This window comes from Pantherophis guttatus, chromosome 3 (genome assembly GCF_059756535.1).
Source record: "Pantherophis guttatus breed Tessera chromosome 3, ASM5975653v1, whole genome shotgun sequence".
Classification (NCBI taxonomy): Eukaryota; Metazoa; Chordata; class Lepidosauria; order Squamata; family Colubridae; genus Pantherophis; species Pantherophis guttatus.
The window spans coordinates 89,289,857-89,361,945 of NC_142065.1; positions in this window are offsets into that span (position 1 = coordinate 89,289,857).

The following is a 72,089-nucleotide window of genomic DNA, read 5'->3' on the forward strand; positions in this document are numbered from 1 at the left end:
TCAGCCTACCATTATCCATTCTGCAATAATTCTTAACTTTAAAAATCATATAGAAAAATACATTCTGGAATCCTGAAGAAATTGGGTTGTATATAAGTCTGTGTAATAAAAAAAATATGCAGAAGTACGGTATTTTGAAACAGAAGTTTTGAGACAGCCAGCTTTTTACAGTTCATGTTCAGCCTCTGCTGCTATACATTTTGAAAGCTTGATAAATAACATATAGATATTATTAGCAAGTATGATATAGAGATTAATCTACGTATCCCTATTCCAAATAGCCAATTTATCACTTTCATAAGGATCAAGTACTGTTGTTATATATGTTTCAACACCCACTTAGAAAACTATATATGTAGACACAAGCTGGTTTAAAATAGCTTACTTTTTTTTCCTTTTTCCTTTAATGATTTGCAAAACAGTATTTGCTCATCTCTCAGTCTAAAGTCCACTGCCATAACTGTTCCCATCTGATGAAACCTCAGAGGTGCGCCTACTCAATGGGACACTAGTCCTTAGGAACATCTCCCCACTTGAGATCCAAGGAACTCCTGTCATTTCAGCCTTCTGAAGGACCATAAAGACCTGGATTTTGCCTCAGATATTGGACTAGGATGTGAGGGATTTGCTGCAAGGATGATTGGTCTGATGCCAATGGATTCTTGTGAGCCATCTAGATCAGAGGTCTTCAAACTTGGCAGCTTTAAGACTTGTGGACTTCAACTCCCAGAATTCTCCAGCCAGCTAAGCTAAGCTAAGCTGGCTGGAGAATTCTGGGAGTTGAAGTCCACAAGTCTTAAAGCTGCCAAGTTTGAAGACCTCTGATCTAGAGTCATAATATGAGATGGGACCATATGACTCCCATAAAGAAACAAATAGGTGATTGCTATTTACCCTCACCTGCCTCCATAAAGATGGCATTTCCTTTTTTCCTTCCCCAGAAGTCCACTGAAGTTTGAACTTTTTAAATTTAGATTTCCCAATTTTGGGATGTGGGGGAGGTAATTAGTGATAGGGTTTTTAGTGGATTTTAAATTTAATTTCTCACATGGGATGGGTTGCTTAAGAAAACCAACTGCAATGATTCATTTCATTGCCAAAACAGATCACAAAGTCAGGTGTGACTCACTTAACACCTTGCTTAGTTACAGAAATTCTGGTCTTAATTGTGATCTTACATTGAGAACTCCCTGCATTCTCTTTTTTATGCTCTACAGGAATAGAGAACAGCTGCCACTTCAGAACGCTACTATAGAAAGTGGAATGGGACAACTCTCCACCGCCAACTCACCATGGCCAACTCACTGCCGCCATCTCACCACAAGACAACTCATCACAAGACAACTCGCTGCCAGTCAACTCAACACAAGATAACAATAATATTAGTAATAATATTAATAATAATGTTACTAATAATACTAAGAGAGGAATGGGTCTACAGTACAGTTATATCATATTAAGTTGGCCTGTGGCAAGTTGGCCATGGAGACTTGGCCATGGAGACTTGTCCTAGACCCTATAGAAAGTTGTTATGAACATGCTATGACTAGTCCATTTCTTCAGTTTCACAAGTGTGCCATCTAATGTGTGAGACAGTATCATTATCTTCAGATCCTTTTGGTGGCTGGAGAGATTTTGAAAACAAACAAGGTGAACCCGTTTGATCTGCCATTAAATTTTGCAGGCTGCTAGCCATAGCTAAGTGCTTTATAGAGCACTTAGGCAACTATTGACCTTTTAAAGTACATTTGCATTTAAAGAAAGTATTCATGTCTTCTCAAAGAACCCAGAGTTTTCTTTTTCAGCCACCTAGGAGCCTGATTTCACTTCTAAACAATTCATAGCATTTACATCCACAGCAAATTAGCCAATCACTAATTGAACTTCAGAAACCCAAGGGGTAATATTTGAAGATTATCTTCTGGACAAAGTCCATTTCTAAGTCCTGTGATAGGCCCACATGTCTCTGATTGTCTAATATATCTCTAAATCTCCTAGGCAGTTTGTAACAGGGTTTCATTAAAATGCGTTCATTTCTAATCTGTTTAAACCCCCTCATTTAGGCCTTTGTGGCAAACATACACAAGCTTTTAAACAGAATGGATTCCAGGTATCAGATGTGTCAGATGCCCACAAACACTGTAATCTTCATGAAAATGCCTTACAGTATATCCACCAGATTTTGACCTGTTATTTTTGAATTGGTACCTTTTTGTCAGGGGTGCAGATAAATTTGGGACCTTTTTGAAATACGTATTTTTCCTCATGGTGTCAGACCTGGAAGCCATCTTTATATCTTTGCGCCTTCAGGCTTCAGGCCTGCCACAAATTCTACTGTGGGAAATTGGGTGGGGGGATTGTATAGTGTGAAGAGGATATGTAGTCAAAATAAAATTCTTTCTAGAAAGTCAAGGCCGTTGTGCCCTGCAGCTGTGCTGAGAAGAATGAGGAGGTATCTTCTGTTCTGGACGGTACCTGATTGGTTTGTGTGGTGGATATATGGATGAAGGGCAACGGCTTGAACTTTCCTTTGGGTAAAGAAAACCTGGAAGCTTTCAGATTTGGGTTTTCCCAGATGTGCCAATATGACATCTCTAATAAAAATTTGCTTTGAGGAAACTCAAGCTTTGGAGTTTGATTTCGTTGGGGGTGTTACTTGGAACCCTGACACATGGTACATTATGAATATAGGCAAGTTTATATAAAAGCATGCTCAGTGGCAAATTAATAGCAAGACAATGCTGAGCTCTGAGAGTGAAAGATGATAATGACTAAATGAGCAGTGGGAGATTCATTAACTCAACTGCACTGAAATGAATACAATGCTCCGATATGGGCATAATTCAATTAGATTTTCATTAGAGTGTACCCAAATTTCATTTCATTTCACAGAAATTACTGTTCCATATCGCAAATATTTCTGTGTGAGAATCAATGCAGATATTCAATATTTAGCATTTGTGCCACAGTGAAAGAGATTAACTGCCTAGCTAAAGGGCTGAGTTTTTCTCTCCCCCCTCCCCTTCCTCTTCACAGAATTTATTTCTCACACTATCATTTGATTTAATTCATCACAGTATACAAATCTTATGTACAAAGCAAGACTGGCCTAACTTGATGACTGCTTCTTTCCGTTTGGATTTCATTTTGGCTTTGGAAATTTACTTCAGAAACCTTCTACTGAGTGCCTGATTTTCTTGATCCCAAGATATACGCTAAACAATAAATTCAATAACTAAACATTCTTTTTGGTCTCCTTATTAATTAGTCAGAGATGGGTTAATCTTAACTAAATGACTAAACCATCATGTGTGATGGTTAGTCTTTGAAGTTAAGAGTTTTTTTTTTTTTGTTTGTTTGTTTTGGGTGCTTTCCAGTCAGTATTGATTCCTGGCAATGGCCTTTTCTTAGGAAGAGTTTAGTAGTGATTTGCCATTGTCTTCTTCCCAGGACTGAAAGAGAGTGAATGGCCCAAAGTCATTTAGATTGCTTTGTATCTAAGGTAGAACTAGAACTCACAATCATCCAGTCTCTAGTCTGGCATTTTAACCATTCTTCAAACTGACTCTCTGAATAATTTGGGTTGCAAGACTTTGAGGGAACATTCATAATTTGGGTTGCAAGACTTAGAGGGAACATTCATTGAAGAAGTTATCCAACATTGAAGAGAAGTTTCCATCTGTTTGATAACCTCAAAACGCTGTTCCCCATATGAGCTAGAAATCTTTAAGAATCATAGCACCATAGCAGGATGCCAATCTGGAAAAAGACAATTTATAGTTTGGATACTGTCCATGCCATTGGCTTCTCTGCCTTACCCTTTCCATTCCAATCTGTAAGGTGCTTTTTCAGGAGCAACTGGACTTTCTTGTTTTTTCTTTGAAGACTTTTATTTCTCATCGAAGAAACTTCTTCAGCTCTGACTGAAGATCCTTCCATTTCCTACCATCCAGTCAGAGCTGAAGAAGCTTCTTGGATGAGAAGTGAAACATCTTGAAAGAAAAAAACAAGAAAATCCAGTTGCCTCCTGAAAAAACACCTCTGGGACAACCATATCCTGGATGACTGAGAATCTCCATAGACTCATTCCAATCTCTTAAATTACTTTAACTTTAAATATAAATTACTTTAGACCATTTTGGTAAAAACATAAGAAGACTTCATTTACCTGTTCGCCTTTGCACTTTTTGATAATCTCATACATAGTGTAAAACAAATGCTACTGCACACCCAGGAGACACATCTGCTTTGCTATTTATTTATTTATTTATTTATTTATTTATTTATTTATTTATTTATTTATTTATATATTACGTTTGTTTGCCATTCATCTCGCCACAAGGCAGCTCTGGGCAGCTTACAGTATATTATGCATAATATGTTTTAAGTCAATTATAAGCTCTCATCTGGCTACACTAAGGACTGTGACCTGTGGGCTACACTATGTAGCAAATGTGAGCGTAGAGTCTACAAGAAATGGTCTTATTCTCTGGGTTTCAATCCTTATATAGCCAAAGTAATATCATCTATTTTCCAGGACTCGGCATTACCAACTCCACCTGGGTTCAAGCCCATCTGTCCCCAGAAAAGCATGTTGTGCTAAGACATATTATTGACTGAAAACCTTTCTGCAAAGATTTTGCTTTCTTTATATACCATATCATGGAACTCATAAAGCCCTGGAGAGCACAATGGTTATCGTTTGACAATGTTCACTTTGGGTTTGTAGATTCTGAAAGCTGTTAATTTACTCAGCAAAAATAGGTTCTCTTGTCTAGATGCTTCCTTGCTTCCTGTTTTTTTTCCTTTCTTTTTATTTATTTATTTATTTATTTATTTATTTATTTATTTATTTATTTATTTATTTATTTATTTATTTATTTGTTCTTATTTCTATACCGCCCTTCTCCAAATAGGACTCAGGGTGGTGAACAGCCAAAGTAAAAGACAATACATACAAAATTTAAAAGCAGTTTAAAATAATTAAATATTTTGGCCGTAAATTAAAACAACCCAATTTAAAATCAATTTAAAATTTAACTCAAGCCAGCCCAGCTAGTTGAAATAAATGGGTTTTCAGGGCCCGACGAAAAATCCGGAGGTCTGTTATTGTACGTATCTCTGGGGGGAGGTTGTTCCAGAGGGTGGGCGCCGCCACCGAGAAGGCTCTCCCCCTGGGAGTCGTCAGCCGACATTGTCTGGTGGACGGCACCCTGATACTTATCAGAAGTATTTTTCTGATAAGTAAAGAAAGGGAGTATGATATTTTTTTACAGAGCAAGAACTTCACTTCTACGGAGTGAATGTACAAGCATACCTATTCAATTCCCACTGAAATGGAAAATGTTAATTGCTTCTTCTTTTATAGGTGCTATTCACCCATTAGCAAGTCATGGTCAAGTCAAATTGAAATTAAACAGAAAAATATAGCGAATAGACTGTAAACTCCCAAGGACAATGTTTCTCTGTGTTTCTCTGTGTTACATATTTATATGGTGCTGCAGTATAGTCAGATGATCAGAGAAAAAAAGGATGCTTACTCACAAAAGTAACTACAGTATTAATAAATAATAACCAATTATATGATACATTTTATGAAGAGTAAAGGCAGCCCAAATGACAAGTTAATGTATATTTTTTTGTTATCTCCATATTATTTACAGTGAATAAAATTTTATCTGATGCCATTTTCCATCTCTTATAAGCTCAAGGTGATTAATACTACCTGCTGCTCAAATAATTACTAAGTTATCCACATGGCCAAAGCAGATGCATCTATGGGTTAGAAAATATTTTGCCATATTTCCAAAGAATATTTAAGGCCCTGATTAAGCAATTCATGTGGTCTGTGGCATTGTGAAAATAATGAAATGACTTTCATTATTCATACCATACCATTCATTCATACCATGAAGATGGTATCACAAAGATATGCCGGGTTTCAATTCTGACAGCAAATATTTGGAAATCTTGAAGGAAAACCGTGACTTTCCCCAAGAAATGAGAGCAAATTGTAAAATATATGTAAAAGAATCACACAGTTTACTAATTTACAAGACATTTACAAGACAGCTGGTTTACTAAAATGAAATATATTTAACACTTCAAAATTTGGCATATTTCGGGCCAGAGCCGAGGTGGTGCAGTGGTTAGAGTGCAGTACTGCAACTACTTCATAGAAGAAACACATAAAAAACAAAACAAAAAAAAAAAACCCTCTCCCTCTCTCTTTGTCTCTCAATAGTTAAAATCAATTGACAATATGATTCTAGATTTCTTATTTTGCTTATCTTTTTCTTTGATTTGGCAATGTTATTTGCAGAAAAGGGAGTGATTTTCATTATCTCGTGACATTGCCAACACTGGGTGAGAAAGAGCAGCTTCTAACTAGGCAGGTGTCAAATGAATGAAGGATGTGTTATAAAACACCCAGAATTTTTTGTAATATTGTAATCTAATATTGTAATAAAGAAATAAATGAAAAGGAAACAAAGAAACATACCACTCTCAAGACTATGAATTTACTTTTTTAAGATGCTCTTTACTTTTGGGTAGCCATCTGGTCTCTTCTGTGGGGCTTTTAATTGTTTGCATATCTCTTTCTAGCTCAACCAGTGCTTCTCCCATTATCTTTGTTCTTCATATACCTTCACTTTTGTATTTAGTGTTCTGGATTCTAAGTCTTGAAGTTCAAGTTAAAACAGGGCCAGACCCTTTCATTTTTTTTTTTAAATTTGATTTATATGCCGCGCTTCTCCAGAGACTCAGGGTGGTTTACAATGCATTAAGCAATAAAAAATTTAAGTGCATAGTGCTTTATCTTCCATAGATATTCTAAATCTTTTTTGTCTACTACATATAACCAAGTTCCTTTGTTTGCCTGACAGAGTTGCTTCCATGCTACCCTCTGCTGATCAAACCTGTCAGAAGAATGGTTGGATGGTGTTTTTTTTTGTTTTGCTTTGTTTTTTATTTTTATTTTATTTTTTTCAATTCAACAGTGAGCTTTGCTTCTTTAACAAAACTATTCCTAGGTATTTTAATATTTTATTAATTCATCCTCTGCCAAACACTATCTTTCCGCTTTCTTTCTTTCTTTCTTTTCATCTATATGGACTTTAAGGCATACTTCTCACATGTGATACTCCTCAGATTTCTTGTGATACCAGCTCTATGAAGCTGTCTTGATATTTTAAGCTATCATGTCCCGCACGATCTAAACAGTACCAGTTCTTCTATGTTCTCTGAATAAAGACTGACACTCACTCTCTCTCTCTCTCTCTCTCTCTCTCTCTCTCTCTCTCTCTCTCTCTCTCTCTGCCAGTCTCTCGCTCTCTCTGGTGTGTGTGTGTGTGTCTATGATTTATAGAAGACTTTGGAAAAGATAATCAAATGCCATGATAAAATCAGCATTCCCTGTGATTCGGTATGGAAGTGAAAGTTGAACTTTGAAGAAACATTTACACCTTGACTTTGAATATGCTCTTCACAAATTTCTGCATGTCCTTGCTATGTCAACTACAAACTTATAAACCTAGGCTGGCTCAGTCAAAATTTAGTATTTTAAGCTAGGGCAGGGTGTTTTTAAGAAGAAATGGTTGCAACTTCTAACATAAGCTTATCATCCCACTTCATGACAAGCTCCTAAAACACCTTGGGGCCTTATAAATATGTTTCAAGTACTGTTGCAGATAAAAAGAAAAAGAACACTGAGCATTTCTTTAAACACTCTCTAAGTATTGAAACAACACACACACACACACACACACAAATGCACACAAACAGGCAAATAATTATTAATTCTATGTCATCCCTGCAAGGTACACCAATATTTTGTCTGTATTTTAGAGGAAGGGGTGCAGACTCCTATGTTTGAAACTAAGACGATTTGAATATCATAGATTTATGAGACTCTAACTCATTTCAAAGTTTGATAATGCCTACTGCTCCTATTATTAATTCTAGTGGGAATAGAAAATCAAGTCGGGATTGGAAAACTTTCATCTATCTCTAGTGAAAAGTATGTGTTCAGCGGAAACTATTTTAATTTAAATTGTTCTGTGATTTGTTTCTCTTAGAATGTATTGGGGAATGCTGAGATGTCACTAATGTTAGAATACCTAAACATTATTCATTGCAAAATACTGTTTGCCAACTGGGCAGCTCCATTTTTCCAGTGGTCATTTAATTAATGGATGTCTAATAGACCCATCTGCAAATCTTACAATGCAATATTTCCACCAACTGAAATAGAGCTTGCCACTGCAAAAATGAAACAGAAGGAGGAGGGAGGAAGACGGGGGTTCCAATTAATGATACAGAGACATACTTGATCTTAGGAGCCTTAAGGGTAATCAATAATGAGTTTCCTTTCTGAGAACATAATGTAGTTATAAGCACAAGATGATAGGCTTGAATTACTTGCATTCTGATGACCTTTTGCTATGTTTTCAGCTTCTTAATAAGTAAGAAATCTAGGCAAAGTTTGGTATACAATGAAATTATAAGACAACTCTAGATTTAAACCAAAAAACCTCAGCCGGCTAGGTTATAAAGCATTGCCCAGTCTGTGTAAAAATTAATAAGTACAATATTAATAAAACAACATGGGTGCTGGCTGAAATATATCTTCTGTCTTTTAGTTCCATGTACACAGAGCCAAAATATTTCATTGCTTGAGATATTATAAGGCTGACAGAAGCAATGGAACTGTTTCATTGGCTAATAAGAATTCTGAGCTGTGCTCCAGACTAGTTCCCGCCTCGGAATTTACGAGTTTCATCATTACATTAGCAGGAATTTCAAGTTCAGTGATTATAATCAGCACAATTCGTGAAAAAGAGGAATTTATGAGCCTCATCAATTTAGCAAGAGAGGCTGGGAGAAATGGAATGACCTGATTGGTTAAAAAGAAATGCAAGAGTAACAACTTCATTTCAGCCCCACGCTCGGGGATCTAACAACTGAATAAATATATGTTCCATATGGATGAAAAATACAAAGAAGGCAAGGATATGTTTCGATGGATTCTTTTTCCATGCATGAAAAATGGTATACTAAGGGAAATAGATGAAGAAAAATGTAATGTGGGCAGTATGAGGCATTCAGCTGTTCAGAAATGTTTCAACTTGTGAAAGAAACATAAGAAATTGTTTTTGCTTCATCACCCTCAGACCCAATATCTTTGTTAATGGTGCAGGTTTGCAAGGAAAGCGGAGTTCAAACACTTTGAACAATTGGACACCTGATCACTATAACAGTATTCAATAAAATATTGCTGGATTTGCTCTGAAGACTTTTCCCCTGAGGAAAACTGGAGAGGATGTATATCTCTCCTATACTATGGTGTACACTCAAAGAAGCAGTCATGAACACAGGTTACGCTAGTTTGCTATTGATGAATTTGTTTTTTTACACTAGCTGCTGTTTTTTTTTTAAAAGAGTGTCATCTTTTTGTTGTTTTTAAGTTTTATTGGTGTTTTTTTTTTAAAAAAAAATATTGTCAGCTGCCCAGTATCATGAATTTGAGATGGACAGCTATACAAATTGAAATAATTTATTAGTTAATTTGGGGTATCCCATCTTTCCTCCTAATTCATAATATCTAGTCAAGCTAAAAGTTTATCAATAACTTATTCACAGTTGGAAAAGTAAAATATGGATAAATCAAAAGGATATATACGCTGATCCAGCGTGATTTTTCTTAGATCTCAGAAAAAAAAGTGACCTAATATAGACTATTTTTCCACAGCACAGATGTCATTCTATGGGAGCCTAATCCTGTCCTTTAAAGTGTATTTGTTACTTATCTGGTTGGTTGCTTTAGTGAGATGGATGGCTATGTAAATCTGAATAATGGAATAAATAAAATAAAAGTGCAAAGAATACTCTTGACTCTCATTCTAGCCTCTATTGCTCCCTTATAAGCAGTATGTCATGTGCTCCAAAGAAGCAATAGAGGCTAGAGACAAAGTCAAGAGTATCCTTTGTGCCCAGTCTTGGTTTATCACTCCGTCTAAGAGATTGCCAGTTTAAGGCATAGTGGCCATATTTTCTTCAAAAACTTCAGTTCAAAAACTGAAAATCTGAAAAATGATTAAAAAAATTATATTTTTTGCTTTAAATGACAATTTAAGAGCAAAAACCAAGTGATAATTTACAAAAGAGCGTATTGTAATAAAAATATCTAAAAAGTATGACAAGTTATGAAGTTATAAGAAGCAAGTATTTCTGAAATCAAACTGTGGATTAAGTGGCAACATTTGTACAGAAAAAATGACCAAAACAAAAAGGAAAAAATGAGTTTTTGAAAAATAAATTAATCTAAAGGACAGCTTTCTGAAATAAAGGGTTTTGAATAGTGTATTTTTATAATAATATATTATAAATTATAAGGCTTAAGATTATTTCTTTCTGACTTTTTTCACATGGCCATGCCTTTTGATTCTCCTCATAGGAGAATAAAAATCATTTCCTTCTGTCTTTCTATTTGTCTATCCCTAATGACGTATTTTCTGTAAATAAATCTCCTTTCTATTATAGCTAAAAAAACTACTTTACTAAACTGTTCTTGTCCCCTAAACTGTCCCCAAAAATGCTCAATTACAGAATGCTTCAACCTCCAATAGATTTTTATTTAAAACATTATGGAATAGCTAATTCGATTGCATGACCATCCAAGTTTATCAACTATACCTTCTTTTAAGACAACGTAAATTAGTGGCTTCTAAATATGATAAATAAATAATAATTCCTAGTGCTTTTGGCTTCTTGTCAAACAAAGCTGAGCAAGGCTGAAATCCCAAGGGGAAGTGAATTGTCTAATGTCTACTGAATCTATTTGTTCTGAGCAATGAACACGAGAAAGCAGAAATATTCAATGCTAGAAATATTGCAGAAATTTCTTGAGAGCAATTTTTGATATTTATTTAACACATGCAATAATTTCTGCTGCTCTTCACACAAAACCCTACAGACTCTTATATGCAATATAGTCCTTATTCTACAGGGTGCCCTTATTATATTGTATTCACAGTTACAATCTGGAAGACAGATCATTTCAGAGAACAGGAAAAATCTAGGGTGTATTTTTTCCCTGTCAAATACAGATTTGATTTATCTGAAAAAGTGAATGGTTGCCAATTATAGATCTATTCAGGGATTATATTTATTATTTAGTAGCATATAACCAGGCTTGGCACAACACGGGTCTGTCTTTGACTTCTTATGCTCCTCACTTTACATTGCATATAGAATATGGATAACTACTAAGAGGGAACATTTCCTGTAATAGATGTATGCATACACTTACTTAAGAAAACTTACTTATACAATGAGGAAATATACTCTGGTCATGTAAGCCCTTTTGAGTCAACTAGATGCAACAGGACAGAGATTTATGCCTTGGGATTATGTATGCTTTAAAGATGAACTGAAAGAAGCGTTTAGGCCTCACACAAACATGAGTGCAACACCTCACTGCTATTCATTAAACCAATATATCTTTTATTCAGGCTCTTATATTTACCTGAAAAAAGGGGACACTATTTTATGAGTCATAAAGTGATTTTTAAAAAAATAGTTTCATCTTTTAGGGATAACAGAGATATGTTGCACTTTTCCTTATGCAGGGGCTGAAATACCTTTTCTGAATCACTTTTTAAACACATAAGACCCTGCTTCATTCTTTTAAAGCAGAATAGCTACCCTTATCAGCCCAGATGAGAAATGATGCTTCATAAATAAATCAAACAAACTTGTGAGCTACTTGTCAAGCCCCATGCATCTGAGCAAGGAAGCAAGGAGTATACATATTTCAGTAAGGTATATTTAATGCTTGAAGAGCCAGTTTGGTTAAGATGTCAGGCCAGAAACCAGAAAACCATGAGTTCTAGTCCTTCTAGGCACGGATCCAGCTGGATGACCTTGGATCAGTCATTCTCTCTCATCCCTAAGAAGCAGGAAATGATAAACCACTTCCAAAATTCTGGTCAAGAGAACTGCGGGAGATAGCCCAGACAATTTCCACCAGAATTCAACCCTGACTTAAGGCATTTTCCATCCTTCCCAAGAAAAGCCACCTTAATATTAGTCTGAGGGAAATACACAATCTTGGAAACTGTGAGATTTATTTTATTTTATTTATTTATTTTATTTTATTTATATACCGCCCTACTCCCGAAGGACTCAGGGTGGTGAACAGCCACAAGATAAAAATACATCATACAAAAGTTAAAAACCATTTAAAAGTACATTAAATAATTTTGGCTCAAAAAACGAATTTAAAAACACCTAATTTGTATAAAACTTAAAAGCAAATTAAAAGGGAGAGTCAAGCCAGACCAGCCTTCTGGAATAAAAATGTTTTGAGGGCGCGGCGGAAAGTGCGTAAATCTGGGATCCTCCGTATCTCCGGAGGGAGCTCATTCCAGATGGCAGGTGCCCCCACAGACAAGGCTCTCCCCCTGAGGGTCGCCAGTCAACATTGTTTGGCCGACGGCACCCTAAGAAGCCCCTCTCTATGGGAGCGTACTGGTCGATGAAAGGCTACTGGTGGCAGAAGGCAGTCTCATAAGTACCCTGGTCCTAAGCCATGGAGCGCTCTAAAGGTGGTGACCAAAACCTTGAAGTGCACCCGGAAGACCACCTGGAACCAGTGCAGCTCATGCAGAGGGGAGTCACACGGGACGCCACATCGCTCCCATAACCACCCGCGCGTCTGCATTCTGGACCAGCTGGAGCCTCCGGGCGCTCCTCAAGGGGAGCCCCATGTAGAGAGCATTACAATAGTCCAGGTGTGAGGTGACGAGGGCATGAGTGACCGTACATAATGAGTCCCGATCCAGAGAGGGACGCAACTGGCGAATCAGGCGGACCTGATAAAAAGTCCTCCCGGCCATAGCTGTCAAATGCTCTTCTAAAGACAGCCGTGAGTCCAGGAGGACACCCAACTTACGAGCCCCATCCGTGGCGGCCAACAACTTGCCCCCAATAGTCAGTGATGGCACCAACTGACTACATCGGGACGTTGGAAACCACAGCCACTCGGTCTTGGATGGGTTGAGTCTGAGTCTGTTTCTCCCCATCCAAATCCACACCGCCTCCAGACACTGGGACATCACTTCAAGGCATCATTGGGGTGATCCGGGGTGGAGATGTACAGCTGAGTGTCATCAGCGTACTGGTGGTACTTCACCCCGAAACCACAGATGATCTTGCCCAGCGGCTTCACATAAATGTTGAACAGAAGGGGCGAGAGGACCGATCCTTGTGGCACCCCACATACAAGGGGCCTCGGGGTCGATCTCTGCCCCCCTCTCAACACAGACTGCGACCGGTCAGAGAGAAAGGAGGAGAACCACCGCAACACGGTGCCTCCCACCCCCAACCCTTCCAACCGGTGCAGCATGATATCATGGTCGATGGTATCAAAAGCTGCTGAGAGGTCTAACAGGGCCAGGACAGAGGAGCAACCCCTCTGATGAATTTATAGTGAGTTCATCAAGGCAGAGTCTCGTTAACAATTTTGAAAAAAAATATTTCTAAGATTCTTACAATCTAGGCTAAGTTGCCATTTATGAGTTAAGCTGCACTTGTCCACTCTCTTCCCTTTTAGCCTAAATAGATACTTTCCCATTAAGATATCCTGATGATGGTAAGACCTGTTGTTGCTAAAGGGCTGCAGGGTGCCCATTTTTCCCTCCAGGGATGTGTACTAAGGACACTGGGAGGTTCCCAGTCCCAGGTCTTAGGGGTCTTGGTTTAGGAGATGGGGCTGTTATTGGGGTGGTGGAGGTGGGCCATAATATTATGATGGTGTTGGGCAGGAGGAGATATAGTGGGAGGCAGGGAGTGGACCATCTTTGGGGACTGCAGATCTGTTGTCTCTTAATGGTTCCATGCTCCTGCTCTTTGATCTCAGCCCCAATACTTTATCAGCAGACCTTTATGACCCTGGCCTCTGGCTGCTTCTACTGAACACCAGATCTGTCTGTAGTAAGGGCCCCCTCCAGGGGTGAAATCCAGCAGGTTCTGACAGGTTCTGGAGAACCGGTAGCGGAAATTTTGAGCAGTTCGGAGAACCGGTAGCAGAAATTTTGAGTAGTTCGGAGAACTGGCAAATACCACCTCTGGCTGGCCCCAGAGTAGGGTGGGAATGGAGATTTTGCAGTATATTTCCCCTGCCACACCCACCCAAACCACCCAACCAAGCCACGCCCACAGAACCAGTAGTAAAAAAAAATTGGATTTCATCACTGCCCATCCATGATCCAATGCTCATCCATGATTTGATTGTTGATGAGAGGATTGACTTGGCATGTTTATTCTCCCTTTCCATTCTTTTTTCCAGTCTCCTTATAATCACTTCTACATCTAATTGACCAGCTTGCAAATTGTGAAGAAGTGCTATCATCTAAGCTCATAAGAAGAACAATTATGCTTTGTAGTGTTTCCATTAACGGATAGTGTTGGGTTCATGTTCATTTAGTATGGTTTCGATTGTATGTTTACTTTACTGACTTAAGCGTTTGTGTGAGGATTTCTACCTTTAATGGCTGCCTAAAACTACTTTGAAGAAACCCACTTGTTGAGTCGTGGGAATGAAGAGGCAGGAGCAAGGTAGTGACAACAGCTCTTTAATGTAGAGTCAGACTTCAGCAAAAGCTACAGGCAAACAGCTCCCTTTATATACCTTGCCGGCCAGGGAGCTGACCAATCACAAGTGACCATTGTTGTTTAAATCTCCCGCAAAAACTGTATACATAACATCACTGATAAACAAAATGTGTGGTATCCAAACTGGAGGTTGCTTTTCTTCAAGATACTCCTGTAACTCAATCTGAAGATCTTTTCTAAAAAATTGTAAAGGTCGTCTTAACTTCCATATTACATTAAAGAAACTTTTTGCAGCAATAATTTATAGCATCTTCATCGCATCTTTGCAGTGAAGTGATTTAACATCTGTCTGCATTACTGTTATTTTTACAAAATGAAAGTTGGATGATTCTTGAAGACGCTTTAAATTGCTAATGCAGAAATGACCTTAAAATGCGTATGAAGAGATACAGGAACAATTATGCCCCAGGCCCCAGAGCTGAAATGGGGGGCAATGCGGATGTTGAGGGGCATGCAGAAACTGATTCCCCTCTTGAACTATGAAGCGCCTAGGGAAGGTACAGTCTGATATAGGGTTGCTGGACCACTGTGAGGATGTCCTGGGATGAGTATGTATCTGGGATGAGTATTTGGAAATGAATTAAGTGGGTGAATTAATGAACATTAATGAATGAATGAACCCCTAGGGCTAGGAGATGAGAGTGAGGGATAGGAGGGAACCTGGATTATATGGGAAGGCAAACTGGAAGATTGATGGACCATATTGGGATTGATAGCAGTGTCGTGGAAGAAGGCTGCTCTGGAGGATGCTAGGCAATGAGGTGGCATGCAGAGCCCTCCAGCTCCCAGCTGGTCTTCGGGTCTCTGCCACGCATATGCGGGAGGCAGGGTGCATGTGGGGAACAGGCACACACATGTGCTGGGGGGCAGGGGGCATGCACAGGGGTGCTAACATTGCATTTTGGGGGTTTGTGTGCACACACACCCCATATCCTGTTTTGGGCCTGAAAGGCGTCCTGCACCAACCCGGAAGCCAAAATGGGGCACGGGGATGGAAGAGCATGTGCGGTGGACATGCATACATGCACGGGGGGGCGCTCACATTGCATTTTGGGGGGTTGTGCATGTGCGTGTACATTGGCACGCACACACACACACTTTGGGCACTCATCACTCTCCTAGGTTCACTGTTTGAGTGTACAGCAACACAATCTCTGCTTGGAGCCAAGTTATCAGAGCCCTGTTGCTGTTGACTGTAAGTGTGCCTGTAATAAACCTGACCTCATCCATGGTCTGATGGTGGATTCAGCTGTTAACCTGGCTTGCAACTCTTAAATCTGGGTGGGCCAAGGAAAGGTTTCTCCTCCTGAATAGGTACCCACCTGAGTTTTGGGTTTACCAGCTGTGACTCTGAGAAAAGGAGATGGGAGGTTGCAATTGTCATACATGAATTGTTATTGGTTTTTAAAGTCTCTACATAATTAGATGTGAGACTCTCTGGCTGAAACTGGGCTCTAAGGAAAAGATGGGATTGTTATTGTTGTACTGCTCTCCCAGTTGCATCGCATCTTTTCTGCCTGAGCTGCTGGATTTTATTGCTGGGCTGGCGGTTTAGACCCTGAGGCTTATGGTTTTCAGGGTTTCAATCTGCTGTCCAGTGACACTGATTCTAGAGCAGGAATTTATAGCCACCATGGCAACCTGGGATTATGGTTATGGTCAACCATAACCGTAATCCCAAGTTATTAGGGGCCAATGCATATCAGTGATCCACATTCGGCCTAATCAGCTGAGATATGATCTGGTTTTGGAAGACAGTTGTTATCCCATTACAATTTTTGGCTCACTGTAGTGCACTCTTTCCCCAAAAGAACATCACTGGACCCAATGACCCTGGATAGCTAATTTCCAGTTTGCAATCTTCTCTTTTAGGGGAAAATGATGGAGACAATAGTCAGGCTTCAATTCTAGAGAAGTCTGGAGGAACCAGATTATTTGGACCCTTTTCAATTAAGCTTTAGGTCAGGATTCAATATAAAGATTGACTTTTTTAATCTGCATTTTTATTTTATTCAATACAAAATGCAAAACTCCAAACAAAAAATCCCAGAGAAAACAAAACAAAAAAAAAAAACAAGCCAAAAACAATCATAAACTTTAAAAGGTACATCAAAGCAACAACAACACATATACACATATTATCCCCTCTAGTTGAAGACTGATTAAGACATGACTACAACATTAGTTCCCACCCCTGGTGAAACAGGCCCTCCCAAAATAAGATTGTACTGTTTATGCTAATTGATGACCTATGGCAGAACTGGGATGAGCAAGATGTATCCACTTTGTGCTCAATGACCTCTCAATGACTTTCAGTACGTTTGGCCATAGTATCCTCTTCAATCAGTTTTGGGGATTAGGGGAGGGGAGGTACTGTTTTACAGAAGTTCTCATTCTTTTCTTGTGGCTTCAATCAGTCTTGACAGTTGAGGGATCACATCAATGGCCCCTCACTTTTGAAGTTTTGCAAACTGTGACCATCTTTCCCCTCTTGTTTAACAATTACATGAAACTACTGGGTGAGATAACCTGTGGGTTTGGGGCATTGTCAATAGGCAGAGGATATCTGATTGCATGTCTTGATCACTTATCTCCAACTGCCTCTGCCTGTTTTATTCAATCTAGTAGGGAGGTACACTCTGGGTCAATTAAGGAATGTCATCTTCCCAAATCCAGGATGTGTGTCTACTCTGTTGTAATACCTGCTCTCTCAAACTATCTTCCCTGCAGAGATTTATGTGTCTCCCACCCTTATGTTATTCAGGAAAATTCTGAAGTCTTGATTGTTCTCCCAATCAATTGAGAATGTTTGTGGAGTCCCTTTCTTGTTTTTGTTTTTGTTTTTGCTTTGTTTTAATTTGGTTTTAGTCTTCTTTTTCTATTTTGCTCTTCTGCTTGGAGACAAGATACTATATTATTTGTTTGTTTGTTTATGAGAGAGATGATAGAGATAGAAATAGAGAGAGTGGGGAGGGAGGGAAGGAGGGAGAGAGAGAAGGGGGGGGGAGAGGGAGAGAATCTTAGCTGTAAATTGGCCAGAATCAGTTAAGAGTCAGGTGCCCTGTGAAGGGAGGAAGAAAAGGAGTGAAGGAGAGTATGATTCAGTATTTTAAATAGTCAGGTGAATTGATATGTTTAGTTCAGGCAATTCTCAAATCAGTTAAATGACAGGTCATAGTTATTTCGATATTCCAGGTATTTTACTCAGTTCTTTTTACTGTGCCACTAATTTCAATGCACAAAAAATACTAGTAAAAGAACTACATTGAGTGAGGATGTGTAAGAAGGATGGGAGAGATTAATTAATGTGCTGATCCCAACCTTTAAGAATCTTGAAAAGGTCTTATGATAATAGTGTTTGATCAGAGTGTTGTTTACTAAATTATGATACACTATGTCTATACATTTCAGAAAAAGGGTAAAAAGCAGATGAAAAATTAGGATGCTCCTGATATTTCAGAACATTCTTATTATCTCTATGTGCTTTTCTTAACTATCTTGGCATTGCAATTACCATAAATTTTGGATAATCTGAAGTTTTGAATGCCAATTCTCTTGTGCTGGTTAATGACTGCAATAAAGTTAAGTAAGTATAATCTCCAAGAAATAATATCTGTGATGAATCTAAGCAAAGTCGGAGAAGGCTTGAGTCAGAATGCCAAAGCTTTGTCTAGGCGTGGCTATAAAGCTTGCTTTCTAAGCTTTGCATTCCCACACTGGCATGATAAATGAAATAAGTAGCTTTATTGCAACGAATTAGGAAGCTATAGATAAAAGGAGGTTCTGTATGGCAGCACACAGAAACTTTGTCCTAACTAAATGTATATCACTTCCACCATTAACATCCTGGCCTACTCCTCTTACTGCTTTTTCAAGTGTAGATTTTTGACTGTTCTTTCATCAGCTGTAAAGCTCTCTACTCTCTGTCCATTGCTTATATAATGGCTGTCTCTAGCATGAGGCATTCATTCCCCTTGTTAGCTTTATCAGCCTTTATACCTGGAGAGACCAAGGCATTGCAAGTAACACTACGAGAAGGGGTTTAGCCTACTCACCTCATTGTGGTCCCTGAATGTACCCAACAAATAGTCCCAAAGGTGCTTTTTAAAGAGGCAGCTGGACTTTCTTGTTTTTCTCTGAAGACGTTTCGCTTTTCATCCAAGAAGCTTCTTCAGTTCTGACTGGATGGTGAGGAATGGAAGGATTTATATTCCTTGCAGACAGCTGGTCATTTTCATTCTTTTAGAGAGTTGATGAAGCCACTTGAAGGTTTAGCTGTGTTCTCAGGGTCACCTGAATAGTGCAAATGGGTGTGGAACATTCTTGGAACTGCTGAATGATCTGTGTTGTAGAGCTGTGCTTTCTGCAGGATGTTTTCTGCCCTGTGTCCCTTCACTGTTGAACACAGGCCCAGGCTGTTGGGGTAAAGTCTGTGTTGTCTGCATCTCAAATGGAAGTGCAAATAGTTCCTATAGTCTGCAATTTTTTTCTGGAAATCCATTTGTACTCCCGCACCATTCGAAGGATGTTCATCCCAAAGTGCATAGCTAAATGTTTACGGAGATTCTCAGTCATCCAGATCATAGCTGTCCCAAAGGTGCTTTTTCAAGAGGCAACTGGACTTAGAATAGAATAGAATAACAGAGTTGGAAGGGACCTTGGAGGTCTTCTAGTCCACCCCACTGCCCAGGCAGGAAACCCTACACCACTTCAGACAAATGGTTATCCAACATCTTCTTAAAAATTTCCAGTGTTGGAGCATTCACAACTTCTGCAGGCAAATTGTTTCACTTATTAGTTGTTCTAACTGTCAGGCTATTTCTCCTTAGTTCTAAATTGCTTCTCTCCTTGATTAGTTTCCACCCATTGCTTCTTGTTCTATCCTCAGGTGCTTTGGAGAATAGCTTGACTCCCTCTTCTTTGTGGCAACCCCTGAGATATTGGAACACTGCTATCATGTCTCCCCTAGTCCTTCTTTTCATTAAACTAGGCATACCCAGTTTCTTGTTTTTCTTTGAAGACATTTCACTTCTTATCAAAGAAGGGACAGCAAAGGGAAAGAAAGCCCAGCTCCACAACACAGTCCTTTCAGCAGTTCCAAAAAATCACCATACCCATTTGTACTACTCAGGTGATATGAGGACACAGACAGATCTCCAAGTGGCCTCAACGATTCTCTAAAAGAATGCAAATGACCAGCTGTCTGTAAGGAATATAAATCCTTCCATTCCCCACCATCCATCAGAGCTGAAGAAGCTTCTTGGATGAGAAGCAAAATGTCTTCAAAAAAGAACAAGGAAGTCCAGTTGCCTTCTGAAAAAGCACCTTTGGGACAACATGACCTGGATGACTATGAATTTCACTTACCCAACAAATAAGCAGTTTTCTCTCACGTATTTGGAAAAACTAAAGGTCTGTACCTGGGAACATTGTTATGGGTACCTGGGAATTTTGTGCATGGTAACATTGTTGACAATTAACATCTGTTGGCAGATACTCAGAGTCTCATTGTCATAGCAGTATGGAGAGATTAGGAGTACAATATATCTCTGTGCGCATGGATTAACAATGAACAGATTGGTAGTTTATAATAACATTAATATAATTAAAAGCCTGTTTGGACAATTGTGAAAGAAGGGAGGAAGAGGAAAAATATAACATAAGACAGCAACCCCACAAAATTGTTATGTGGTTATAATCATCAGAAGGGAACTAAGTGCTGGTAATATTCATTATACAGTGGCAAAGTAGTTTTCAATAAGTCCTCGGAGTGGCGGGGGGGGGGGCAATTATTTACTTTTTTCATATTTCAATGGTTCTCAGTGGTTCGCATGTTAGTTATGGTATGGTCCCTGCTGCGACTCAATATGAAAGGTAGCCAAGCTTATCTTTTCCGAGGAAGTGATTTTTACTCTTTTAATGCCTTGTCTTAAAGAGTCGACTCTAAAGCTTTCCTCAGTTGTGTCTTTGCATTCAGGTGTGGTTCTCTTTGGATGATATGCGGCATCTGACATTGAAAACTTGCAGAAATATTTTGTCAGGGAGAGATTTACTTCAGAACTAATACTCAAAGTAGAAAGGGGGGGGAAGTAAACCAGAGAGATGGAGAAAGACATCTGTATTTAGATATTCAGTTCACAGCCGCAAAGAAACATACTTGTTTCTCATCTAACAGACTTGGCATTACAAAGACGCTTACGAAGAAAGTTAATATTACAGTAGGTGGGGTGGGGGGTGGGGGGTGGGGAATCTCAAACTGACATTGTCCTTCATGGAATGTCCTTTATGCAACTGAGAGGCAAAACAACAACTGCCAATAAAGCTTTTAACACCACATATGCTCAAATTGTGCTGGTTGTCTTAGATAGATTTGCTATCGATGTGACAGGTCACAATGCAATTTAGAAGCAATTAAAAGGTAATGAATGTGCTGAACGGAAACCTCGGCCTGGGAGGGTTTTTTTTTTTTCCCTGTGTACTGCAGAAAGCAGATAGATCTATGCCCTTCAGTAATTTGGCCTGGTGGTGAAACAGCAAGAATGCTTGACTGAGAGGGCTTTGTAATGCTGGAAGGACTGTTTGCAGATACTTTGCTGAGGCTGCATCATCAGTGGGTTGGAAAGAAGAGCTGATATTGACCCTGATGTTGGGAAGCTGCAGGCTCAGGTACACAGGTGAGGCAAAAAGAATGAAACAGAGAATGTCAATTGCAGTTTGGAGATTATATCCAGATATGGAGCTCAACTGCACATATGCTCTTCAATTACATCTGTACTTCTTGATTCATTTGTTCCCAAGCAGAAACTGAAGAGGCCACCTTAAGCCTAGGCCGAGGGAACCGATATAGGATTCCATTAAGAAATTTAGCAGGAGGTCTACATATGACCCTTTTAAAATAAAATATGTTATTGTTAGTCATGTGATTATTATGTGTGGGAAGCCACTCCCCCTAGAAGAATGAAATATTTTGAGGAATATTAAAAAAAGGAATATTAAATTTTCCTGAATGAGAAATGGAGAAACATGTTTTTTAGAGGCAGGAAGCAGACTCAGTCTCTCTTAATAGCAGATGTTCTGTGCCCATTAAGAAAGATTGGGCCAGCCTATTCAGAAACCACAATACACAATACACAATACACAATACACAAGCACATAATAGATACAAACTTAACTGCGCCAAACTTGATTGCAGAAAATATTACTTCAGTAACAGAGTTGTTAATGCCTGGAATGCACTCCCTGACTCTGTGATTTCTTCCCCAAACCCCCAAAACTTTACCCATAGACTGTCTACTGTCAACCTCGCCCCATTCCTAAGAGGTCTTTAAGGGGCATGCATAATTGCACCAGCGTGCCTACCATCCCTGTCCTAATATTCCCTTTTATTCGTATCCATTTCATGTACTGTATTCATAGTTATGTTTATAGTATATCTGTTATCTAATACATGCTTGATGAAAATAAATAAATAAATAAACAAACAAACAAACAAACAAATAAATAAAACAGCCCCAGTCTCCCTGCCCCCAAGCAGAAACTGAGGAGGTCACCTTTTGGAAATGCAGATTTGGTAATCCATTCAAAACAGGATATTTGAAACAAAGGCAGAATGATAGGATTAGAAGCAGCCCAGAGCAGTCCAAAGCCCCTTCATTGCACCACTCCAGAGCAGTCCAAACTTCAACCAAATTAGCTCAGACAAGCATCTAGGATTTGCATTTCCTCTTTTGCCTATAGAGCCAGCTATGACCCCTACATGACCCCATAGGAATCTGACAACAGCCAATAGGATATATGTTCTTGCACAGGAACAGGAAGCTCAAATACAAAGCCCAAAGTAGATATAAAACCCCTCATTCTCAACTCCATTTTGCAGCTGCACCAGAACCATAAATGCTGGTGGTTCTGTTCATTATTAAACCATCTTTCCAATCAGCCACCATGTTTCCAGTATCTTTCTCCCAGCTTGGAAATGAACCAAATGGATATTTCTTCCAACATGTATTTGAACCTTAAGAGCTTTAAGAAATACTAAAGTTTTTTTCTCCAGAGTTTTGAACTGGCCAATTCACACTTCAGGGAGTTCTTTCAGCATGCATGCATGTGCATATTCGTTTATCCAAAACTCAACATAGCACTTCCTCGAAAAAGGCACTAGACAAGGATGTCCACTGTCCCCACTATTGTTTATATTGACATTGGAAGTTTTAAATAGAAATATTAGAGAAGAAAAAGAGATAAAAGGTATGATAATTTGGAAAGAAGAATATAAATTGCAAGCTTTTTCAGATGACCTGGTCTTTATTATTGAAGAACCATTAATGTCAATAAATAAATTGTTAGAAAGCATTGGAGAGTTTGGGGAAGTAGCTGGTTTGAAAATTAATAAAGAGAAGACAAAGACAATGACTAAAAATATGTTGAAAAAGCAAAAAGAAGAATTGATGGAGATTTCAAATATGCAGGTCACGAATAAGGTAAAATATTTGGGGATACAATTGACAGCAAGGTGTAGCTCTCTTAAGGAAAATAATTACAATAAGGTTAAGCGACAGAAAGATAAGACAAGATTTGGAAAAATGGGGAAACTTGCAACTATCTTTAATTGGGATAATTGCAACTATTAAGATGAATATTTTGCCTAGAATTTTGTATTTATTTCAGATGATTCCGATAAAGTTGGACAAGGATTTTTTTACAGATTTGAATAAAATGATATTGAAATATATTTGGCAAGGGAAAAAGGCAAGAATAAAAATTAAGTTGTTACAAGATGCTAAAATGAGGGGTGGTTTTGGTCTACCTAACTTTGAATTATATTATCAAACAGCTAGTTTAATGTGGATTAAAGAATGGGTAACAGTGAAAAACGCTAGATTACTGAATTTGGAGGGACATGATTTGTTGATGGGGTGACATGCCTTTTTATGGTACAAAGGAACTAAAACACAGGGGTATTTTAGAAGACATCAGATACGTGAAGCCTTGTTTTTGAACTGGGAGAGGATTAAAAAATATCATTATTTGAAGATTCCAGTCTGGGTATCTACAACTGAAGCTTTTTCATATCCAGTGATATTCAAAGGGGAACAAATTGTTAGATACAGTGAATTATTGGATGAAAAGGGTGAACTTAAATTAAAACAAGACTTAGAAGATCAGAGATTTAAGATGGATTGGTTTTCATATATGCAAATATTTTCTAGATATCGTGAAGATCTCAAACAAGAAGGCTTTTATAAAGTTTTGACTATTTTAGATAAGATATTAATGGGTTCTGATGACCATGTAATTAAAAAGTTATATGGATATTTGTTAGAGGTAAAATTGGAAGAAGAACAAGTTAAAGAATCAATGATAGCGTGGGGGAAAAATTTTGGTTATGGTATTGATCTAGAGAAATGGCAAAAATTGTGGTCACATAATTATAAAATGACAATGTCTACAGCATATAAGAAAATTTGTATAAGATGTTTTACAGGTGGCATTTACCTGTGACGAGGATAGCCAGAATGTTCAAGAACAAATTGGAGAAGTGTTGGAAGTGTCATCAGACCCCAGGATCTTATTACCATATGTGGTGGACATGCGTAGAAGCAAGGAGATTTTGGACTAAGATACACACGTGGTTGGAAAAAATGACAAAGAGACATATTGACTTTAAACCAGAGACATTTTTATTAGGGATCTTACCAGAGACATTTAATAAAGAATTGCAATATTTAATTGTGAATATTTTAATAGTGGCTAGAATTGTATTTGCAAAAAAATTGGAAAGGAGAGAAGATAATTATTGATGAAGAAATTATTAAGAAAATGTTGGATTGTGCTGAAATGAGTAGATTGACACTTGAAATAAGAGAACAGGAAGATAAACAATATTATTTGATATGGGAGCTATTTTATCAATGGATAGATAATAAAGCATGGAGATGAAATATTATATATGAAATGAAATTTGGATAAAATGTTTAAACACTTGTTTTTTGTTAGAAGAAAGAACATTTGTCATATAATGAGATTTTGAAAATTTTGAGAGCACGAAATGATTTTAACCGATCGAAATACTGTCTGTAATTGTTTGGAAGGATGATGTTTTTATGTTGTTTTTGTTTAAAAAATAAAAAACTTTTTGCAAAAAAGCAAAACAAAAAACATAGCACTTCTTTCTTCAAATTTTCTCCATAGGAACCTTCTGAGGTAAATTGGGCTGAGAGAGTGTGAATAATTTATACTTACTCAGCAAGCTGAGGGTGGATCTGAACTGGAATCTCTCCAATCCTAGACCTCACTCATAATATCAAATTGCCAACTCGGTGCATTAATTCAACATGAAATGATTCAGATGAAACTACAAAACACTTTAAAATGAGCACTTTCTATTAAATAAAAAGAAAGAAGCACCATTAGATGAGACTGAGAATGGTGTCCCATGGAAACCATGTTTTGAATGACAGAAACAGCCAGCAGGCAATCCTGGGCCCAAAAGACAGCACAGTGACTTTGGGCCACTCACTCTTTCTTAGTCCTAGCCTATGAAGTGGAACAACATCTATCTCCTAACCTGCACTGGACCAGCACTGTAGATTATGGTTCATATCCTTTGATGAAAAGCATCTGGCTGGCTTTGAAAGTTTGAACCATATAAATTTCTCTTGGCTTAAATTTTGTAGGGAATGGTGAAGCTAGTAGAAATTAAAATCTGCTTCCATTTTGGGAAATGGAAACAGATAACGTTGTTTGTAATAAATTGTAGAGATATAAGGCCAGTTTTATTTTATGTGCTCATCTTGGAAGCCACCATCCATACACACATCCATGGGTGTGTGCATACCAACAATTTTTTTAAATTTTTTTGATTTATATGCCGCCCTCCTCCAGAGACTCAGGGCGGCTTACAAGGCGTTTCATGGAGAACATGGGGAAACATTTATGGATAACAATATGTTAGTTCCATTAGCCCAATTTTACTCCTTTACATTCATGACCAAACCATGACTTGGTTTAAATCCTTTTAGGGAAGAAAAGAATGTATATGCACAAGGAGTCTCCCAATATTTGAGGGTCTATCACAGAAAAGAGGGAGTCAACCTATTCTCCAAAGCATCTGAGGAATAGAAAAGAAGCAATGAATGGATATTTATCAAGATTCAGCTTAGAACTAAGGAGAAATTTCCTGAAAGTGAGAACAATTAATTAGCAAAACAGCTTGCTTCCAGAAGTTGTGGGTACTCCATTACTTTTTAAGAAGAGATTGGACAGCCATTTGTCCAGAATGGTATAGGCTTGGGGAGGGGGTTGGACTAGAAGACCTCCAAGGTCCCTTCCAACTGTATTTGTTATTCTGTTATTATTCTGTTAGTTTTATTCTGAACATCAAAAATATGTCTTGAAGAATAGGAGTACCTAATGTTTGAATGCTTAAATATCCTAATACAGATAATAAGAATTAGGGAACTGGAGTGGAGAATTTGTACACAGAGACAGAAACAACATTTATGTTTTCTAATATCTTTATACTAAGTGATGATGTTAATTCATGTTTTCTGAAGACTGTATCAGTTGTGGGTCACCCACACAATTTGTACAGGCTACTGCATTGCTTCCGACAGAATTAATGGCCTGGTAAATGAGGCAGAACTGCCTGCACAGTTAATTAATGATAGTATATGTCAAATACTGATAAGATCAAAATGATGGATAATACATGAAGGCATGAACTTCAGACTCAGATTTATTTCAGACTGAATAGGTTAAGGCTACAATAGTCTCAAAGCAATTATAAACAGCCATTTGCTAATGCAATTTGAACCTATGTTATGGAGTCCATTAGGCCCAATTTTATATTAATTTCTTTTATGACCTAACTATAGGTCATAAAAGATACTGTTGTCAGCATCTTAAATGTATCCTAATGAAACCTTATTGAAGCTCTCTAGTGAAAACATTTACAATGAAAACACCTATATTTCTGCCTTGCTGATGGATATTTGGATAAGGATTTTTAGTCAGCAAAGTTGACTAGGATGGCTACAAAATGAATGTTCAAATAGAATGAGAGTTTGAGATGGACACAGCAGTACTTTGCAACAAAAACACTGATCTCATATAGTCAGGGGTGGGCTGCAAAAATTTTAGCAAGGCATTCTCTGCCTGGTTGCTGGGTGGGCGTGGCTATGGTAGGCATGGCCTAGTCAGCCTCATGCACCACAGTGGGGGGAGGGGGGCATTTTTGCCCTCCCCGGGCTCTGGAGGCTTTCCTTGAGCTTCCGGGAGGATGAAAATGGCCTCTCCAGGCTCCAGAGGCCCTCTGGAGGCTAGAAACGGGCCTGTTTCTGGCCTTCCTGAACTTCTGGTAGGCCCGTTTTTCACCCTTCCTGAGCCTCCATGCGCGCCCTGTACTTACCTGTATCCAAAACCGGCTGTGTGGGGACTCCTGGGAGGGGTGGGATGGGTGGGGCCAGCCAGGAGTGGGATTTGGGGGTTCTTCGAACTGCACAGAATCTTAGCTAGAGGTTGTCCCGAACCCCTGTGAACCCCCAGCAGCCCACCCTGGATATAGAGTTGACAAGACTGTGCAAACCCTCAGAAGCAAATGAAGTACCTGTTTGACTTCTTTCAAAGACTTGACAATGCTGTTTCACGAGCTTCCCCCATTGACTGATCCATGCATCAAAAATAGTCCTTCCAAAAGTTTACACAGCCTCATTATTAAGCTGTCTCTTAGCTGGTGATCAATTCTTGCTGGTGGTGCTATTATCTTCTGAAGGCCAGAGATCTAATTCTGATTTTAAATTACTCACTTTTATAACATATTTCTTCAACTCTCTTTTTCCATTTGAAATGTTTGGGAAGGAGAAGAGACCATGATAAAAATAGAGCACCTTCTCCTCTTATTGCTAACAGTAAGAGATTGATCCTCAATTTCTCGGAGCCCTATTCTTAGGTTTCACATTATGGATCCAGAAGAAAAATCATAGAACTATCCATATGAGCAGTGTACTGTCCCAGTGTAAGTTATATTCTATATTTGCCAAGCCTTAGATAATCAGATCTTTTTATATACCTCATCAGATATATAATCGATACTACAAATGCTTATTTTTTCCCTCCGTTCGTAGCTGAATGGATGTCAGACATAGTTTATTGGAACCATTTTCAATCATTGTTTTTCTGTATTTCTCCTCCATCTCTTCCCTTTTTCCTAATTCTTCTTTTTAATTTATTGGAGGCTTTTGATGGACTGTTGATATTCCATTCCTTTTGCTGAAAAAAAAAACCCTTTAAAAAGCTGAGCTATAATGAAGTGCAAATAACACGCACCTGGTTTTTCTCTTTAAACAAACATTCACATTTTCATTGTATTTACTTGGCTCTGGCAGCTCATGATCATTTTCACTGGTTACCAGTTTACACAGATTTACAATCTCATGCATAATAATAGTCATGCAAATTCAAAACCAATTCTGAATGTGCCGAGAAATAGGTTGAATGCTGAGACCCTGTGAACTCGATCCATTTATATTCTTTTTTCCCTGATTAGCTCCATGTTGTGAATCATTTCAATTTTGTTTATGTATAATTTTATTTCTTAATGATAGGTTGCATCCCAGAAATGTGTTCAAATGTTAAATAGAATCAGGGATTAAGCTTGACTGTTTTCAATGTGTGATCTGCAATTTGGGTCAGTAGTACTGTATGTATCATCTGACAAATGCAGTGTTTGTCTCCTGAACTAGTTTGAAAAGAGATGGGCCATTTAAAGGGCACACTAATCTTTACAGAGAGTCAATATTCTGAAAGACCCCAAACAATATTTGAAGTCCGCCCTTCAACTTTCTTCTCCATACTTTACATTTTATTTCAGTGTATTTTTTTTTCTCCATTTGTTTTTGGTCTTTTAAACACCAGTGGCCTTGTACACAATGGAAGCTGTCCAATATTAAACAGATTCCTGCGATGGTTGTTTAATTTTACTGCCATTCATGAAAACAATTGCTCCATTTAATCATTTCATATTTCAAACTGTACTTTAGATGAGCAACATCCTCATCTCCCAAACTGTGCAAGACCCAGGACAATTTGTTCACTGCCTACTTTAAACAATCATTGTTTAATAAACACTGCCTTCTTTATAAAAGATCCTCAGGATGATCTTAAACTCTTCTTTTTCCTATGCATTCCTCCTTGCAGTTGGTTATATGTTTTGTACAGGCTGTACTTTTACAAAATGTCTTTACTATAAAGTGATTTTAAAATAAATTGCAATGGTCAGAGCTTAGGTAGCAATAATCACTCTTTCCGCGAGACAGATTGCTTATTGGTCACTAATTTGATATGCCATGCAGTTCTTCTCATGTTAGGCTCCTTCAAGTCATCAAAATTGATGCCCTTCAGAAAGCTATACATTTGCTCCTTGTTTAGTGACTGAGTTATGTACCAACCAGGGGTGAAATGCTACTGGTTTGCACCGGTTCGGATGAACCGGTAGCGGCAGCGGCGGGTGGTCCAGAGAACCAGTAGCGCAGCAGTGCAAGGGTCCGCTCACCTGCCCAGACAGCATTAGTTCCTGTTTTAAACAGGAAGTAACCTGATTTTTACTCTCTGCGCATGCACAGAGGGTCCAAGTGTGCACATGACTTCCCCGGTAGGGAAGGTAAGTAGATTTCACTCCTGGTTCCAACTACCAAGTCATTAAGTGAAACAATCACTAAGTGAACATGAGAGAGGGAGAGAGGGAGAGATGCTGGGAAGATCACTGGTTGTTGGCATCACATTCAGACAAAACTCTCTTATAGCAATAGCACTTAGACGTATGTATATATACCGCTTCACAGTGCTTTACAGCCCTCTCTAAGCAGTTTACAGAGTCAGCATTTTGCCCCCAACAATCTGGGTCCTCATTTTACTGACCTCAGAAGGATGGAAGGCTGAGTCAACCTCGAGCCTGGTGAGATTCGATCTGCTAAACTGCTGGCAGCCAGTGATCAGCAGAAGTAGCCTGCAGTATTGCAGTCTTATACAGCTATATACAGTAGTAGTCTCAATCTGGTGTCACTTATCAGTAACATGAAATTTAGTCATAAATATCTGCATTATTAGAAAATGACTTTTTAAATTATTCCATTGTACATGTGAATGGTCACTAACTAACTTAGTTGCTAAATGAAGAGTGGGTATATACACATTTGCTTTGAAATATGTCGCTAACAACCTAGCTCCGACACCTTCAGCATTAATGTGATCCAAAATTCAGAACAGAATCATGCAATCTGTGACCAATACAGTGCTAGGCATATAAATACATAGCAAATTCTTGCTATGGCAGTTTTGCAGTGCAAGCACATCTTGACTTCCAGGTGAATGAACCAATGATGAACTTTTCCATGCAGACATGTAGTGCAACTTTCTGAGATGTTTTCACAACACACAAGAACTTTTTCCATGTTTGGTTTCTTTCTTATTTTATACAATATAAAAACAAAGGCTGTACCCAATGTTTATTCTGGTTTGTTTTCTTTATTCTCAGTGAAGCTGATGGGGGAAAAAAATCAAGTTGGGCTTCTTTTTTAAGCAGGAAAAATTGGGAAATTCTTATTGGTGGGTGCAGGATTTTTCACTTGCTTCATCAAGATGGCCGACCTCAGAGCACAATATTCTTTTCAGCAGTTTAAAGACTTGCTGGTTTCTCAAATGTTGAGGGAATTATTCAATTGGTCCTTTTCAAACAAGGAATGTGGAAAGTCAAGTAGGCTACAAAACGATGGAAAACTATATAACTATAACCGAACAACATAACCAATAAAAGAATTTCTAAAGTCCTCCGTGAACAGGACTGGAACAATGGAAGACCATTTTTATAAGAAAAAAACCTATGGAAAGTGGATAACACTTCAGCAAATTTGAATACAGATGAAGCACAATTGGGCCAGCATTCCATCTCTCAAGAAGCTTTTTCAAGAGCTTATATTGAAGTCTTTCCAAGAGCTTTTATTGATGGATAACAACTGTTTCTTAGGATCCTTTTAATTCAGAAAATGCAGCAACCACACCGTGACATTCATAATCAATAAAGCCACCGAATTATTTTGATCTTCAAATTCACCCTGGTTTAAATGAAAAAAAAAAAGCTGTCTTCTTTCTTTCTGCCCATTTTTAATATCTTGACTCAGAGGGCAAAATGCAAAACATTCATTTGGATTGCTTTCTTTGCACTGCATTGCCAGGTTTGCAAAAACATTAGAAATCAGTCTTTGATGAAAAAAGCTGATTCTGATTTCTTCAGAAAAGGTCAAGGCCATGGCTTCTGGGTAAATTTTATCCCTATCTCTACAAAAAAAGAAAGAAAGAAAGAAAGGCTGCAGGCATTCTCCAACTCATATCTTGTTTCTACATTATGTTATGTGTCATAGAGTAATATCATATAACCCCATTTAATGGGATGTGTCATCAATTTTTTATTAAAACAATTTATTTCTACTGCCTCTGGAAACATTCTAAATGGAAAAAAGAATCAGAGCTACCTGTTGTAGAACATTTATGAATCGAGGTATCTTGGAGTGAGCTTTTCCCCCCAAAAGATTGTCTCCATTGCTCAAGAAGAGATGCTTGTCAATCACCAATCGTATAAGTACAAACCCGGGAAAAAAATAAATTTATCACCTGGGACACTGTCATTTCAAAAGAATGAGAGGTCTGAGCAGGGCATAGTAGAGTCCAACTACAGTCTGATGAATGGAAGAGGTTGATTGACTCAAATGATAAAGCTTGCCCATATTGTACCACTTCAGATTGAAAATATATAGGTCAAGGAGAAGAGGTATTGCTGAAACAGCCTCTTGACAAATCCAGGGAAATGGCATTCAGGTTTTCTTTAAAAAAAAAAAAAAACTGGGTTATCAGCTAATATCTCTTAGAATCTCCTCTTGTGAACCTGCCACCCTTTCAGAGTTCAGAGAGTAGGCCAAGTTCATATGCACTATGACAGCTTTTACCTGTGAGCTGAGTTGAAAATGACCCTACAGGAAGTAGTTACCATGACGATTTATTGAGAAAAATATTCTTTTATAAATGGAAATACAACCCCCACCCAAACAATTAGCATATCAGCCTTGTTAGCTTCAAAAAATGCTAATCTCTTTTGTCGTTGTTTATGATTTTCCTCTCTTTTTTTCTGCAAATCATACATTCAGTGGTAAGTCATTACTCCCTAAAAAATAAATAAAAATTGGGAGAAAATGTTTAAAGGTTCTTTGAGGTTTAATTTTACTATGAACATATCTCCTGGGCTTCAGATAAAGGCCATGTATTGTCTAAGGTTGTATACATTTTACAAGGAAACAATGTAGTGATATAATTTTGACTTGATTTAAGGAACTTTTCCAGGAAGGTATCCACCTCATGTGCCAGAATACACGATAGTTGAAACTTTTCTTCTATGACCTAAACTGATAAATGATGTCCACTTATCATGATCCAGAAAAAAAATCTGAGCATAACTGTTCCTGTCCCCCTCACTCCAATCTATACTGGTAGTCTCTGTTGGGAATCATAAATATAGGCTGCAACATATAGAAACAGGCCCAGGGATGGGCTTCTGGGGGTTCGCAAGGGTTCAGGAGAACCTCTAGCTAAGATTCTGTGCAGTTCGGAGAACCCCCAAATCCCACTCCTGGCTGGTCCCATCCACCCCACCCTGCCCCTCCCAGGAGTCTCCATGCAGCCCATTTTGGATGCAGGTAAGTGCAGGGCACATATGGAGGCTCAGAGAGGGCAAAAAACAGGCCTACCGGAAGTGCAGGAAGGCCAGAAACAGACCCGTTTCCAGCATCCAGAAGGCGTCCAGAGCCTGGGGAGGCCGTTTTCGTCTTCCCAGAGGCTCAAGGAAAGTCTCTGGAGTCCGGGGAGGACAAAAACACACACACACACCCCCGCTGTGGTGCAGGAGGCCGACTAGGTCACATCCACCATGGCCACGCCCACCCAGCAACTGGGCAGAGAACCCCTTGCTAAAATTTTTGAAGCCCACCCTTGAATAGGCCTCATACTCATACTTAAGGCATTTTTAGGTTTTGGTGAAGGTTGAGCATACTCATGAACTCCATACAAACAGATTTGTGGAATTGGAAAGGAGTCACATGTGTTAACTAGTCCAACTTTTTGCAATGTTCAGGAAAACCAATTAAGCCATTCTTGAGATGTGAGTCCAGAGATGAAGAATCTGTACTTCTGTACCATCTCCCTCCCTGATAATGTGACTGTGGGTGGCTCGTCTTCATTGTATTACCTGCACATTATATTTTAAACTCTGAACAATTTGAGGCCAGTGTATGCTAAAGTATGTTTGCTTCTGTATGATTTTCCTACAGACTTCAGTTATCTGTTGGGCTTTTCCTCAAGATACTCCAGAAGGGGAAGTAGTGATGCCTCCTCAATTTAAAAGCCCTCTTGCTAAAACTCCCCCTAAGAGGACTGCCAGGCTAAGACATTCCTCTTTTGCCAGGGGTTTTTGTAACTTTGTCCTCATTCTAAACACTCTAAACTAGAATAGAGGATTTTATATGTTGTATATATGTTGGATGATATTCATTTTCATTTCATTGTCTTTCTTATTTTCTGTTTTTTAAAAAGTGTTTGTACATATAGTCCTCAACTTACAACAGTTCATTTAGAGACTGTTTGAAGTTACAACAGCGCTAAAAAAAAACTTATGACCATTTTTCACACTTATGACCATGGCAGTATCCCGATGATTAAATGATTTACATTTGGATGCTTGACAACTGATTCATATTTATGACGGTTGCAGTGTCCTGATGTCATGTGATCATATTTTGCAACCTTCTAACAAACAAAGTCAATGGGGAAGCCAGATTCACTTAACAGCCTTGTTACTATCTTATCAACTGCAGTGATTCACTTAACAACCGTGGCAAGAAAAGTTGTAAAAAGGGGCACAAGTCACTTAACAAATTTTTCACATAATAACATAAATGTTGGGCTCAGTTGTGGTCATAAGGTGAGGACTACCCATAGTAACTTACAATATTTTTTTAGTAACTTTGCAATTCACTGAGACCCTTTCAGTTGTTGTGTAGGTTAGAAGTATCATAAAGTTACATGTTGATATTTTGAAGGTAACCTTTGAAAGGTCGATCAAAGTTTCCTACTGAGGGGGTCAGTAAGAATCAATCCCATCAATATATGCCCACTCAAGCCTTCCCTTCTAGCCTTCTACATTCAGGGGTCTTCCCCAGTAGATTTGTATGTGTCAAGCATAGATGTAGTCACAACTCACTTGTGCAAAGATAAAATAATAGATCTTTCTCCATGATGCATATAAATAGGAATGCTGAAGCAAATAATATTTAGGGATAATAATACAAAATAGACAGCTCTTGGATTCATGGGTAGACTGAAACTTTATTTCCATAGTTCTGTTCTTCTTCAGACATTTTAGTGTAGTTATCCGGATGTAAGTATATTACAATATGCATTTAAACATGTATTTATTATATTATTAAATATCTGTCTTTGACAGCACATATTTAGGTTTTCTTTTCCTTTTTACATCATGTGTGTACCGTATTTTTTGGAGTGTAAGACGCACCAGAGTATAAGATGCAGCTTCATTTTTGAGGAGGAAAATAGGAAAAAAAAATTCTGCCTACCAGGTATGCAGTGGTGGGTTGCCCCCGATTCGCACCAGTTCTATAGAACTGGTAGTAAAACCGGCAGGAGGCTCCGCCCACCGACCTCGACGTCATCAAAATGCTTCTGCACATGCACAGAAGAGCGCGCGTGCACACATCCCCATTGCGAACCAGTAGTAAATGTAAGTAGAACCCACCCCTGCAGGTATTCATCGGGCTAGCGTCCTTAGTCTGGTTAGCTTCAGCACATTAGTTTGCTGTTTTTTATCCCCTGCTTGGGGATAAAAAACAGCTTCTAAAGCACAACTGATCTTTGGAGAGAGAAGCAATGAGAAAAGCAGGCAAACCATGGAGATCGGCTTCACTTGTTAGGGCAGAAAAAAAACTTCACAGCTGAGAGTCAGAGGGACCAGGCAAAGCAGGGAAGATCCTTCACTGAAAAAAACCTTAGCATGGCAATCGCTTCACTCACTAGCGCCTCGTTAGGGCTAAAAAAAAGCTTCAAAAAAGCTACATTCGGAGTATAAAATGCACCCAAATTTTCAGCCTCTTTTAGGAGGGAAAAAGGTACATCTTATACTCTGAAAAATACAGTATTTTAATTGTGACAACAGAACGACAGTGAGAATTCAAATAAATGTGTCCATTTTGGATACGGCAGTTTTTCACTGAGCTAAACATTTCTCTTTATTCTTCTAGGCACTTGGTTTTTATATGTGTGTCAGTTCATCCAGAGTTTTGTTTTCCTATACGACTTCAAAAGGATCAGGTAGAGAAGAATGACGGTGTCCCTGGCAACGCTACAGATTTTTCAGGGTCGTTTCCAAGGCTTATATGGTCCTATAAACATCACCATATGCAGCAATCATTTAGATGCACTAGGATGTGAATTTGCCATCTTCATCTCTAGTGGCTTTATGATCAGAAAAATCTATGGCTGGTTGCCTGAAAGTAGAATGGCAGAATGTTTTTTCTTGAAACACTACTAATGATAGCTCTTTTTGATTCGTGCACAGACTTTTTTCTTTTCCTGACAAGTTTCTGTTTGATGTTCACTCCTTTAGTTTGTAATAGAGTGTATCCAATTCCTTCCAATGCACCATATTGTACAATCAGCTGCTTTTCCTGACAGATAGCATCTGATCAAGTGCTAACATCACTCATATGCTAATTGTAGTGTTTATTTTTTGTCCAGAGCTGCTTAAGCAGCCTAGCTTGCGTGTTGACAAAAAGGCACTCCTTCTCTTATTGAAAGCAGGTAGAATATAGAACGTAGAATAACAGAGTTGGAAGGGATCTTGGAAGTAATCTAGTCCAACTCCCTTCAGAAGACCCTATACCTGTGATGCGAACCTATGGCATGCATGGCACAAGTGGCACTCGGAGCCCTCTCTGCAGGCATGCCAGCCTTCGCCCCAGCCCAGCTTCACCACGCATGCATGTGCGCCTCCCGCCAGCCAGCTGGTCTTCAGATCTCTGCCACACATGCGGGGGAGGGCATATATGGGGGATGCGCGTATGCATGCAGTGCTCACATTGCATTTTGGGAGTTTTGTGCACCCCCTATGCCCTGTTTTGGGCCTGGAAGGCCTCCTGCACCAGCCTGGAGGCCAAAATTGGGTGTGGAGGATGCATGCGTGGGGGGGGGTGCATGCATGGGGGGGGCCATGTGCGGGAGACGCACATGCATGCACAGGGGATGCTCGCATTGCATTTTGGAGGTTCGGGCATTCACGCACGTGCACGCTTTGGCCACTCGGCACCAAAAAGGTTAACCATCACTGCCCTATACCATTTCAGACAAGTGGCTGTTCAGTTTCTTCTTGAAAACTTCCAGTGGTTGGGTACCCACTACTTCTGAAGGGAAGGTATTCCACTGGTTGATGGTAATCAGGTGATGTTTAAGATTTTTTTTTCATTTTCATGGGCCCTGTCCCTCTGTGGTAACTCTTGTTTTTCCATAAACTTCACAAATCATCTTCATAAATTTAGATTTGACAAAAACTGATACAGAATTATACATACAGAGTTGAATTTGGATACTTAGGACATTGAGTCCAACTTTCTATTCAGGACAAGAATCCAAATACATGGTTATGTAGCCTGTGTTTGTACACATTCAATGAAGGGAAGTACAGCATCTCCTGCAATAAATCCTACTGTGAAGAAAGCAAGTAACCTTAATTTTGGGGCCTTCATAGATCTATCAGCCCCCAAGTTCAGGATGGAACAGGGATGGATATATAGAGATGTGCACTGAAACCTGACAATCAACTATCTGGCTATATTTTTCTCTTGAACACTATTGCTTTTTTAAAGGAATACATTAGTACCACTCTTGCTTTGGACTTGAAGGAAGTTTGTATATTTCATTTCAAATGTCTGAATTTTCTTCTGTGCAGTTTAGTTTAGTTGCCCACTTGGAGAAATTTATTTCTTTAGTGGAGTTAAAAGACTTGCCCAATTCAAACAATGTGACTCTAGGTGGCAGACGACGACAACAACAACAAACAAACAAACAAACCTGAATACCCTCCCCAAACAAACTCCACATAATATTAAAACAGGAACAATATATAAAAATGGAATACAAAATATAAAAAGATGACCAAAAGCAATATTAATAACAAGCAAAAGGTGACTGAGCTCAGCTGGACCCAAATCCCTGAAGGAAACATCAGGTCTTGATCGCTTTACTAAAGATAAGTAGAGTTGGGGCTTATATTGTTAGGAATTCTTTCTAGAGCACAGGGGCAATCATCAGAAAGACATGCTTCCTAGATCCCATAAGATGTAAAGTTTACAAAAGGGAACCTGGAACATACCTCCCTATGCGAGCGTGTTGGAAAGGCTGATGTTTTAGGAGAAGGCAGTCCCACGGGTAACCTGGTTTTATGCCATGTAGTGCTTTAAAGAGTATACCCAACATCTAGACCCCAAAGTCTATTGGAAGCCAGTGCAGCTCACAGAGTGGCTATGTTATATGGGTGTAATAAGCTGCTCCCATAGCTATCCACACCATTGCATTCTGGACCAAATGAAGCGTCCAGATGATTTACAAGGGCAGCCCAATGTAAAGTGTCTTGAAATAGTCTAATCACAAGGTGACTAAGAGTGAAAGATCATGAGCAGGACCTCCTGATCTAGGTGTGACTGCAGTTAGTACACAAGATTCAGTTATGCAAAGGGCCCCGCAGACTGCAGCTGTTAACCTGGTCTTCAAGTAGGTGTTATGAATCCAAAAGAACCCCACATTGCATTCCAAGTCTGAGTAGGGCAACATCCTGCTATCAAGCACAAAAATGGAAACACTCCAATTTAGGAATCCAGAGGACCCAAAACTCATTCTTTTGACATAGTTGGTCTGTTATTCTCCATCCAGATCCTTATATCTTTCAGACACTGGGGCAGAACCTCTACAACTTCCCTTGGAAGCTGGGAGCAGAGAAGTATAACTGGTATCATTTGCAGATTGGTGATATGTTATCCTGTGTGGATGGGGAGCTTATGGCCTTCTAGACATAGTGGAAGTGATGACCCAAACCAACAGAGTTAATGACAAGGGATGGTAACAACTATAGTTCAGCAATATGTGGTGGGCACAACTACTCTACCTCTACTTGTGAAGATTCTACATATGTTGAATATTTAAACACTGATGGAAAACTAATGTGTTTCCTCTCATATATATATATATATATATATATATATATATATATATATATATATATATATATATATATATATATATATATATATATATATATATATATATTGGTGTCACATAATATTCCAGCCTTAAAAAAATTATATCTGTAAAAGATGACCTCTCTTTTAGGCTTTTAAAATCCACTTAATTAAGAGTCATCATTTCCAAATCTGGGAATATGCATCAAGCTCTTTTTTTTAAAAGGAGTTTATTTCCAGCACAGTATTTCCTAGAGCATGACATCTCTGTAACATCCTTCAATAATCAATTAAGCCTGAAATGAAGCCTGAGATGGACTTGATGCTTTTAAATCCTACTCACATCTTTTGAGTGAGGAAGGACCAAAATGAGGACATGTAGAAAACAATAGGAACAATATTAGACAGTTTAAAAGTTACACTAATCTAAATTCTTTTCTCAATACGGCAGCTTGATTTCATGTATTTTAGGAGAGAGAAGAAGAGAAGGAGAGAGGTGGAATTTGTATTACATATATTTATTTTAATTGTCAAAATAGCAACAAAAATATCTCATTCTAATCAACATAAGAAAACTAAACTATAATCAAGCAAATCCCAGAGGATTCTGTTGACAGGTTTGTCAATGGAAAGACTGCATTTTCTTTATCTGATGGGCCTGGACAGCTGATTGGCAGAGGCATTAATAAATGAAAATGCTGTGATATTTACAGTTGTTTTGCAGTAAGGACTGATCTATCTTGATGGGGCCAAAGTGATGGAGAAAGAATATTATTATACATTGTTTTAAACTGAAATAGCAAAACAATAAGTTTGAACAAAGAGACAATTTCCTATATGGAACAGACATGTAGAAAGTTAGCATCCATCCCTCTCCTAAAAGAATGAAATATTTTGGGAAATATTAAAAAAGACAGAATATTATATTTCCCTAAATGTAAAATGGAAAAACAGGTTTTTTTAGAGAAAGAAAGCAGACTCAGTCTCCTTGCCCCCAGTAGATATTTTGTGCCCATTAAGAAAGACTGGGCCATCCTATTTACAAAACAAAAGTCCTTCAGCTTCAGGGTGATGGGATTAAGACATGACCCTTCAGGACATAATAGGATTAACCCACTACCATTTAGCAGAAGACACAGAGCTCACTACATTGCACAATCTCTTAAGGACCTTGCATCACCCTCAGAAACTTCAACCAAACTTAGCTCAGACAAACACTTAGGATTTGTACTTTGCCTATAGAGCCAGCTATGACCCCTACATAACCTCTACATGGCCCCATGGGAGTATGACATCAGCCAATAGAATACATGCACAGGAACAGGAAGCTCAAATACAGAGCCCAGGGAGGGTATAAAAACTACCCACTCTCAACTCCATGTGATCAGCTGTCCAGGATCACATGCTTGGTGGTTCTGGTTCATCAATAAATGGACCCTCTTTCCAATCAGCCTCCAGCCTCCATTTTGTCTCCATTGTCTTTCTCCCGGCTTGGACCTGGACCTGGAAATGTCTTCCAACAGACATAACATTTATAACACAAGTGTCAGTTAAGCACTTTGGTAATAATGAAGGGAAATACTCTGATCACTTGAGCTGATAAGCAGATTAAAGATATGGTACAGTAGGTTCTTATTACCTGGATAAAAGCAGATGTTGGACTGCTAGGACACATTTAAGATCAGCATCAATCACTTTCTTCTAAAACAAAATATATTACAGGAAATGAAGATTCCTCCAAAGGGCCTGTTTTAAATAATTGATCGGCATCAGCTGCATTTCTGTTGGTGGCTGTACAGAGTTTTTGGCATGCCCTCTCCCTGGTCATTTCCCTCTGTAGCTGATTTCAGGATATTGCCTTCTAAGGGAGGAACATGTGAATGTAATGTCTAAATCCTATTCAGTTTCATGAGGAGGAGCTTACTCCATTCTCTATCTCTGACCAGAGGTGTCCTGAATCATTGGTTCCTCAGTTCCTCTATGGTCCCATCAACCAATAGTCTGTTTAAGAATATCAGTGAACTACTGTTTCCTGCCCCTGTGGATGGACTGGTGCTTTAAGAAAAGATTCATCTGTGTACCAGTAAAAACTGAACTTTTCTTCTTTTCTGGAAAAGGAAATTGACAAGTGTTCTGCTAGTTCCTCTGTAAGACCAAGAGAAAAGAAGATGGCTCAACCATGGTTGTTTTCCTCCAATCTACCACCGGATGTGACAAATGGAAAGGTGTCAACTACAACGGCGAATCAGTGGAGATTCTCATATACAAAACAAGGAAATTGTATGTTCTCAAAGACACACCCACCTTCATGTTCTTAAGACATGGACCTGATGTGATTTGCTTTCCTGAGGACTGATAGTATCATTATTTACCCGATCAAAACTTTTGTATAAACTTGAAGCCTTGTCTGACAGTTTCCTGAACTGAAGAAGTTTCTGAACATATATTTAATGTGCAGAAATTTCTTTTGCCTCAAAAATCAAGGTGGTAAAACGTAGTAAAATGAAGCGGCTGCTTTGCAGAGCAGTTTTGAAGGCTTGGTTCATTTCCTGAGCATATGAACTGTCAATCAGTGGAACAGGCTATCACGTGAACTAATGAATTTTCCTTCTCTAAAAATCTCCAAACAGGCATGATGGTTAGTTGCGTTTGGAGGATGGATTAGGATGAGCTCTAAACATTTGCAACTGATAAATCTATGATTTATGCAAAGTTCCATTTTGAAGCTTTGAGCAATCCTAATTTCTTTCCTCCCTCCCTCCCCTCCCTCCCTCCCTCCCTATTGAATGATATAATGATTCTCATATTTTAAATCCCATAAAGTATGACTGAAGGAAAACTGCCTTGAAATTCAGTATAAAAGCAAATTCTCTCACAACATTGCTCATTCAACTGTTGCAGTGTTCTTGTGCTCTGTGTTGAAGAAAGATGTGAAATTGGTTTGCATATACTTTGACCTGTTTTCTCTTGAAATCATCATTCTTCCTGGTGTTAAATGATTGTAAAATGTTTTATACTACAGCATGTGAAGGGGAGCCACACGAAATAATTTGCAATTGTAAAACACTACAGTTGGCCAAACTGCTAGCGATAATAGAAGGAAGGCCAATTATTGGACTGTAATGAAAGGGAACACCTTGCTCAAAAAGATATTAGCTTTTGGAGGAAGGGTCTCCACCCTTTAATAAAAAGAGAAAGACAAGCAATTCAAAATGGGAAACCAAGAGCTGTTACGATGCATTTGTCATCATGACAGAAAGAAAATGATTTTAGAATCAACATTACCGATGCAAAGCTTTCATCACAAAGGATCTGCAAAGCATGTGGGGTGCACATAAGGCAATCATCAAAACTTTAAACTTTGTTCTCTCTAGCAATACTTCTCATTCAAAAAAGTAACAGCCACAAACACACACTGGAATGACCCCCCCGGGCAGCTCTTTTGCGGTGGTATCAATCAATGTCTCTTCAAAATAATCATAGAGCTAGAAGGCTGGAAGGCATACGCTGGAGAAGAGTGTGGAGCAATAATCAAAGCAAATCAACACCACTTCTGTCTTAACACCAGCAATAAGTGACCAGTTTCAAAAGATCTCCTACTAGCTGGTAGTTACAAGTACGAGAGGTATATTTCTCCCCACAAATAAGGCCCACAGAAGGGTCTCTTTTTATAGGGCCAGGCAAGGCAACACATCTTGAATATGAGGTTTTGAAGTGTAGGAAGAAATATCCTTCTGGGTTCAGCTCCAAGTGGGGAAAAAGACACTGGAAACATGGAGACTGCTTGGAAAGATGGTTTAATGGTGGACAAGATCACATGGCTTTAGTTTCTGAACAGAAAAGGGGTGAGACACAATGAGTCCTTGGGTTTTATGCCCTCTCTGGCTTTGAACTTCTGGGGCCCAGAAAGAGTATCCTGATTGGTTGTCAGACTCCCAGGGGGTGGGGGTCTTAGCTAGCCTTGCTGGCTGATGTAATCTTCCCAGGTGCCATGTAGTGAGTTTCTGTTGCTAAATGAGTCCCATTGTGTTGCAGATGATGGTCCTTTGAGAAAGATTGAATTTCTGCCTCTGGCCCCTTGACAAAGGGTGGGGGCAGGAAGATGGGAGCTGCTTTGTCCTTAAAACATGCTTCTCCATTTCTCATCCAGGGAAACATAATATTCTGCCTTTTTAATATTTCCCAAAATATTTCATTCCTCTAGGAAAGGGGTGGGTGCTAACTTCTTACAGAAGTTCTGAGTAATGTGTGTATAAGACTTAACATAAAATGAGCCAAAGGAACATAATGCCCTCTTTGATCTGGGGTTGCCATATTTATTCATTTGATTCTCCAGTTGAAGCAACAAGGATGGGAAAAATAAGCAGGGGAAGTCTGATTTAAAAGGCAGTGTACTGTATAGCAGGTGGCAAGTAACCTATTACAGTTTTGCAGGGAAATAAATGTATGTTTTTCACAGTCTGCTTAAAGAGTTTATGTCCAAGTACTTATACAAAATATGTCAACTGTAAAATATTTCTTCTTACATCCATTTTGTCAGTTTTCTTAAGGACATAGATTTTTGAAGGAGCATGATTACCCTTCAGATCTCTAAAGTGTCCCTATTTCACCATTTAAGCTCTTTTCAGAATAAGTGATTCAATATATTATCTCTTTGCAGGGAGATGAACAAGGGGATTCATTTTCCTTCAGAATTTCTATATAGTTACATTCCTTACAACATTAGGAGCTTGATTAAATAAAACAACAGAATGGTTCAATAAGCTGTATGAAAATTTCTGAAGGAAAACTGCAGTTCTAGAAAATACTGTAATTTCTTAAATTATAAGGTACACAAGGATCTTTTAAGAAATGGAAAATAAAGATATTTGTACTGCATTTATACACAATAAAGGTGGATGGTTATTGATAGCCTCTAGAGAAATTCCTTCCCTCTCTTTCAAAAGCTGAGATTCAAGACAAGCAGAGAAAAATGGCAATGTATTTCTGAGTTTTAATATAATTTTGGAATCTACAGAATCGAAGTGCCCAACTGAATGATGCAAATATTTACAAATGCATACAATCATGAACTGAATAAATACTTTTGGATCTATGCAATTGGAGAAATCTTCTAAATTCAAGAGTTAATCCCTCTGTTTAGACTCACCATTGAAACCATCTTATTTGGGTAAACCAGCTTCCAAATTGTTTAAAAGTCTATCAGGAAATAACCGATATACAGATACATTTACAGGGAAGAAGCACCTTTTCCCAATCATGGAAAAAAATCATGGAAAAAAATCAATTTTGACTTCTGATGGAATGGTCACATATCTACATTTTCCATTATAACGTAATTTGTTATTCATTGGTCACATCCCTAATCATGGAAAAAAATCATGGAAAAAAATCAGTTTTGACTTCTGATGGAATGGTCACATATCTACATTTTCCATTATAACATAATTTGTTATTCATTGGTCACATCCCTAATAATCCTGAAAGCATGTACAAGATTATTTATTGACAAATTACATTCATAATCTATTCAAACGGCTTCCTTTATTCTCTATAGTATACTGATTATGTAGTAAGTATAACTAGTGGTGGGATTCAATTTTCTTTTACTACCGGTTCTGTGGGCGTGGCTTGGTGGGTGTGGCTTGGTGGGTATGGCAGGGGAACGATGCTGTAAAATCTTCATTCCCTCCCCACTCCACGGGAAGGTTACTGCAAAATCCCCATTTCCTCCCTATCAGCTGGGACTCGGGAGACAGAGAATAGATGGGGGTGGGGCCAGTCAGAGGTGGTATTTACAGGTTCTCCAAACTACTCAAAATTTCCACTACCAGTTCTCCAGAACTGGTCAGAACCTGCTGAATACCACCTCTGAGTATAATTGGTACTTACATGCATGAAATAAAACCAATCATGTGGTTTGTATGAAAAGATTATTTTCAGACTTGGGAAATGATTACTGAAGTGAAAAATGTGCTTCAATTTAAGCAACTATAAATTGATATATACCAAAACAAGGAATTTGAACATCAAGTACATATACTGATGGGTCTGAGGTGGCAGTGATGAGATAAAAAGAGATTTAGAGATTGCGGTAAGCAGCTCAGTAGAACTATTGACTTAGTAGTTGCTGTTGTGTGAAAAGCAAATTCCACAATAAAATTGCCATAATCCTAAAACATTTAAAAACTGTATAATGGCACCACAGTTGGAAAACTCTTTTGCAGTGCCCCCCCCCCCCCGTTATTCCAGGGTGAATAGATGAGAAACAGAAAGTTAAAATTGCCTTTGAAAATGGAAATATTTCTTCAGTTTAAAATTCAGTTGAATAAGGGCCTCCTGATGTTCTCACAAAGCTCAAGATATTTTATTTATTTACATAGCTAAGACATTTCTAGGTCCAGGATAATCACAGCAGCTCACTGGCTCTTTTGTAGAGTAATGCCCACCCCTTCAACTGAGCCCAAGAGTAGCACTAGCTCTAGTAACTTTTAGACCCTCCTGTTACAAGATTGTAATCTAGCCCCTGTTTCATAATTGTGGGAAGCCACCCCCCCCCCGAGAATGAAATGTTTTGGGGAATATTAAGAGGCAGAATATTATATTTCCCCAAAGGAGAAATGGAGAAACATGCTCTTAAAAGGCAGAAAGTAGCCCCAATTTCCTGCATAGTGAAACAGCCTCCAGCAGATACCTGAAATCTTTACAGATTGATTTTTTGTGCCCATTAAGAAATCCAAGCAGCCTATTCACAAACAAAACACCTTCAGCTACAGCTCCCCCAGGCTGGGATTAAAATTTACATCCTCCACCCAAATTCTAAGAACAGGACATGACCTTTAGGACATAATAGGATTAACCCACCACCATTAGAATAGCAAAAGACACAGGCTCACTACATTGCATAACCCCTGCAGCATTTCAGAAACTGTATAAAGCTCCTTGCACTCATCAAGATAATTTGTCAACTGTCCCAGAATTGCATGCTGTGGTTCTGCTCATCAATAAATGGAATCATTCTTCCCAATCAGCCTCCATTTTATTTCCAGTGCCTTTCTCCTGGCTTGGAACTGAAGCAAATGGATTTTTCATCCAACATAATCCAGAGGTTAGTGTTTCAAATCCCAACAGGACCTTTTTATTATTATTGTTCTGTTTTCTGAGCTTCTCCTTCAGTTGGCTTGTTCGTTGAAATTCCATTGCTACACCTATTGTCCAATCATCTAACTTAAAAGGTTTTGAGGTCAAAAACAGGTTTTTAGCCTGTTTGGAAAGCCAGTGGTGTTGCACAGACCAGTTCTGACCTCTGCAGCTGTAGGAAGAAATATCCTTCTGGGTTCAGCTCCAAGTGGGAAAAAAGACACTGGAAACGTGGAGACTGCTTGGAAAGATGGTTTAATGGTGGACAAGATCACATGGTGTGAGTTCCTGAACAGAAAAGGGGTGAGACGCAGTGAGTCCTCGGGTTTTATGCCCTCTCTGGCTTTGAACTTCTGGGGCCCAGAAAGAGTATCCTGATTGGTTGTCAGACTCCCAGGGGTTGGGGGTCTTAGCTAGCCTTGCTGGCTGATGTAATCTTCCCAGGTGCCATGTAGTGAGTTTCTGTCCTAGATGGGTCCCATTGTCTTGCAAATGAGGTCCATTGACAAAGTTTCTGCCTCTGGCCCATTAACAAAAGGGTGGGGGCAGGAAGGTGGGAACTGCTTTGTCTTTAAAACATGCTTCTCCATTTCTCATCCAGGGAAACATAATATTCTGCCTTTTTAATATTTCCCAAAATATTTCATTCTTCTAGGAAAGGGGTGGGTACTAACTTCCTCCACAGCCAACAAAAAAAATGAGCAAAGACAATTATCTGAGAAAGCCAGTCCCAGCCATTCTGTGTGCAAATTCCCACTCATAACATTCAGAACATGTAAAGGCAAATTCACAAAGGTTTTAAGCAAAGTACTGGATAAAGAAGATTTTTTTTCAGCTCCCCTGTTGTTGAAGGCAAGCCTGTTTTGATAACAGGATTCAATATGGCACAGACTGCTTTACCTCAAAACATTTCCTGTTTATATACATACCTATTATAGCTTGATGGCAGCCTGCTAATTGTGTTGTAAATAAGAGCTGCCTGTGTTCCCAATGGAAGAAGCTGCATTTATTTTATCTGGAAAGAGTGTGTGCGAAAGGGGGGAAAAATATAACAACCCAGCACATTTACCAAAATGATATCACATTTGTTAGAAGCCTGGGGCTTTTCATTATATTTGACTTCATAAAACAGAAGGATTAGCCTTCTGCCAGAATTAGCTGCATGATATACACACCGTAGTAAGTCTGCAGTGCTCAGCTTCTTCATCCTGGAAAGCTAGCAAATTAGACAATTTATGAGTAGGTCGTATCCTATGATATTTTCACCTCTCTCTCTCTCTCTCTCTCTCTCTCTCTCTCTCTCTCTCTCTCTCTTCCCCTCCCTTTCTTGCTCTCTTATTTTAATTCAAAACATCTTCTGGGCTACTGGAGAGCCTTTGCCACTTCTTCTGGATACCAACCTTTATTCCCTTATTCAAAGTTTGTCCATGTGAATCATCTGGATATATGCATAGTTCTAAAAGATTTAAGATCTGGATTTGTCTTCTGACTTTGGAAATGTCATTCTTTGCTATTTGCTATTTGTTATTAATTACTAGTATTTGCATATTCTGTTTTTCTTCCAAGCAGGCTAAGCCAATGCACAAGCATTCTATTCTGTATGCTGACCTCAGGAGTTAGATTGAGTTTTCATGACCAAAGCAAGAATTTGAATCCAGGGTGGCAGATCAAATGAAAATATGTCATGCTGGTTCTTGGATTTATCATCACTTCTCCTCCTGTGAGATGAAGAATGTGAGATATTAATTTAACCTTTGAATACAATGTCAGCTACTGATGTATGTATCAGAAGTACTGATCTTTTCAAGCAGACTAAATCCATTTAAGGAACAAGCTGCTGCACTCCTTATCTGAATCAGGCCTACTGTTCTATCCCTTATCACCACTTGTCAGGATCCAGGACTTGTGTCTACATGTGGATCAGTTGAAAGGCTCTTTATGGTGACCCCTAGGAAGTTCACTGCACTGCTATTCAAGTGTAGCAACCTCTGTTGAATTCAATAACATTCAATTCAATATTTTATTTGTGATTTATCAGTCATTAGTAGCTGAACAATATTAATGATAAGAGTACAGAAACTGAAATGAGAGGATGTTGGAAACAGTGTTTTAGTGATTTCTGAAGGAATGATAAAAGTATATGTTAAATACTATAATGTAAAATAAATAGGATTTGATTTATAGAATGCTTTGCACAGATATGTAGCAGAATTTTTTTTAAATGAATATAATGGAAATGGAAATGCTTAGTGAATGGTATAATATTGAACTGGGAGTAAGCTAAGGTTGTGTGATGATCCTTTGCTTCTTTAATATAAATATAAATATAAGCAGATATGTAAGGAATACTTGTAGATATATTAGTGATATACTGGTAGGAGTCACAATTGTGCACATACTTTGAATGCAGATAATGCAGTATTGCTAGCCAGGAATTTGAATAATTTACAAAAAATATTACTGCTTGTAGAATGTAGCAAGATATATACATCTGAAAAATATCCAATATAAATATAGATGTATTTGGGTGGAGAAATTTTAGGTTGTGCAAAATTTGGTTGAAAGGTAGAAAATAGGTACGTGGTATGTTGAGAAGAATGAACAATGGAAAGAATGAAGAAAAAATAGCCCTGAATGAAAATTTTCTCCTTGGTTCGTTATGTAGACATGAGATTTGGATATGTCAGGAGAAATGGGATACTAAAGAAATGTGTGTGATAAAGAAAAAGGAGAGAAGGTCAAGACTGAATGGATGCTGAATAAATGTGAACTGGCTATGAAAGAGAGAGATTGGTATGCAACAAGTATATTAAAGAGGAGAGAACAAATGAGGACTGAATTTTAAAATAGCAATAGCACTTAGACTTATATACCATTTCATAGTGCTTTACAGTCCTCTCTAAGCAATTTACAACATTAGCATATTACCCCCAATAATCTAGGTCCTCATTTTACTGACCTCAGATGGATGGAAGGCTAAGTCAATCTTGAGCTGGTCACGATTGAACTTCTGGGAGTGGGAATGCAGAGTTAGCCTACAATACTGCATTCTAACCACTGCACCACCATGGCTTTGCACAGTTGAAATACAACAAAATCATACCTGGATGGACTTGATGAGATAAGTGAAAAAGAAGAAAATAAATTAAAAAGTGATATATGCATATGGATGAAACAAGTATGTTTTAAAATGCTAAAAAGGTTTACAGTTGTAGTGAATATTGTTCATCAAAAACCGCTATCTGCACGCACTCTCACACCACCACCCAGCACAGATCAACTCCATAGCCAAGACACTCATCTCCAGAACAAAACACTTAGGTGACGAACAACACCTAAAAACCGAACTACACACTCTCATCCAATGGATTCCAAAGAAATAAGATTACCAACCTAATCCAAAAAGAAACCCCCACTAAAATCCAAGACATAGAACAAGAAAACGGCAAAGCCCTCCTCCCATACATAAAAGCACCACAGACAGAATCAGCAAGATCCTCCACAAACACAACATCAAGACAGCATTCTGCACAAACCGAAAAATATCCACCATCCTAAGAAACCCCAAAGACAAAATTGAGTTAGAAAATCAAGGAGTATATGAAATCCCATGCACCGCCTGCCCCACCACATACATTGGACAAACCAACAGAAGAATAAGTGCATGCATTGAAGAACACAAGAACTCAGTCAGAAAAGAGGAACCAACTTCTTCCCTGGTCCAACACCTTAAAGCCACAGGACATGAAATTGACTTTAAAAAGACTAGAACTATTGCCAAAACTGAACACTTTAACAACAGAATAATCAGAGAAGCCATCGAGATAGAAAAACGCCCACACAGCATGAATAAACGAGATGATACCTCCCACCTACCAGCCATTTGGAAACCCGCCCTTATTAACAAACGAGTCCCTAACACAAAGAATGACACCAGACCCACACTCACGAAAACCACACAGGATGTCACCACCACACATCCATGCAAAAAGCAAACCCAAACCCACACCGATGAGGCACGACCACATACCAGAAGCCAGACCACAGCTGCATCATTAGCCACTTTAAACCTCTCCAATCCATACATGAAGCAAACTGACTCCCACCATGAAGATGTGGCACAACCACGAATGCGAAGCCAAACAGCAGCAACACAGCTCACCAGTTCAAATCCCCCTGCAACTCAGACTAACCCGAGCACAACCAAGCCCCCACCCAAACAGAACACCCCTCCATCCAATCAGAGCACAGCCAACCCCCCATCCAATCAGAGCACAGCCAAGCCCCCAACCAATCAGAACACACCTCCACCCAATCAGAATACAGCCAAGCTCCCACCCAATCAGTTCACATCCCCACTGGCAGTTAAAAGGAAGAAACAGCTGCAATTACACATTGCTCCTAGAAGCACAAAGCCGAAGACACCAGCCTGAAGATGACGAATGGGACTTCATCGAAACATCGCCAAGACACTTCCAATTTTACACGGGAGAAAACCTGAATAACCAAAGACCTACATACAAACACCCACGAAAACCTCAGAAAACATATATATCTATATCTATATCTATATCTATATCTATATCTATATCTATATCTATATCTATATCTATATCTATATCTATATCTATATCTATCTATCTATCTATCTATCTATCTATCTATCTATCTATCTATCTATCTATCTGTCTGTGTGTTTTCTTTTCTTTTCGTAGGCCTTTATGTGTATTTCTCTTTAGCCAGGTTCTTCCTACGTAAACCAAGATTTTTATGCAGCCCTAGTTCAGTGAAATCCCAATCCACTAGTTTCTAGGCTTTTTTTCCAGCAGCCAGCAAACTCCCTGCTGCCCATTGGGAGACTAAGGAGACTAAGATAGATCTATTTCAGATTTATAAGCCCTCATCAGTTAGCCACACCTTCATCCCATGTATCCTCCCTGTAAAGGTACAGTACTTGTTTTCTTTTCTTTTCGTAGGCCTTTATGTGTATTTCTCTTTAGCCAGGTTCTTCCTATGTAAACCAAGATTTTTATGCAGCCCTAGTTCAGTGAAATCCCAATCCACTAGTTTCTAGGCTTTTTTTCCAGGGAGCTTGCTGGCTGCTGGAAAAAAAGCCTAGAAACTAGTGGATTGGGATTCCAGTGAACTAGGGCTGCATAAAAATCTTGGTTTACGTAGGAAGAACCTGGCTAAAGAGAAATACATACATACATACATACATACATACATACATACATACATACATACATATGAACATATATATATGTTGTATAAACAGAATCAAAATCATGTGAAGTACTACCTTATAAAGTAGTAAGGCCACACCTAGAATACTGCATCCAGTTTTGGTCACCACAATACAAAAAAGATGTTGAGACTTTGGAAAAAGTGCAAAGAAGAGCAACTAAGATGATTAAAGGCCTGGAGACTAAAACATATGAAGAACGGCTATAGGATTTGGGTTTGGCTAGTCTAGAGAAAAGAAGGACTAGGGGTGACATGATAGCAGCATTCCAGTATTTGAGAGGCTGCCACAAAGAGGAGGGGGTCAACTTATTTACCTTGTCCTGTTTCTTGTCTTAGGCAGGACAAGAAACAATGGATGGAAACTAACCAAGGAGAGAAGCAACCTGGAACTAAGGAGAAATTTCCTAACAGTGAGGACAGCTTGCCATCAGAAGTTGTAGGTGTTTCATCACTGAAGGTTTTTAAGAAGAGACTGGACAATCACTTGTCTGAAATGGTATAGGGTCTCCTGCTTGAGCAGGGAGTTAGACTAGAAGACCTCCAAGGTTCCTTCCAGTTCTATTCTGATTGAATTTATAAACTTTATTAAAACATATATAAAACACATAAAACACACATAAGAAAAACAAAAAAAAACATATAAAAATACATTATACATTGAACAATTTATGAGTAAATCACTCATTTGGAGCATTTGTTTCGTATTGGTCTTTCAAGTAATACAGTTGTACTTATTCCCCTAAGTCTTAACTTAATAATTTCATTTTACCATTTCTCCCTCCCCTCTCTTCTTTTCTCTAAGACTTCTACTTTAGTAATTTATATATCATACATTTAAATTGTATCTTTACTTTTAGAGTTTCTCTCTGTAAGTTTATCTGCCCGTAAGAAATTATTTGTATGCGCAATTGTATTTCTATTCTATCTTACTTCTAGTTGTGATTCTTCAGTAGTAACATTATGCCATTGATACCATTTATTCCAAACTTTATAAAATTCTGTCTCTTCCTTTTCCTTTAGCTCTTTTGTTAACCTATCCATTTCAGCACACTGTGTAATTTTATCTATTATTTCTTCTTCCATTGGGATTTTTTCCAGTTTCCAATTTTTAGCATATATTATCCTCGCTGCCGTTAGAATATGTATTAACAGGAATTTTATTTCTTTAGGATACGGTTTCGTGAAGATTCCTAACAGGAAGGTTTCGGGTCTCTTGTCTATCTGTAATTTGATAATTTGATCTAGCCATTTCTTGATGTTGGACCAAAATTTCTTTGCCACCGGGCATGTCCACCATAGATGGTAAAAGGTGCCTTGTGGGTTTTTACATTTCCAGCACACTGAGGTATTTTTCGGATTAATTTTGCCCAATCTTGTAGGCGACATATGCCACCTATAGAACATTTTTAGCTGGTTCTCCTTGTATGCCACTGCCAATGTTGTTTTTATGTTCAATTGCCAGAGTTCTTCCCATTTCTCCAATTCTATTGAATATTTAAAATTTTGCATCCATTTAATCATCGTGTTTTTAACTATTTCCTCCTCCATCTTATATCGCAATAAGAATTTGTAGATTTTACTGATTAGTTTCTCTTCGGAGTCTAATATAATTTTATCTAATTCCTGCATCTCTTTACATATTTCCTACGTTTTTATATATTCCTTATGTTTTGATTGAATCTGTGAGAAAGTCCACCAATCAATTTGTCTATTCAAATCTGTTTCCAATTGTTGCTTGGTTTTCTATTTTCCTTGTTGATCAATTAAATCTTTATATCTAATTATATTTTTGGGTTCTGTAAGGTTAGGGTGTTTTAATGCTTCTGAGGGTGAAAGCCAAATCGGGATTTTTGTATACTGTTGTTTTTTAGTTTTTAGCCAAATTAGTAATAAAGCATTCCTAACTGTGTGTCTTTTAAAATAAGTATGTGATTTATACCTTTCATCCCATAAAAAAGAGTGCCAGCCCATTTGTAGGCCATGCCCTTCAATGGATAATATTCTGCTATTATTCAATTCCATCCAGTCTTTGACCCATACAAGACCCACCGCTTGGTGATAAAGTTCCCAATCCGGGAGTGCTGTTCCTCCTCTATCTTTTGAGTCCTGGAGTAGTTTTAATTTTATTTGTGGTCGTTTCACCAGCCATATAAATTTAGAAATCACCTTATTTAGACTTTCAAAAAAAAATTTCTCTAATTTTATTGGAGCAACTTGGAACAGGTACAACAAGGTAATTGGACTTCCTTTATTTTTCCTTGAAGACGTTTCACTTCTCATCCCCAAGAAGCATCTTCAGTTCTGACTGAATGGTGGAGAATTTATATTCCCAGCAGTCATCTGGTCATTAGCACTCTTTCTGAGAGTCTGTGCCCTCAGGGTCACCTGAATAGTACAAATGGGTGTGGAACCTTCTTGGAACTGCTGAAAGGACTGTGTTGTAAACAAGAGATAGATGGTGTAGTATCCCTTCCCTCTCTCTGTTTTGGACAAGATCCACAATTCTTAATATTAAGAATTCTCAATATTCGGACTAAATGAAACTGAATTCAAAGACATATGAGCCATGGTGGCGCAATGGTTAGAATGCAGTACTGCAGGCTACGTCTGCTGACTGCCAGCTGATTGCAATTTGGCAGTTCAAATCTCACCAGGCTCAAGGTTGACTCCATCCTTCCGAGGTCAGTAAAATGAAGACCCAGATTGTTGGGGGCAATATGCTGACTCTGTAAACCACTTAGAGTGGGCTGTAAAACGTTGTGAAGCAATTTGTAAGTCTAAGTGCTATTGCTGTTGCTATATGTCTTGACATCAGGTTGCCTATGTCTTCTCTGCCTAGCTTAACTTTCTTTTTCTAACAGTTATGCATTATAAAACTATGTAACTCATAAAACTCATGGAAAATATGTGAAACCCTTATGTTTTTCTGGCCCTTGTTTCTTAGCAACTGGCATTAAGCAGCAGCCCACTGCTTTGTTCCTTGAGGGTAATATATACAGTAGCTTAATGATCAGTTGCAATTGATAAAGTTACCCAACCCATTTTTAGAACAGTACAACGTAATGGCCTTTCTATTTGTGGCTAAATTCTGCCCCAATTTCCCCTCTTTTTATTAGCTTATATCTCTCTATAGTTAATACCTTTCCCAGCAATTTACAATAAATAAAAGAAAAGGTACATACCTCCAAGTAAGGATAAATCAGTGAACAATGAGAAATAATCCAGACATTTAAAACAGGAAAGTCTAACAATTATCCTGTAGATAAAAAAAGGCAACATAATAGCAGAAAAATACAAGGACAGAAGATGTACAAGAATAAAAAAAGATCTCCAAGATGAAGAGGTAAGAAAGGCAGAAAGAAGAGCAATTACCTGAGCAGACTTGCACTAGCAATTCTACTCTGGTATCAGAATTTTGGTAGGTAAGAGATATGTGTCCTTAAAAGATCTACAGTCTTATCATCTTTCCTAAAAGGAGATTAATGTCTTCATGTGATGTTTTTAAAAAGGTTTCCTGAACTGTTGGGCAGTTTTAATCAATATTGGCCCTATGTATGAATTCTAAATATCTCACACATATGAAAGTACTAGCTGGACGTGCATGATTTGCTACGAAACTATGTGATCAGGCGTGATAAATTGATACTTGAAGCCTGAAACTTAATGTAGAATGTGTAACTCCGTAGCATCAGAGCGTGTTAATATAAGGCAACTGGCAGTTGGGACAAAGTTCCTTTCAGGTGGGGAGAGGGAGTAGAACATCTAACTCCTTAGTATCAGAGCATGTGAATATAATACTGTATATGAAGTACTAATGATCTGATGGTCATTTCAAAAAATCCTTTCTTAGTGAGCATCTAGAAGCCAGTAGGAACATAGGTGCCAAATTTCAAGTTTGTAGGCTTTGACGTTCTGGAGATTTTGTGATGAGTGAGTGGTATTTGGCTTATATATATATAGATTGGCCCTATGTATGAATTCTAAATATCTCACGGATATGAAAGACCACAGAGAAACTTAATGTCTCTTTGTGCATTGACAGATCTAGTAATGTCCATGCTGTAAATCGTATTTCCCAAAAATTGAAGATCATACATTTATGATATACACATGTATTGCCAGACATGCACAAAAATCATGCAATTACATGCCCACATACTGTACATTCCCACACAAACATGTTGCTTTTGTGGCCATTATTTATTCAATAGTAATTACATAATAGATAACTATTTGAATATTAAATAGTTGGCATACTATTTAATTGGAATACTTTTAATGTGAACTGACCTTTGATATTGATTGCCATCCTTTCTGATCCTTACTTTTTAAAAAACTCCAACTTTTAATGAGTTCCCATAGACCATGCTGGATGTTTCTGGTATTATGGATCTCTCATAGTTCTGCAGGGGTTCATACTATGCTTTTCTAAGAAATGAATAAAATTAAAGCCAAGTTTTCACTGAAGTTATAAACCTATGCATCAATAAGTTCCTGCATCGTGTTATATTGCAGGTGAGATTTTGCTTAATGCACTCCAATAGGAAAACAGAGTATCTGGTATTTAGATATGGTATCTAATGTGCCATTATTCCTATTACCTTAAGTTTGACCTTTTAGACGATCATTTAGTTAATGGGAGATATGGGTTGTTACATATTCTGGATGCTGTTATAATTACGAAAAGTATTAATAAGTTAATTTGTCATCTTTTGGGTACAAATATGTTAAATGTATATTACATTTTTCCTCCAGGAACTTAGTGTAGGAAATAGATCAGCTTTATGTCAATAATCATGTGAGATAGGGTGGACTGAAAGATGCCAATATCTAGCTTTCCCAACATCTAGCTTTCATATCACAGAACGACAAATTACAGTTTCCCCTAGTCCTACCACATTAATAGCGTAACAAGAATGTGATAAACAGCCAGAAAATTTGATGCAGGTAGTACTTGAGTTACCTCTATAATGGAGCCTGCTCATTACAGTTGCAAGTTGTGATAGTCATTAAGCAAGGTTCCCACCTGATCATCTATTTAATGATACCCAATCTCTGTTCTCCCTGATGCAAGTATGAGGTGCCTCAGGAGTGGGGAGGCCCTGGGAGGCCTAGCACAGGTCTAGACCAGGGATGACATGTACTTACCTTTCCTACCAGTTCAGAAGTGTGAGCACCGTGCACATTCCATGCTCCGTGCCATCTTCACGGAGCAGGAAGTGCCATCTTCATGTCTAAAACCAGGAAGGAACAATGTCCGGGTGGGTGGGCGGAGCCTTGTGTTGCCAACACTACCGGTTCGCCAAACCATGCGCCGACGCCACTACCAGTTCGCCTGAACCGGAGCGAATCGGTAGCATTTCACCCCTGGTCTAGACTCATACTGTAGCAACTTCCCAGCTCATAACGTGGCCTGCCCTGGGTCTCCCAAGGCTTCCCCCCGAGGCACCCTGTGTTCCTCTGCCCTCAGGGTCCCCTTTGGGCTTGCTTTCTATCCCACTGGATACCACAACCTCTTTCTCACCATGGATTGCTTACTTACCTTTTGGGTAGATCTCCTTTTAGAAAAAGCTGCTCTACCACACAGCCTTCCTACACAATGGAGACTGAATAAGTCAATTCCAGAAGCAGATGCTACTTTGGGAGCAGCCACAGTGAATTGTGGCTATTCTGAAATGGTACTGACTTCCAGGATGGCACCACATGGCCTCCACTGTAAAGGAAGGCCTTAGGACCTGCTCTTATTCCTGAACACAATCTCTGGAGCTTTGAGGTACCGCTAATTTTTTTCCCATAAATTTTCACTGGCTTCACCATGTAAATGAGGATATGCTACTATATTCAAGGTTGACTCAGCCTTCCATCCTTCCAAGGTGGGTAAAATGAGGACCCAGATTGTTGGGGGCAATATGCTGACTCTGTAAACCACTTAGAAAGGGCTGTAAAAATCACTATGAAGCGGTATATATGTCTAAGTGCTATTGCTATTGTTCATTAAATTTTACTGGGTTTTTAAAATTAATACTGCACATCAAAAACACAGACAGATTTCACGTTGCCCTTATCACCATTTATTGACACTCACCTACTTTTTTATACCTCTTTTGTTTATTCAACAATATTTGTTGAACAATATTTGGAAAATGTTTCTAGACAGATAACAGTGATGCCTTAAGAGATATGATGTTCCAGAAGGGACCACTATGGGCAGGCAGCTATAATTTGCTCCCAGCAACATGTTATAGTACCCTTTCCATTTTCCCCCTACAATGAGTATCAATATTCTAATCTATCTTGAAAAAGCACCTTTGGGACAACCATGACCTGGATGACTGAGAATCTCCACAGACATTCATATTTTACAGTATGTACATACAGAGCTCCTGCTTTGGGATAATTTATTCTGTCGCAGATATAAAATATTTTTGCAAAACACAGATACATCCATCATACTTCCGGGATGTTTAGAAAGCATGAAAAAAATCACATTTCTCATTTAATATTTGCATGCCATACTTTGAAATTGTTCAATGCTTGAAAGTGCATGCATGCAGTTGAATATGGATTTATATTAGTTTCATTGAGTTTGACTGCATAGATTTGTTTTCAAGTTGCAGTACCTTATTTTCTTGTCTGGAGTGGAAGACAGGCAGAACATAGTCTGAATTGTATAGGTGTCAGAAACAGAGGAAGAATACAGCTGCTATCCAACAATGCACAGAACCAGAAATTTATCAATATATCAAAAGTTGTTTTGACTTTTCATAGACTTTCCATAGAAGCAGTGTACACTTGGGTTTTACCACTTCTAAATATGATCCAACCAAAAGTAAGGATTTTAATTCTTCTTTATTTCAGTATTAAGAATTAAGTACCTAATGCTGCAACCATATACCAACTTTCTTGGGGAAATGCTTCATTTATTTCAGTGGTACTCATATATCTTTTTTTAAAAAAATAATCATATATTTTAGCATAAAAATGTCCCAGTTTTCACGGCTACTTTTCTTCTTCACCAATATTAAAATTCAGTTCTAAAAATATACATCGAAAAGAGTAAATGCATACTCATTGCAATACATGTCCAAATTATAACAGTTTATCCAGAATGATTTTTCCCTCCGGGTAAATATTCTACCAACTGAAAATTACAGGAAAATAATAGTTTGCAAATGCAACTTTGGATCAGTGATTTATTGATTTTCATGTAGTAACTGCTCATTTCTGGAACACTATTGTCCACTATTGGTTTAAATTGAAATGCCAGATTGTACATCTAATCCACTGTATGTTGTAGAGAGATGACATAGTATTAGTAAACATTTTGTTTGGGATATTTATCTGAAAACTGGCAGATAAATGTAAGAAAGCAGAAAACAGAGAAATCCAAACCATCTATGAATTTCTACCACAATAGAGGCAAATCAGGCTTCATCTACCCTGTTTCCCCGAAAATAAGACATCCACTGATAATAAGCCCAATTGGGCTTTTGAGTGCATGCGCTAAAATAAGCCTCCCCCTGAAAAAAAGCTCTCCCAAAAAATATTTAAACACAGAGCTGGAAATCAGGTAAAATGGCAAGAGGAGCCCCATCTTGCTCCATGCGCCCCAAAATAATAAGACCTCCCCAGAAAGAAGGCCATGCTCTTATTTCGGGGTTCAAAAAAAATATAAGACAGGGTCTTATTTTCAGGGAAACATGGTATCATTTTTGTTAAACTCTGACAGATCTCCATACTGAATTAAAGGAGCATAACACTTAAATTTGGGCCGTCTGCAGTCATTTCACCATTGCTTAAAAAGCAAAAGAAATGAACACGTGGCATTTTCATGTGAGGGGTAAACTTCCTGTCTTCTTCTTCAGGGAAGAATCATGACTCAGCTGAAAGGCTAATCAATTTCTACTTTATCTTAAACAACAGCTTGTAAGCGGTGACATAAGACAGGTAGCGGTTCTAAAAATGTGGCATTTTGTTTCATGATATTTCACAACAGAGACTTCTTTTTTTGAAAAATTGGAACTGTTTATGCAATGATTGATATTTCATATGCATGGAATATGCTTAGATTGTTTATAGCTTTATTCTCTCGTTTGCTATAGTTTACTGACAGGCCTTTTTTGTACTGTTTTGGTACCCTTGTGAATTCTTGTTTCAAACAGTTTATGATTGATCTACCAGATAAATAAATGACCATATTTTGTAAAAAAAAAATGAAATAAAAATCAAATGAGCTCTATTAATCTTTAAAATTAAAAATACAAAGAGTCATGAGGCATATGATAATGAAGCAAAGAATCACTTTGGCCTAACAAAATGGACTCAGACCAGACAAAATAGCAACTTGTGGAAAAGATATAGGGAACTTAAGGAACAGTTGCTAGAACAGAGAAGCAGAACCTTAATAACAGAATGGGATAACTTGCCATGGCCAACCCTAATCCTGTAAAAAGCTTGCCAAATAACTAGAATTAAAGCAAATGATTAAAAAAAGGAGAAATTAAGTTACCAGGGAGGGGGATTTAGTTCCTAAGAGGTTCTGCCTTTGCTCAAGTAAAAAAGATCACTACATAAGCTTTTGCTTTGTCCATTATTAGTGAGCAGAACTCTCTATTCTCCCCTTGGGCACTTACAATATACTTGACTTAAAGTAGGGGATATGTATTCCACTTATTCAAAAGGATGAGGGATTTGTTTTTTGCCTGCAATAACTATAGATTTTTTCAGGCATACACCTAAATGTTGAAAAACCCAGAGTTTGGAGGTAGGTCAAGGCTCAATTATGCTTCCTCAACTTTACAACTTCAGGTGTTGAACAGGGAAGTTAGAAATGGTATACTAGAAACATTCAATTGAAAGTGAGTCAAAGTCTTCACATGATTACAGTGCTGAACATTTGAATCCACTCTTATTATCAAATCAGACTGAAAATGATCAAAGCAGAACACAGGAGCGGAGGAACTAGGAAAGTGAGTTTGTGTATCAGATAACTCTAAGAAGCGAGTCTGAATGAAAATACTCAACGGTAGGAGTTTTTGCGGCAATATCTTTGATTTTCAGCAGACATTTGAAAGGTTTTAATTGCAGCTTGCAATTTACAAGTCATCATTACCGCTGCACATTAACCAAGTCAGAGAACATTGAAAATGTGTTGAAAAGGCAGGAGGGAGGGGGTGGGAAGAAAAACCTCAAGCGGCATGTGGCTGAACAATGAACGTTAAACAGACATAATTTGTTTTAATCTTTGTACAGCTGAGAATGTGTTAAGGAGAGTGAATATCAGCTCCTTTAATGGGTACTTGATTCAACATAGAGTTTATAAGCCTAGACCAAAGTAGAAACTACGAATAACTTGAATAGCTTTATAAAACAGTCTAAATTGTGATATTCTCAAAATGCCCAGGCAAAAATGGTATATAAGTGGCAATTTTATTGAGCAAATGAGACAATACAAATATCTGGGCATAATATTTCAGGATTCAGGGACATAGTATACTCAAATCCAACAACAATTGCCCAAGATCTTTATTTTTTAAAAAATAACTTTTATTAAACAGTTTGTCTTTAAAAACAACACAAAAAACAATCACACGTATATAAAAACAAAACATGTCAAAACATAAAGTATTGGACATTACATAACATTAATGGTAATTTTACAGCATTTCGTATCAACTTGCGTACTTTGCTTTTGTAGTTCTCTACTCTATCATTTCTATTTACTACTCAATAGTAGAATAATCGCATTACTCCAACATATATATACTGTATATACACATTACAATATTCATTTGTTCTTATCTACATATTTATATTCGTTTATATTTACCTCTCTTTATTTAATGTTGTTCAGTTACTTTAAGTTTCATCAATATTAAGTTTATTTTTATTTTTTTATTTTAATTTGATTTATATGCCGCCCTTCTCTGGAGACTCAGGGCGGTTTACAATGCATTAAACAATAGCCGTCATATTTTTGTATATTTATACAAAGTCAGCTTATTGCCCCCACAAACTGGGTCCTCAATTTACCTACCTTAGAAAGGATGGAAGGCTGAGTCAACCTTGAGCCTGGTGAGATTCGAACTTACAGTAATTGCAGACAGCTGGTGTTAATCACAATGCTATCAGTCTGCTGAGCCACCAGGCCCAGTTAAACACTTCTTGTTCTGATTTCTATTTTCGAACCAACTGTACATTTTATTCCATATTTCATAATAGTTCAAATCCTCAAGATCTTTATGGCAAACAAACTTGCCCCTATAAACACAAAGACTTCCATCATTTTAAAAAAGTACAATCTAGATTCCTAAGTGTGATTTTTAGTATTCCCTGTTTGGTATTCCCAAATGATGTTCTATGGACATTATTTTCAAAGAGTTGGCAAAGCAGACCTGTACATGAGCTTCAGATTAAACTGATACAGTATATTGTTCAGAAGACCTAGCCTTCTAACTTGCATGATCAACATCATTCCATATGGATAATTTCATTAGAATCAAAACTAAGGAGTTGTAGTCTTTCTCAATTCTTATGGCGTCCACTGGACAAGCAAAAGCCAAACTAACATAAAATGGGATAGGATGTTAACAAACAAAACAAGTTTAGTAGAACCATCTAAGTACAGTTAGAAATCCAATTATGTTCTTTCCCCAACCATCTTTTTTACTGATAATTTTCCAAGGCACTAATATACCTTTTTTTTTTTTTTGGCCTTTTCAATGTCTTTTTAAAAATATCAGTGCCTTTGAGTCAGTGATTCTGGTAATTGCAGGGACAAGTTTCTGCAGTTCTCTGGGGCAAGATTTTGGAAATAATTTGACATTGCCTTCTTGCTAGGACTGAGAGAGAGTCTCTGGTCCAAAGTCACCCAGGTGGCTTTCATGTCTAAGGCAGGACTAGAACCCACAGTATGCCATTTTGTAGCCCAGTGCCTTAACCAGTACCTCAAATTGGTTCTCATTTTAAGGGCATTACTCTCTGCAATTATGTAATGTATCCTACAGTATCCTGCTGATATCCTGTATGATAAATGTACATGCCTTTTTTCCCCCTGGGATCTGCTAAATCAGTGACATACAGGGACATACAGGGACATCCAACATCTATCCTAAGGAAATATCCAGCCAGATATTTTTCATGTCAACCTCCTTTTACCAGATATAATCCCTTATTCTACCTTTAAAGTGGCAACATTTGTCTCTGGCTTTTTGGCTATTAGAGAATAACAAAGGTGTAAAAGTGATATTTTTTCTTAGGTTCAACTTTTCTCTTGTTGCCTATATTCCAAACTTGACTTGGCTTGTTCTTTGCTCTTTATGCCTTCTTTTCCCTTATGGACCTTTGTTAAATTAAGTTGTTAAATTGTTAAATTAAATAAACCAAATCTACACTTTCATATTAGAGATGTAAATTCTAATTATTAGAATTTGTTATACTTGCTGATCTAGATTGTTTGATCTGCTGATAGTTTATAATCTTTAGTTTCATTTTATTCATCTTGGTTACTGTGTTTTATCAGTACCTTGCATTGTTCTTAGTATATAGTATATCTATAATTCATTTGGAGGGAGGATCAGCTAAGGTCAGCTATGTATTGCCATTATCTGAATACTGTTTTAGTAGTTCAGGCTAGTTACTACTTCTCTTTATCATTCTAAATTTAAAGGAGTGTGTACATTCCTGAATTACTGTAAATCAGATGGGTGTTTTGCTGAAACTATGGTGTATCCATTATAATAATCCACTAAAGCCAATGAGCATTTCACCCAATACATATCTACTGTACTGAAAATCGCTAAAGAAGGGATGTGTTACTTATTTGATCTTCATCTAAGATTCCATTACTTGAAATAGTGGCTTTGGCAGAAAGATCCATCTTCTCATTTTAGTCTAAAGAATATTACCATAAGGGAATTATTTTCTTGCAGGTACTCTGATCAAAACTGTGATGCAGCCCATTAGAATCTGAACACTGCATAACATTTAGAAATTCCTGACAGGGGAAGTCAAAAGCTTTCATCAGTACAATTGCCATCACAGCATTTAACCAGGTAAAAGAAATACATGATTTTGATTTCCCAGGAACCAAACCTAAATGCAATCTATAATCCCTATCATATAAACTTATATTTCAGCTTAGTATTTTCTTAATGCAAACAGCACCATAGCTTTGTTTCTTGTATATTTAAAGAGACATATGTTGGATTTCTCAGGATTATATACATAGTATATTCAATAATATGTTTGCTTAGATTTGTCCCCCATTTATTTATTTAATTAAAGGTTGGGGGGAAGGACATAAAGCAATAAAGTGAGGGGGGAGAAGAGTAGAACTAAATACATACGATAGCATCTCATGCATTAATATACCTACATAAAGTTCAAACAACTGTTTTAATAAAGATGCTAATTTACAATTTCATTATATATTAATTCCAGTCAATTTGTCGAGGAGACATATCTTTTTCCTCCTGTTGATCTTTTATAGCAAAAGCTGCCATTTTTTGGGAAGTTCTGTTTTGCACAATAAGATTTGCACATGTACAGTATTCTACAACTATCCCTAATGTGTGAATGGGCTGATAGTTTGTCCCTTGGCTGATAACTGATCACAACTTGTCTGAAAGGAAGTCATTTCAATGTGTGTTCATGCATCTCTCTCCCTCCTCCCCTCTTCTTTGGTCCCCCTCTCTCTCTCACTCCCTCTCTCTCCCTCATTTTCTTTTTCTATCCATTTATCCATCCACTGTTCAAAGTTTGAAGGGGGACTCTGATCCCACAATTTTAAGAGAGGATTCATGCACACCTATGCACCAGTGGAGGGTTTTAAATTTTTTTAACTACCGGTTCTGTGTGTGTGGCTTTGTGGGCATGGCATGGCTTGGTGGGCGTGGCTTGGTAGGCTTGGCAGGGGAAGGATACTGTAAAATCTCCATTCTCTCCCCACTCCAGGGGAAAATTACTGCAAAATCGCCATTTCCTCCCAATCAGCTGGGACTTGGAAGGCAGAGAATAGATGGAGGCAGGGCCTGTCAGAATTTTTACTATCAGTTCTCCAAAGTACTCAAAATTTCCGCTACCGGTTCTCCAGAACTGGTCAGAACCTGCTGAAACCCACCTCTGCAATGCACTGTTTCGTTATGTATAAAATAGAGAAAAACAAGTAAATATAGATACACAGTTTTAGATGCATCAGCTCATTGCATTCTTCAGCAGAGTATCTCCTTTAAACACCAGGATATGTAATATATACTGAAATCATTTTAGAAAATATAGAAACATCCCAGGGTAGATGAGCATGTGGGTTGATAGCAATGAAAAAGAAAGGTATTTTGAAAAGGCATTCCTAATGATCTTTCTGGGTTTTCCTGACATTCTTTTAGCCCCAACATAGATGCCATTAATCCAGTGGAAAGGTAATTTGAGTTAAGGAAAGTGGTAATGAATTTTTTCCTCTCTCATTGAATTATTGACCCAGGACTTTATTACGGAAAATGAAGGATGGAAATCACATGCCTTTCTTGTTTGCTTGAAGAGCGCCCTGATTCTACTTATAGGAAAAACATTTAAAAATACACTCAGTGCCAGGCTTACAACTGTTCAGAACTGCATTCCATATTTATGCTGGGCGCTGAGTTTGAAGGCGAGAGAAAGAAAAAAAAAAGGAAACCATTCTACTCCTGGGAAAGAATAGAAAAAGGGTTGGTGGTAAGAAGTGCTCCATTGTAAGCTTCTCGTCCTATTTTAACTCCAAACAATATGTTGCACAGAAGTGAGCTGAAGCTTTGACCAACAGATTTTTTTTTTTAAAGCCAAGAAAGGAGAGGGATAAATGATGCAAAGCATTTTCTTCCTTTCATTTTCCTGGTCTAAATAGTCCCACCCTGTAGTTGCCTTCATGTGGGTTTAAGGAAAGCTGTGTGACTTCCATTATTGAGGGGTTTTTTTTTTCCCTCTTAAGTTTACTTCCATTGCAAAAGAAACTTCTGTGACTCTGCCTTGTTTTCAGAGAGGTTGAGAATTTCTTTTAAATTTCTGCAAGTGGTATTTTTGTTCTTAATGTGTTATTGGAGGTAGCTGCTACAGCTAATGCAATTTTCTCTGTTGCAGTTTTCCATTGCTCTGAAAGCCTTCCCGTCTGAAGAAGCGCAATGGAAAGAGAAGCCCTTGGGGATTGGATTGAAGCATAAGAAGACAATAAGGTTGCAAAGTACTGAAAATATGATTATACAATCAGAGAAACAGCATCCATGCATACCCTTTTGGTGCCTTGTTTTATAAAAGTTCAAGAATATTATACTGTACCTGTCACCAGACACCTGTCATTTCTCATCAATTCGCTTCCCCTATGAAATATTTTCTAAAGCAAATCCTCTTTCACCGAAGTGGGAAAAAAATGGTAGCAAAAATACAGACTTTTCTCTCTTGGTGAGCAGTTTTAATGACAGAAACATCAAACTATTTGTTGGAATTTTGGAATTTAGACAATACCAAATTTACAATGAATTATCACATCCTGTCTCAAAATTTACAGTAGATTTGTTATAGGATGGAGTACATGCTTAATACATGGATTTTTTTAATAAAAAAATACGTTTCTCAGAATCCTCTGCAGATGATATAAATGCAAACTTTGGAATTTGAAAGCCTCCTGAGTTCACAAGTACTTGAGAGACATCTGCTACTGGTAGTATTTAATCATAACAATCTGTAGGCAAGGGGTCATCAACTAAACAGGCATTGTGAACAGAAAATATTCATATAATTCCAGATCCAGAAATTGGACATTGAATGTGAATTCTATGTACCCGAACATACCTACAATATAATCTTGTAATAGATGAAAGTTTATTCTTGAAAATTGTCCAGAGGTAGTATACACAGTGAAACACTATGGACCAAAGAGATAAAAGTGAAACTTGTTGCACCAGGACTTCAAAAAGAGTTCATGGACTTTAGCCCACCTCAAAGAAATATCTATGTTTACTGAAGCTCAGACAAAATACAAACTAGGGAATATATGTTTGTTCTCTAGGTTCACCATCGCAGAAGAAGATGAGCAAAGTCAGGTAGGGATTATGGAGGATTGGGCAGTCAAACCTGACATTACTTTGTCCATCTAAATCCTCATAAAGAGAGAAGAGCAAAGCTCAAAAGATCCATTTCAATTTACTAGCCACTTTGGCTGGCCAATCCTCTGAGTTAGTGCAATTTTCTGTGGATTTTTTTTAAAATGGACATTTGTCCATTTATTCATCTCATTCTCCTCCCACTTTTTAGAACTTTGAATTTGATTACAATTAGATTTTTTTAAAAAACACATACCGTATACCCTACAGGACCCACTGGTTTATGTAATATATGCAGCATGCACAATTCTGTAATAGATGCAGTTCAAAAACAATTTTTCACAATTTTAATATATTTGTGTTAAGTATTTTCATTACATTCATGAATGTATGCATTTTGTGTATACGTCCTGCTGGTATATGCATCTTTCTTTAGTTTTTGATTATGGAATTGCATTGTAAAAATATTTTAAAATGCATACCTTGAAATATAGCCTTTTCTGTTTGCCTAGAGAATAACTTCAAAGTGCAAAATTTAGGTAAATTTGCATCAAAAAATGAACTGAATATTCTCTATTTTTGCACAAATTTAGCAGAAATGTTAATCCCAAGTGTTAATACTGATTTGCTTAGGATTTCTTTTTCTTTCTGACTAAATGAACCACACTTTTAAAAATAAAATACTAGGTCTTGCTAGAATAACCCACTGAATTTTATAAACTCTTTTTATAATATCTTATATCTTATGTTATGAGTTAGCAATGTAAGATCTCTCAATTCTGTGAAATTCAGAAGGTTCAGTATTGAGGGAGTAGAGATGAAAAGAAATAAAGATATAATGACTAGAATAGCATGGGTAATCTTGTCTCACCTACATTATCTATATTTCATTAATTATGTTCCTTGAATACAATTGAACCATTTATTTGGTCTGGTTCCAATATACAAAATACCAATTAGCTTTGACTCTTCTTACCAACAGATTCTAACAAGTCTTTAATTGGGTAGATGTAGTTGAGATGACATAGTCCTTAATTTACAATTAATGTTTTATACCGTTTCCATGTTCCAACTCTCTGAACTCCTGTTTGAAGAGTAGTTATGACTTGCACAGCTTCATGTTGTGTGACAGTTTATTGTATTGCTGGACTGGATGGGTTTCCTGACAGTTATTAATTCTCTGGTCACTTCCCAGTTAGATTATTGCAACATGCTACACATAGGGCTATCTTGAAGAGTATTTGGAAACTTCAGCTGAAACAAAAGATGGGAATGCAACCTATTATGCATATCTTTAGAATGGCACATGTTATACCTCTGCTCCATTACCTGCATTGGTTGCCACTTTGTTTCTGGATCCAATTCAGTTTTGATCTTTATGGCATGGGGATGGATTACTTGAGGGATCATCTCCATATAATTATATCTGCCCATGTGATGAGCCTTGAAGAACTCAAGGAAGTAGTGAATTTATGCAAAGGCTGAATTGCCTGCCATGGTAGCATTCTGTGCTACTCTGTCATTGATAACCTTGACTGGTGTTTTTAATTGTTGAATGCTTTTCTGTTAGTTTTGAATGATGCCTTTTTATTGTATGCCACTCAGAGTCATGTTCCTTGAGAGGGGCAGCTATATAAATTGTGATAAATAAATAAATTTAGAAAATTTGGTTTTCTTCCAGAAAACTAAAGCGCTACTCATATGCAAAAAAATAAATAAAACAATAAACTGAAGGAGTTACCTTACTTGATATCTTAATCTTAAATACTAGATAGGTAAATTAATGTGTGTATTGTTGGCATTCATCTTAGTAGGATCAACTATCAAAGGAGTTAAAAACAATGCCAGTAGAGTTGCCACAAAGGCCTTGGAAAATATATTCATAGGGTGGAATGGGTCTATACCTTCAAAAATCAAAACTATGTTAGCAATGGTTTTCCTTGTGATGCTCTACAGAAGCAAAACTAAAGAAACAAGTTTGCAAGAGTATTGATACTTTTGATCTTTGAACAATGGCTCATTGAACAAATCAATCCAGATTATTCACTCTAGGGACATATGACCAGTCTCAATTTACCATACTTAGGATACAATGTGAAGATTTAGCTCTCTGAATCTATATCTATATCTGAATCTGTAATTGTGGGAAAATTGGAAGAAAGAGAAGAAGATCAGCAACAAGATGGATGGATTGAATTATAGTAACAATGGGTAAACTATTGGAAGACTTGAAGGACCAGGTTAGGGACAGATTTTCCTGGATAGAATCCATCTATGTGGTAATATCAGTAAACAATGAGTTAATGTTACATAATCAATGATTCAATCAAACTAATTTGAGGCATGGATAAATACCAAGAACATTGGAGTTTAGTGCTAACCTTGTTAAACTTATGTGGTTTACAGAAATAATTTTAAAAGGCACATAAACTTGTAATAAGTGAATTGCTACCCGACATTGAATCTTAGAAAAGTAACCTTTAAATTATGGGGGAAAAGATATATAATGAAATCTAATGAAAAAGTTGAGAGGAGAAATATTGTTATGGATAATATTTCTGTTACAAGCTATTAAAGAAGCCAATAAATTCGTGACTAGGAATTATATCAAATCAAGAATTTTTGACTGATCATTATACTCAACACCTGGGTAATTCTCTCTCTCTTTGTTTAATTAGGAAAGAGAAAACATCAGAAATTCAAATCTGCCTTTATTGTTTGCAAAGCAAAATTGTTTTCACCTGCATTTCTCCCAATTAAGGAAATGTTAATATCATTTTTCTATAAAACTTTAACTTAAATGTTTTGAATAGCCAAATCCGTTTGAATGATTATACGATATAATCATTTGTGCCTTTGATAACATTTACATAATGATCAGGTGCAAACTGATGGGAATGAGACAGGGTAGTTCCTAATATTTGCATTGAACAAGAATAGTTTTCCTCATTCCTAGGTGGCACTGCATTTGTTCAATTTTTCTTGCTATAGTTTTTATTATTATTATTGATATTTGTTATAAGACAAATTCCTTGTGTTTTCAATCACAGTTGGCCAATAAAAATTCTATTCTGTTCTGTTCTGTTCTGTTCTGTTCTATTCTATTCTATTCTATTCTATTCTATTCTATTCTATTCTATTCTATTCTATTCTATTCTATTCTATTCTATTCTATTCTATTCTATATTTTAATTGTTCTTTTAACTGGGTGAACTTCAGAAGACTTCTGCCAATTTCCCCATTCCAGTTCAAGTGACAGGAAGAACAATAAACCTTTCCCCTCCCCACATCAGCCCTCCAAAAATAAACCCATAGGAGAAAAAACAATTGGCTTTTGTTCTTCATGGCCCAGGTAGGGAGGAAAACCAAGTAGATGGATCCATCAGTTGAAGGCAGTCTCAACATACATGTATGTACAGAACATCTCGCCATCCATTGTGTCTAAAATGAAAGAAGGGCCTGAAATCCCAAAACCGATTTGATAAGCCAGCTCCAATAAATCAAATAAAATGTATTGATGGTCTAAGACCTAACAGGATAAAAAGATAAGCAATACAAGTCACTCTCACTCAACTCTAGGAAGGAGGCAATGGCAAACCACTTCAAAAATGTTGACTAGAAAACTGCAGAGACTAATCCAAGCAGTTGGTAGGAGTCAACACTGTCTGGAAAGCAGAATAAAGCAAAAAAAAAAAAAAAAAAAAAAAGTCTATAAGATTTCATACTCTTTGGGATCAGGAATTTCAAGGCCAGCTTAATTTGTAGACAGTTTATGTATGGGAGACAAATGCAGAAGATCCCAGAATCCTAGCCTTTTGCGAATGGTTGTAGTTTTGGTAGGAAAAGGTCAGATCAAACCAGGGGTAGTATTCACTTACCTTTGCTACCAGTTTGCAAATGTGAGCGTGCGTGCATGCGCAGAGGGTCAAAAACAGGACGTGATGACATCTGGGTGGGTAGGTGGAGCCTCACACAGCTTCCACTACTGGTTCGCCCAAACTGGATAGAACCAGCTGAATACCACCACTGGATCAAACCAGTGGTGAAATCCAAATGTTTTTACTACTGGTTCTGTGGGCGTGGCTTGGTGGGCGTAACTTAACAAACAAGTTACTAACTTAATATCTGCAGTGATTCACTTAACAACTGTGGCAAGAAAGGTTGTAAAGGTTGTAAAATGGGTTAAACTCACTTGACAAATGTCTTGCTTAGCAACAGAAATTTTGGGCTCAATCATGGTCGTAAATCAGGGGCTACCTGTGTAGCAATTCCTCATCTTCTTAAAGATAACCTCTGATATTCATCTATTTTCTTTCCACCTAATGCTCCTTCTCCCTCCAATCCCTCTAATCATCTAATATTCCATTGGTGACCAGCCTACCCTTCTCTAGTACTATCATATCTCTTGAATTACAAGGCAAGAAAAAAAAGATAAAAATTGGACCTGGACTGAAATAAAATCTTATGACCCTAACATTCATGGAGGACCACAAGATGAGGAAGATTCATTTTGTGCTATCTCTGAGAACTCAAATTAGTTGATTTCTTCTGAGATAGCTTTATTATCTTATTACTTTGTCAAATCATGTTAACATGTATCTTTGGCACCAAGCTGGGCTGTTTCTGAAAACATAAATTTGTATGTTTGTACTTCTCCCTTCCATTTTTCTGGCCCAAAGAAGCCACAATTAAATTGTGGTCCACATATTATTATTATTATGGTCTGTCACCCAGTTAGCCAGATGTTCAGACTGGGCATTTTTGTCCATCTATTGAGTCCTTCCCAAGGACCTGGGATGTTATTATTATTATATTTTGTTGGACAGTCAGCCAGATGTTAAAACTGGATTTGTCATGTTAACTACCTATTGAGTGGTTCCCAAGAAATGGGATAGGCAGATGTTGTTTTTGATAATGTTAAAGGTATTGTTGCAAGATGTAAGCTGTTACAAATAAAGCTGCCTTTTGCATTTGATTGATGGTTAGTTTGTCAATGCCAATGGTGTTCAAGTACTTGAGATGTTTTTCTGTTTTCAATTGTGGTATATTTGTGATGGGAAAACATTTTTTTCTGAAGTAGTCTTGCAGCTGCTGACCCTGGTTGTTCAGCTAACAGTCCTGAATTTGTCACCAGATGTCTAGAACTCCAAAACCTAGTTGGAGTTACTTGTTGACTTGAACAAAAACTGTTGTCAAATTCCGAACCTCCAGCACCAGGAAACAGCAAGCAACACAGTTTGTTTGATGCATTTAATGTAGGTTTAGACACTCGGCACAAAGTGACTGTAATCAAAGTCAGCACTAACCGCTGCTGCTTTCCCACTGCTTTAAACCCCTACGTGTGCCCCCCCCACTCCACAGCTTCTGGATGCCAAGAAAAACTGAGAAGCTTCAGCCGCATCTAATCCGTCTTTCTCCTGGCTTGCCTGCTGTCTAGCTGGCTCATCAGTAGATCGGTACTCTGAGCTTCCAGCTGATTGGCTCTCCAGCTCTCCAGCTGATCAGCTCCGATTCAGCCTGGTTCCTCTGTCACTGGATGCCTCCCACGCCATATGAGTCCATATTAAACTGGCCTCCCCCTCCATGCCTTCTCCCCTATGAATGGAAATCTCCCTGCCCCCTAGAAGAGTACAAACTGCTTGCCTTCGCAGACGATGTAATTTTTATTCTGGAAAATCCAAGACTATCTGGACCCAGGCTGATGGCAATGATAGAGGAATACGGAGACGTTGCGGGCCTTAAAACAAACAAACAAAAAACGAAAGTACTGATGAAAAACATGATTCAGACACAGAGGTTGAAATTAGAAGAAGAATTAGGAATTCAAATAGTAAAGAAGATAAAATACTTAGGTATCTAGTTGACGGCAAAGGCTATTACGATCAAAGAAGATAATTATACTAAATTATTAAAAGAAATTAAAAAAAAAATTGGAAATTTGGAACAGACTACAACTGTCACTGATGGGCAGAATCGCCTCTATAAAAATGAATATATTGCCAAGAGTATTATACCTATACCAGGTATAGCAGGTACAGCCAGGAAGAGACTTTTTTAAGAACCATAACAAGTCAATAATGACGTACTTATGGCAGAGAAAGAAGGCTAGAATTAAGATCAAAGGATTACAAGACTCACGAGATAAAGGAGGCCTGGCACTACCAGATTGGGAACTCTATTACAAGGCTGCAGCACTGACCTGGATCAAAGAATGGATGAAATTGGACGATAAAAGAATTCTATATTTAGAAGATTTCGATCTAACGCGAGGATGACACGCCTTCATATGGGACGGACCGGACAAACGACATATGTATTTCCAACGACATATAATTAGGGCTTCATTATTTAATATTTGGCAGGAAATCAAGAAAAATCATTATACCAGAATTCCAAAATGGTGGTCCCCGATGGAGGCATTGATACACCCAAATACCCTCGAGATAGGAAAGATGATGCAGTATCAAGATCTATTAAATCAGGAAGGCGAATTTATCCCAAGACATCAACTCCAAAACGGTGGCATAGATATTGATTGATGGCCCTATACCCAAATGCAATCAAGATATACAGCAGACAAAAAACATTATGGAATCGCGAACAACTTAAACGAACT